Here is a 70666-nt window from a genome sequence, read left to right on the forward strand (position 1 = left end):
CCATCTGCACTGCCAGATAATAACAGTGCCTGCCTTAGGGGCCATGGGTATTAGATGAGATAGCCATATTAGGTGCTTGACATGGTTCTTAGCACAAGGCTTGTGCTTCCTTCCTTCCTTGACTCAACTCCTACTATGTGCAGAGTACTGGGGATATAGCGGTGAACAAGATAGCGAAAATCCCTGCCCCATGGAGCCACTCTTCTTGTGAGAGGACACAGACAATGGACTGGCAGTGAGCAAGTCAATAAATACTATGATAGGTGCTCTGAGGAAAAATAAGACAAAGGCATGAGGACCCACTGAGTGCTGTTTGTTTTATATAAGGTGACAAAGCCTTCTCTGAAGAGGGTATTTCCATTCCTAAGACTGTAAGAGGGTAAGAAGGAAAAAAAAAAAAAGGAAGGCGAGAAAGCTGCTAGAAGTTGTTTGAGGTAAGAGTGGGCCCCCTGGTAGGGGCACCTGGGTGGCTCAGTAGGTTAAGCGTCCGACTTCGGCTCAGGTCATGATCTCACAGTTTGTGAGTTCAAGCCCAGCGTCGGGCTCTGTGCTGACAGCTCAGAGCCTGGAGCCTGCTTCAGATTCTGTCTCTCTCTCTCTCTCTCTCTCTCTCTCTCTCTCAAAAATAAATAAACATTAAAATTAAAAAAAAAAAAAGAAAGTGGGCTCCTGATAGAGGGTAGCAGCAGCAAAGGTCCTGAGGCAGGAGTGTGCAAGGCACAGAAAGAACACCGAACTATGTGTCTGGGCAAGGGGTTCAGGGCCCTATAAATGGGGCTCCGTAGGCAGCAGTAAGGAAATTAACTTTGTTGCAGGTGAATTTCAGAGCCACTAAATAGTTTGGAGCTCAGGAGTGAAGCGATTTCCATGCCCCTGGGGTGAAGAGTATACTGGAGGAGGCAAAGGTGGGAAGCTGCCACAGCCATCTGGGAGGGAGACAATGGTGGCTCAGACCAAGGTGACAGTAGGCTGATGGTGAGGAGGGGTTGGATTCAATATATATATATATCTCATATCATATATGTACATATTATAGTTTTAAGATTTAAAAAAAATTTTAAGTAATCTCTGTACCCAACCTGGGGCTCAAACTTACAACCCCAAGGTCAAGAGATCAAGAGTCACATGCTCCACCAACTGAGCCAGTCAGGCGCCCCTCAAGACATATCTTAAAGGTGGAACCAACAGGATTTACCGATAGTTCCTTTGTAGGGTATGGGAAAGAGAAAGGTAAAGGATGATTCTAAGGTTTTGAGTCAGACAGCTGAAAGGATGCAGCAGCCATCTCCTGGGGTGGAGACAGCTGCGGGATGAACAGACACATCCTGGAGGCAAAAGCAAGAATTCAGGTTCAAGGATGTTGACTTTGGGATGCCAGTGGACAGTCATGTGGAAATATATATGTCTGGCTATGGGTTGTTAAACTCCTGAAGTGAGGTGGGACCACAGAGGATGCATATCGTTTGAAATAGTCTGAATGCGACCTATTTATGCCTTTCAGCCCCTGGTGCAGCTGAGCCTTGGCGTTGAGAGGTTGCTAATCCTCCCCCCCCCCCCCCCCCTCTGGGCCTCCCATCTGGTACACCTTCCCCAGGTGTCAGCTGTGCTGGAAACTGCTCATCCCAGGCTCAGACATGTTGTGTGACCTTAAGCCGCCTCTGGGAGGTGGAAGGGACAGGGGCTGAAACTCCCAGTGTCTCCCCTCCCTCATCCACATCCGGGCCCTAGGAGGCTCCTGCTGGTGGCTAGGGCAGAATTGGGTGCAGCTGTTTGCTTTACAACTCGGACAATTGCGCCCACCCCCTTAGTGCTCCAGGGCACAGCTCCACACCTGTTCTCCACCCTCCTGCCCAGGTGCAGAGAACAAAAGAACACCCACTCACCAAGGTTATTACCTTGAAGGGGGCGGGGAGAAAGACTGCCTTAGGGAGAGCCCTATTTGGGAAAGGGAGAAAAGCTCCGGAATTAGAAAGGTTTGCATCTGCACAGTTTAATACAGCTTTCTTTGGTAATGAGAATGTTCTATATCTACGCTGCTAGGTACGACAGCCGCCAGAACTTGTGGCTATAGACGGAACTGTGACTGGTGTGACTGATGAACTAAAGTGCCAATTTAAGTTTAAATAGCCACCTGTGCCTAGTGGTTGCCTTATTGGACAGCACAGGTTTAACAGTTGGCTCTATTATACATATATATGATGATATATAGCAAGTAACATCTGTTGAGCATACACTTTTGTGCCAGGTACATTGCATGCGTTCTCCTATTTACACCCCACTACTACTCTGTAGGAAAGGTGTTATTGTCCCTATTTTACAGATGAGGAAACTGAGGATCAGAATGGCAACATCATTTGGCCAATGCTCCAGAATAAGGAAGTGCTGAAGGCTGAAAGGGAACACCCAAAATCACATTTTCAAACCCCACTCAGATAAACCCAAAGACCCCTGCAGGCTTTGCAACTTCTAGCTCTCTACAAATGAATGGAGTGTGCAAATTGCCAAAGGAATGCAAATCAGCCTACCATTTGGGGGACAAAGCTCAGATCCTTTGGTCACACCCAGCATCTTTCGAGGCTGTGGGTGGGTGGGTGGGTGGGGGCAGGCGGAGGCTGAGTGACAAGGAGGGCCTGGGAGGAGGGGGAGTTGGGGTGGGGCCAGCCAGCTGGTGTCGGAGACTGGGGACATCAGCTGGCTGGCGGGCTGGCCGGCGGGCGGGCTGGCTCAGACAATGGGCGGGGGACCTGGTCAGAACCCTCCTCCCTCCACACCCGGCCCTCTCCCATACCCTGGCCAGCTGCCGTGGGCACCTTCTCCAATCTTGGGCAAGGCCTGTGGGGAGCAGGAGAGCCTGGGCGGCCGGTGGAGGATGCTGGAGAGGTCTATCCTGAGGGACCTAGAAGTGGCATGAGAGGCGGGAGTGGAAAACAGGAAATTAGGAGGTTCTATGGAGGTCTCCTTCGTGCCAGACTTTTTTGCTGGGGGATTTGCAAGCGTCCTCCCATTTGCTCCTCCCACAGTCCCTGTGGTAATAATAATAATGATTATTAGTAACTGTAGTGACCTGGTGGCCCAACCCGCCGCCTGTTTGGAACGGAGGCAAGGCGTTACCTCCGTTAATCCTCAGGACCACCTAGGGAACCAAGGATTTTTATTCCCTCCCTCTTCCAAAGGAGGAGCCTGAGGCTCTGAGTGGTTAAGAGACTCGTGCAGCATGGAGGACTTAGAAAACTTCCCTCTTTCATCTTAGTCTCTCACCCTTACTTTCCACTTAAAGTTTTATTTTGGGGTTTTGCAAATTATACCCCTTGCCTGCCCCACTGTTTTTTACTGTTTATGAAGTGTTTACACCTTTTAACTATTGAGAAGACCAAAGTAAGAATGTTGTTTGTGACATGTGAAACTTAATATGAAGTTCAAATTTTAGGTCTGTAAGTGAAGGGTTTTTTGTTGGTCTGTTTGTTTTAAAGTAGGCTCCACGCCCAAGCCCAAGGTGGGGCTTGAACTCAGCGGCCCTGAGATGGATGCTCTACCAAAGGAGCCAGCCAGGCACCCCAGTAAGTGAAGGGTTTGTTTTTTTTTTTTAACACAGCTGACTCTTTGTTTGCATATTGTCTATGACTAATTGCTACAACAGCAGCAGCCTATGTTTTACTATCCGTGTATAGAAAAGGTTTACCCACTCCTACCCTACCCCTTACCCTGGAGATGGCCTCAGAGAGAGGCTGGGGACCCAAACTCAGAGTCCCCTCAGGGTCCTTCTCCTGGCCCTCTCCGACCCTCGACTGCTATTGACCTTAGCAGATCCCTTTCCATCCTAGCAGGAGTGTGTTATGGTATTCATGTATTCATTCCACAAACAGATCTGGAGCACCTGCTGTGTACCAGGCACTGGTCTAGGCAGAAGTTACAAAGCAGACGTGATCCTTATCTACAGATATCAAGAGTCACCTAGCTATTCCTAAATACAAACAGTACAGAGTGCTGTGAACAGGGTGTATGGAAGTTGGAGAGCATTTGACAAGGGAGCCAGGTTAATCTGGCTATCAGGGAGATCTTCCTAGAAAAGGTGATGGTAACATTTGAGGTCTGAAAAGTTAGTGGGGTTCTAGATTATAGGTATCCCCTTTTAGACCTACCTACCAATTTCAATTCCTTTTCCTTTCCTAGGAGTCTAGATCTTGACTCAGATGAGATCCCTGACTTAGGAAGAGGGGTGTAACTAGAGAGAGGCGAGACATTCCCCTCTCCATCATGAGTTGAAGTATTGAGTCAGGCACAGAAGGGAGGCAGTCACTTTTTTTTTTTTTTTAAATGATTGCATGGTACCTTTATGTAATAATTACAACAGTTTATTCATTATGTTATTGAATGTAATTGATTCATTTGTAAACATTCAGCAAATACTTACCAAACATCTGCTATGTGCCAGGCACGGTTCTAGGTCTTAGGGATATAGCCGTAAACAAGACAGATAAAAATCCCTGCCCTTGTGGAGCTTCTGACATTCTAGTACAGGAGGCAGTAAATAATGTATTGGATGTGTTAAGTGGTGACCATCACCATGGAGAAAAATAAAGCAGGAGCAGGTGGCAGACCATTTGAAATAGGGAGATAAGAGAAGGCCTTCCTGAGAAGGTAACAGTTTGAACAGAGAGCTGAGGATCTGTGTGGGTGTCTGGGGGGAAGCATGCATTGATGGAACATCAAGACGCCTGCCATAAAATTCGAATCAATAGCATTCTCAAGTCATGAAATTCTAAGTAATAGAATTCTGGGGCTAATCAATACTTCTCTGGTGCCATAAAATTCTAATCAATAGCATTCTCTGGTTGTGAAATTCTAACTAATAAAACTCTGAAGCCATGAAATTCTAATCAATTAGGAAATCTCCCCAGGGTGCCTGGCTGGCTCAGTCAGCAGAACATGTGACCCATGAGCTTGGGGTCCTGAGTTCAATCCCCATGTTGGGTGTAGGGCTTACTTAAAAATCAATCATTCAGTCTGGAAACCTACATGTGAAAGCAGCTGGGGATCAAAAATCTTGGTGATCAGTGGGAGTTAACCAAGTGAAGGGAGGAATAATGCCTAGGAGGAGGGAACAAATAGCATGTACAAGGGTCCTGTGGCAGGAAGGTAGAGAGGTTGGGAGCTGGAACCTGCTCCTTACCCAGCCAATTGGTAAGACAAACAGTCACAAAGGTATGTGTCTCTACCTTTGAGCCATGACATCAGAGTTTCAGCAGCAGGGAAGCTGGTAAAAATACCATGCATAGATGCAATTTGTAATCTCAGGGTCCTGAGTTCAAGCCCCACATTAGCCATGGAGCTTATTTAAAAATAATAAATAAATACCTTTATGATAATTTGATATTGCTGTGATATCCAAGCATGTGACTATTTTTTCAATAATTCATTTCATATATATTTTACAAAAAGTGTCATACCCATGTTGTATCGTGTTTGTTGGATGACTTTGTATTGTACTTTATTTTGTGTGACTTGTATGAAGCCAAGTTAAACGCGTAGTGAAATGTCATTGAATTTGAAATACTGAACTTGCTTTACAATTACGTTAATCTTGTTTTATGATCGAATAAAGCTGACATTGTGGAAACACAACTTATGTACGGCCTTCAGAGTCTCAGCTCCATACTTCTTGGCTCCTCTTCTGTCCTCTTGTCTTTTCTTCCCCTCTGCATCTGCACAAACTGAGACTCTAAAAGGGTTTAACTTTTCTCAGAGCCCCCCAGGAAGCATCTGGCAGGGTAAAGTCTAGGTTACCAAGTCTCTTCATTCTTTAGTTTCTACCACCTGACAGCTGTGTGACCTTGAGCAAGTTCCTTAACCTCTCTGAGCTTGGTTTTTCCCTTTTTCAAAATGGAAAGAAATCAATCTTACCTCAGCATTCTTAAGATAAATGAATGTGTGTTTAGCATACTGACAAGCTCTCAAGGTCAGCTAAGCTCTCAAGGTTAGCTATTGCTGTTGTTGCTCTCTTGTTACTGTAATTAGTTTAACTATAATAATGATTATTATTCATAATTATTCCAGCCCAGGCCTCTTTCCCCTGCCTTTAAAGAATGGTTTGTGTCCTGAGGCCTGACTCCAAAACACAGGCTGGTTTCTATCCCCCTGTCTGAATGCCAGAAGTCTAAGCTGATTACTGGAAAGAGGAGGTGATAAAAGGGCAGGGCACACACAGGAACGAGTGCTGGGAATCTGGAGGCCAGAATGACCCAGAGCCACCTCTTTTTCTGTTTTAAGATTTGATTTGATTTTATAACTTTATTTTTTATTTTATTTTTAATGAGAGAGAGAGTGTGCGCTCAAACGGAGGGAGAGGCACAAAGAGAGAGAGAGAGAATCCCAAGCAGACTCCACACTTACAAGGGACTCTATCCCATGACCCTGGGATCATGACCTGAGCCGAAATCAAGAGTTGATGCTCTGGGAATGCAAGCTGATGCAGCCACTCTGGAAAACAGTATGGAGGTTCCTCAAAAGACTAAAAATAGAACTACCCTACGACCCAGCAATTGCACTACTAGGCATTTACCCACGGGATACAGGTGTGCTGTTTCGAAGGGACACATGCACCCCCATGTTTATAGCAGCACTATCCACGATAGCCAAAGGATGGAAAGAGCCCAAATGTCCATCGATGGATGAATGGATAAAGAAGATGTGGTATATATATACAATGGAGTATTACTCGGCAGTCAAAAAGAATGAAATCTTGCCATTTGCATCCATCTATGTGGATGGAACTGGAGGGTATTATGCTAAGTGAAATTAGAGAAAGACAAAAATCAGATGACTTCACTCATATGAGGACTTTAAGAGACAAAACAGATGAACATAAGGGGAGGGAAACAAAAATCATATAAAAACTGGGAGGGGGACAAAACAGAAGAGACTCATAAATATGGAGAACAAACTGAGGGTTGTGGGAGGGGTTGGGGGAAGGGGGATGGGCTAAATGGGTAAGGGGCACTAAGGAATCTACTCCTGAAATGATTGTTGCACTATATGCTATTTGGATGTAAATTTTAAAAAATAAAAAATAAAGTTAAAAAAAAAAAGAGTTGACGCTCAACCTACTGAATCACCCATGTGCCCCTAAAGATTTTTATCGTTAAGTGATCTCTACATGCAACGTGGGGCTTGAACTCACAACCCTGAGATCAAGAGTAGTGCGCTCCACCTACTGAGCCAGCCAGGCAACCAGGCATCTCTTCTTCTTTTTTCTTTTAATTTTAAATTCAGTTTCATTAACATACAGTGTTATATTAGTTTCAGGTGTACAATAGAGTGATTTCAATAATTCTATACATTACTCAGTGCTCATCACGATATGGTATAGGTATTCTTAATCCTCTTCTCCTGTTTCGCCCACCCCCCACCCACCTCCCTTCCAGGACCACCCCTTGGTATGTGTATATGTGTGGGCTGACTTAGCTCTTTCCGGGACCCACAAGCAAGTGTGAATGCCTGGTGACTGAGCAAGAGCCTACCTGGCTTGGGGCTGGTTGGTCCCGAGAGGAGGCTTTGGGGGTCCCAGGAGACCAAGATGAAGTTCACACAGCTGTAGAAGCATCTGCAGCCTGGGAAGGAGGTGCCACTGGTGAAGCTCAGAGATAGTGTAGAAACTGTGGCCCTGCGAGCCCCCCACACGCAGGTCAGACTCCAAGTAACGTGAGAGGCCCCTCCCTGGGCTGTGCCCACAGCTTGGAGGGAGAAAGAGACACAAGGAAGGACAGCAGAAAAGTGGTCTGAGGAACTCCTTTATTCTCTGGGAGGCAGAGGGTGCCAAGAATGTGCACTGGCTTCGAGTCCTAATGTGTTGTGGTTTCGAATTCTGAGTCCTCTGCACGTGGATGGGGAGTTCCAGCTCTGTAGCCAGACAGACGAAACACCAATATTTGGCCAGCATTATTAGCTTTGTGACTTTGGGCAAAAGCCCTGACTTATCTGAGACTCCATTTTCAAATCAGTGAGCAGGATGTATACCTACTCACTAGGGTGTGAGGACCCCAAGGGTAGAGTGGTAGACCCAGCACATGGCAAGTGCTCATCAAATCTTAGTTATTGTTATTATGGAGTTACTCAGACTTTCTGATCTGCAGTGTCCTAATCTATTGAACTGTTGGGATCAAGATAAGGTCACAGAGAAGGTAGTGAATGGTAGGGGCCTAGAGTTTCAGCTCTGAGGAAAGATCCCAGTTCTGCCTTGTGTGACCACGGGCAGGTTCCTGGACCCTCTGAGCCTCTACTTCCTTTTTTGCATAACGGGTAGGGCTTTAAAATTTGGAAATGCGTAGCCCTCAGTGGAGGGTTAGTGGGCTTCCATTGTCTTCATCCAGATGCTGCTCCCCGACTTGTGTAGGCTGACCGGTTGACCTTCTGACCAAATTTTTTTCTTTGCACAAACATCTGAAAAATGGTTATTTCCTTAATTCTGGGAATGAGATTATTCCTCCTCCCTTTTCTTGGGTGGCAAAATTGGGGGTTCAGACAGATGAAGGGACTTGTCTAATGCCACACAGACTTAACTCCTGGATCATGGACCTGAGCCTGACCTTCCTTTCTTCCTTTAGCTCTGGAAATGTTTTCTTTTTTTAATTTAATTTGATTGTTTATTTAAATTCTAGTTAACATACAGTGTAATATTGTTTTCAGGAGTGGAATGTAGTGATTCATCACTTACATATAACACCCAGTGCTCACCACGTCAGTCAAGTGCCCTTCTTAATACCCATCACCCATTTAGCCCATCCCCCACTCACCTCCCTCCATCAACACTGTTTGTTCTTATCATAGAGTCTCTTATGGTTTGTTTCCCTCTCTCTTTTTTCCCCCTTCCCATATGTTCATCTGTTTTGTTTCTTAAATTCCGTTTATTTTTTTAAATACAGAAAATCATATAAGATTATTTGCATTAAGGAATTAGCATTAAAAAAAAAAAAACAAAAAAAAACACTTCACACACCCATAAGGATGGCTATTACCCACTCCAAACAGAAACTAACAAGTGTTGCTAGGGATGTGGAATTGAAACCCTTGAGCACTGCTGATGGGAATATAAAATGGTACTATGGAAAATGGTATGGCAATTTTTCAAAAAAATTAAATGTCGAATTACCACATGATCCAGCAATCTCACTTCCAGATATATATTCAAAAGAATTAAAAGTAGGAACTCTGGGGTGCCTGCTGGCTCAGTCAGTAGAGTATGGGACTCTTGATCTTTAGGTCATGAGCCCGAGCCCCATATTGGGCATAGAAATTACTTAAAAACAACAAAAGTATGGGGCACCTGGGTAACTTGGTCGATCGGGCGTCAAGCTCTTGATTTCAGCTCAGGGTACAAGCTCACAGTTTGTGAGATCAAGCCTTGTGTCAGGCTCTGTGCTGACAGCTTGGAGCCTGCTTGGGATTCTCTCTGTCTATCTCTCTCTCTCTGCCTACCCCTCCTCTCCTTGTGCTCTCTCTAAATAAATAGATAAGTAAAAAAAAAAAAAAAAAAAAAAAAAAGGAAGTGAAAAACAATTTTAGGAAATTAAAAAAAAATCATCTGGTACCTATTTCCCCAAATAATCAAATACTGTCCTACCATTTTAATCAAGTTACCTCAGATCTTTTTTGTTTTCCTTTTCAACAAAAATGGTAAAACATGGCTTCAGTTGAAACCTTCTCTTTACTCCTCCTGTATCCCACTGCTTTTCCTGCCTCCCCATAGGGGAGTTTGGTGGTTTTCACAAAAGCTTCAGATTTTGGGTTTCCATAAATCCCACGAATGTTTTTACACTTGCACTTGTTTTTATGAGTGTACTTACATTGCACTACAGTCCTATATAATATTATTCGTGTGTTTTAAAAAATATCACATATTTCATCATATTTTTCCCACATCTTCCTGCAAATTGATTTTTTTTCCACTTAACCTTATGTTTGCAAGATCCATCCATTTCGAGTTAATTCCCTTTACCTGCTACAGAGTTTTCCATTGTATAAACAGACCACATTTCATTTGTTTGTTGTTAAAGAGAGGTATTTGCCAAGGTGAGCAAACTGTTTGCCCAAACAAATCCGTTTGCAATAATTTCCTGGGGCAAATAGTAAAGTTATTTATTGGTTTACAGTCCTATCTTTCCAGGCAAGAATTTCCTGGAACAGATCAAGTCATGTTGATATCGGGGGCTTGGTTTCTCAGTCCCTGTCAGTTGAGTAACATTGAGGAAGGTTGTCTAGGTTCTTGTATTTATCCAGTCCCCGATTGCTGGGCATTTAGGTTATTGCAAATATTTTGTTATCATATCCAGTGCTGCAATGACACCTTAACCACGTTGTGAGAGTTTCTCTGGGGTCCCCACACAGAAGCGCAATTGGTAGCTAGCAAGATGTGAGCATCCGCAATTTTCCTAGAGTCTGATGTTCTCTCTAGCCCATCTCCGTGACTCCCAGAAGAGGAAAATCTCCCTCCACAGCCACCAGAACAGACGGCAGGAACTGCCAGGGCTTTGCCCACACCGGCTGCGTGCCCACCCGCCTGCCTTCCCTTGTTCTGGCAGATTAACGGTGACCTGTGACCCTGACAGGCTGGCCACACTCCCGGCCAATTTCAGCCTGTCGAAAGGAGTCCCCAGGGGTGGTTAGGGCTTGGGGATGTGTTGGCCAGATGGGCCTGGGAGGTCTTGGGTTGGCTTATCCCAGGAGGCAGAGCAGGTGGGCAGCCCTCAGCACCCCCACCCCCATTTCCCCATCATGCATCACTGGGCTGGAGCTGGAGCCAGATGGTGGGGATGGGGCAGCCTTGCAGCTTCTGGCCGGACAAAGGAGCCTCTGTTCTGCTCCCCCACCCTGACTGGTGTGGCTGGCCTAGTCTGACTGCCAATCACTCTCAGCCCTGGCCTGCCTTGCCCTGGGCAGCCTTTCTGCCTAGAAGGTCCCTTCCCCCATCCCATTTGTGGGGGAAGTTTCCCAAGCAATGTTTCTGGAGAGCCTTGGACTTGGAAACCCACTCATTGTCCACCTGAGAGTGGGCAGGTATGACCAAGGCAGTGTTGTCCCGTGGTTATGCCAGGTCACAGATTCAAATGCGCTAATAAGATCAAGTGCAACGGGCCAGGTAGGGATTATGGCAAATTGGTGCCTGGCACTCAGTGAGCCCTCGTCAATGGTCCCTGCCATTGTTACAATGGGGGAACTGAAGCTTGGAGAGGAGGGTGCTTGCAGAAGAGTCTCATGGTTAGGGGAATAGACCTGGGAGTCAGGCCTCACCCCAATTAATTCCAGATCTGCTGCTGAGAGTGAGTTCTTGGGATCACTGAAGCTCTCATTCCTCATCTGAAACGGGGCTAATTAAATCTTTATCAGAGAAAACCTTCCTGAGGGAGAGGTAAGATAATACCTGGAAAGCATGTGGTACAGAGTTAGCCCCCAGGACATATGAGCTAATCTCATTATTATCCTGGGATCCAGAAAGAGGGTGCAGACACTGCTAGAGACAGGAAGTCCTCAGAGTGAGGAGAGGAGGAACCTAGGGCATCTGTAGTTGATTGGTTCACCTGAGATCCACCTGAGGACTTCCCCAGGTACCATGTGTAACCTTCTTGACCGACTCTGTTTCCTTATCTGTAAAATGGGTTAAATGACAGTAGGTAAATGACAGCCTCATAGGCTGTAAGGTTTAAGTCAGTTTTCACCTGGAGAGCTTATGGACCGTAGTCAATCAGTATTAGTTATTATTGGGAGGCAAGGAGTCATCTCTGACTCCCCTCATCCAGGCTAGGGTTTGGAAGGTCTCCAAGTCAGATCTGTCTTGGGGCATAGCAAAGGGGAGGAAGGAGGAAAGGCAGGCCTGGGGATCCCGGGGCCCTGGGCTCCCTTCTGGGTGCTGCCTCTATTTTGCTGGGTGATTCTAGGTTTCTGGAGAGTGGGTGATTTGACCCCCACTGTTCCTCAGGAGTCTGGTTCCAGGGTTCTCTGACCTGGGCAAGCGCATGAGGGAGGGAAGATGGGTGGGGAGGGAGCTAGCAGGGGCTAGCCACAGAGATGCAGCCAGACCGGCCCTGATGCCAGGCTGCCTCCAGGAATCCCTCCCCACGCACGGGGTCCAGGCAGGTTCCAACTGGGTCCCTGATGCCAAGTGAAGTCTATTAATATCAAAGTAATAAGGTAATTACTGTGATTTGGGAAAATTACTAGTGAATGCTTTTGAGGGAATTTTATAGCAGAGAGAAGGGTGAGTGAAACATCTGTGAGGAAAAGATGAAGGATTGTTCTGGATGGAGCATGAGGGTGTCAGGCTCGGGGCCCAGTGGGAGCTCCCACCACACTCTATAGCTTGGTACTCCTGCAGGAGTGAGTGGAAGAGACCATGTGTGTGTGTGTGTGCGCACGTGTGTGTGTGCGTGTGTGTGTGCGCGTGCGTGTGTGTGCGTGCGCGCGTGTGTGTGTGTGTGTGTGTGTGTGTGTGTGTGTGTTGCAGGTGAGGATTGGAAGAGGAACAGGGTGGAGGAGAGCCCTCGGGGGAGGGGGTGCATGTAGGATTTCCAAGCCCTAAAATTACCCTTGCAGAGTCCAGGGTGAAGGTCTACGCCTGGAGCTAGAAACCAATCTCCTTTTCATTCCCCAGCCTGTAGCCTCTGACTCTGTGAGTGAAATCCAGCCCCCCAGTCACCTCAGTTCTGAGACCTCTGCCTGGAGAAGGGTTAGGCGGACGACCCCTGAGTCAGAGAGGCTAGGAAGAGCTTAGAAGCAGAGGTTGTCAAAGTGTGACTCTTGGACCACAGTGTGGTCATCAGCTGGGAACTTGCAGACCGGCTATCTCAACCTCTGGGATGGGGCCCCGGCAATCTGTGTTTTAACAAGCCCAGAATAGCGGTGTGAGATGACAGGCAGGGCCAGACCTGGGAAATGGAGCGTGAGGACCGCTTTGAGAGGTTTTTAGGAGGTTGACTCCGTAGGAATTGATGACAGTGTGGACGTGGAAGATAGCATGGTAATAGTAGTCATAGAAGAACAACTTGGGGCACCTGGGTGGCTCAGTCGGTGAAGTGCCTGACTTTGGCTCAGGTCATGATCTCCTGGTTTGTGAGTTCAAGCCCTGTGTCGGGCTCTATGCTGAGCAGATTATGCTTCAGATCCTCTGTCCCCCTCTTTCTCTGCCTCTCCTCTGCTCATGCCACTGCTCTCTCTCAAAAATAAATGAAGTTTAAAAAAAGAAGTAAGAAGAACTGAATCGGTACTGTGCACTTATTCGATGAGACACTGTGCTAAGCACCCTTACAAAACCCGTCATGGGTAGGGACTACTGTGATCCCAGTATTTTGGTTAGGAAACTGAGGAACAGAAAGGCTAAATGCCTGAGGCCCCACAGCTAGACAGCTGTGGTGGTGGAGCCAGTCTTCAGATACTGGAATTTTGCTTCCTGTCTCATTCCAGCCTGCTTTGGTGAACCTGAGGAGGGTGGTTAGTGACCTGAGTGAGCAGTGAAGACTGCTCAGGGGAGAAATAACTTTAGGGGAGCCCAGCACTGCTTTGATTTTAAATTTACTGAGCATTTACTATGTGCATTTGCCGTGTATTGTCACATTAAAATTTTTTTTATTTATTTTTGAGTGAGAGAGAGAGAGAGAGAGAGACAGCGCGAGTGGTGGAGGGGGCAGAGAGAGGGAGACACAGAACCCGAAGCAGGCTCCAGGCTCTGAGCTATCTCACAAAGTCGGACACGGGGCTCAGACTCACAAACTGCAAGACCAAGAACTGAGCCGAAGTCGGATGCTTAACTGACTGAGCCACCTGGATGCCCCTGTATTGTCACATTTAAATGTCACTTTGTGGAGGGTGCTGGCTGGCTCAGTCAGAAGAGCATGTGACTCTTGATCTCTGGGTCGTGAGTTCAAGCCCTACATGGGGTGTAGAGATAACTTAAATAAATAAAACTTAACAAAAATAAATAGGGGTGCCTGAGTGGCTCAGTGGGTTAAGTGTCCGACTTCGGCTCGGGTCATGACCTCACGGTTTGTGAGTTCAAGTTCCGCGTCAGTCTTTGTGCTGACAGCTCAGAGCCTGGAGCCTGCTTTGGATTCTGTGCCTCCCTCTCTCTCTGCCCCTTCCCCACTCTCACTTTGCCTCTCTCTCAAAAATAAATAAACATAAAAAAATTTTTTTAAATAAATAAATAAATGTCATTCTGATCCTCTAGGTACTACAACTATCCCTATTTTACAGATGATACAATTGAGGCTCAGAAACAGGATCAGCTGCCCAAGGTCACATAGTGAGTGGCCCAAGAAAAATTTCAAGCAAGGCAGCAGGAATTTGGAATCCTAGCTCTTAATCCAGATAGGCAGACCCTAGACTTGGTGGGGACCCACCCTTACAGAGAGGTGCTTTTACTGCTTCCTGTCCATTTGGGACACCCACCCTGTGTCCCCAAGCTCCCAGGATAGGACCACGTACAGAGTATGCACAGAATGAACGTCTGTCAAGTGCCATTAATAACATTTGTCTAAATAGAACAGTCTGTGGAAACCAGAAGAAGGAATTAAAATTTAAGGAGGCTCTCCCATGTGGCAGGCACCTTATACAGGGCCATTTCATTCTCTCAGAGCCCTTTAGCCTTTTGTTTTATTATCCCCATTTTACAGATGAGGAAAGTCGGACCCAGAGAACTGATGTGTTTGAGGTCACACGATGTTAGTGGAAGAGCCAGGGTTTGAGGCCAAGTCTGCCTGACCCCCAAACGGGTTCTTTTTCTATTGGCTGGGTCAGTGACTGAGAGGTAGGGGTGCAGAGATGGGATGGGCTCAAAAAATGGTGGATGGTATAATAATGGTAACAATTATTATTATCACCCTGTGTGAAATTGATGTATAATCCTCACATGAGGAGGGGCGCCTGGGTGGTTCAGTCAGTTAAATGGCCGACTTCAGTTTAGGTCATGAGTTTGAGCCGTCTGTGGGTTCGAGCCCCACACCAGGCTCTGTGTGGACAGCTCAGAATCTGGAGCCTGCTTCTCTTTCTCTGCCCCTCCCTTGCTTACTCACTCTCACTCTCTCTCTCTCTCTCTCTCAAAAATAAATAAACATTAAAAAAATTTTTTTTAATCCTTACATGAGAAAGGGAAGAAAGTACTTGCCCCATTCTAGACTCCCATCTTTCTTCTGCCAGGGCTGGGGGCGGTCAGCCTGCCTAAGACCCTGCAGCCCTGGCTCTCTGCTGCCCTCTGCTGGCATCAGTCAGATGTGGTAGCCATGTGGAAACCATGTGGCCCCAGCATCGTTAGTTGGCCTCCAGCTCATCAACAGTGTGGTTTTTGTTTTTGCCAGTGACCAATACTGGGCTGGTGGGGAACAGGGCTAGTGAGGCTCTCTAGGGACTCTGTGGGGGGCCCAGGACTGGTGAGGCTCTTTAGGGCCTCTGGTTCCTCCCTTGTGAAATGCTAAATTTGGGACTAAAAGCTCTCAGACACGACTCTGACTCTGACTCTGACTCTGTCTTCTGCCAAGTGTGACACCTTCCTAGTTCCTCATTATCTCGAGGAAGAAAACCAAACCTGTTGCCCCGGTTCCTTTCCCTTTTACTTCTAGCCTCTGAAACCTTCTTGCTACTCACCTGAGCATTATCAAAACCCAGTTTGAACCATTATCATCCCCCCTCAAGTTTTATTTTTTTGCTGGGGGGCTAGAATTAGAGCCCCAGGACGCTTGTCTGGCTTAAGAGTAAAAACCCTCTCTTAATCCCCACTCAACAAAACACATCCAACAGCAAATGTCCTTCTCCCTGAGATGGTTGTTTAATCTTGCTCTCTCCTCTTTTGCTTGATTTCTATGTCAGGGCTCAGACCTTGGCTCATTTTTCTTCTATCTCTGTGCTCTTCCTAGGTTATCTTCCATCATCACACACTTTCAACTGCTGTTGACTCTCTCTGACCTCCTGCACCTAAGACTTTAGCAAGTCTTATCCATCTTTCCTCCTCAATACTTCTTATTTAGATTTATTCCTTTCCATCACCACTGTAGCCACTCCCTAGACCCAGTAGCCACCATCTGCCATATGGACAACTACAACAGCCTCTGTGCAGATTGGATTTTCCAAAGATGATCATCATAATAGCTCCCATCCCATGTACTCTTCTAGAATCTTCTCATTCTTCCATCAAGAGGTAGAGTCAGATTCTCCTCCTTAAATTTGGGAGGACACTTGTGACTGTCTTGATCAATAGAGCACAACAGAAATGATATTATGTAACTTTACAGCCTAGATCATAAGAACACCATGACCTTCCACCTTGCTTCCTTGGGACACATGATCTTGCACCCCAACCACCATGCTGTGGGGAAGCCCAACAGCGCATGAAGAGGAACAGAAGCCCCTAGGCCCCAGCCCCATCTGGCCTCCCAGCCAAGAGTCCATATCAATTGGCTAGGCATGTGAATGAGCTGTCTTGAAAATAGATCTTCCACTCTCCAGAAAAGCCACTGCATCTATGCTTTGTGAGATAGAGATGAGCAGTCCACACTGAGCTCTGCCTCACTTGCGGAGACTAACACAATTGACTGCCACTGTTTTAAGCCTCTGAGTGGGGTTGTGTTTTACACAGTAATATATAGTTTTTTAAATGGTCTCCTTGCAGGGCACCTGCGTGGCTCAGTTAAGTGTCCGACTTTGGCTCAGGTCATGATCTTATAGTTCATGGGTTTGAGCCCCGTGTCAGGCTCTGTGCTGACAGCTCAGAGCCTGGACCCTGCTTCGGATTCTGTGTCTTCCTCTCTCTGCCCATCCCGCAGTCACACTCTGGCTTTCTTTCTTGCTCAAAAATAATAAACATTTTTTAAAATTAAAATACATAAATAAAATGAAAATCTAACTAAACCATGGTGATAGTTATATAAGTCTGTAAGTATATTAAAACCAGGCTTTCAGTGCAGATCCTGACCCATGACTTGAACCCATAACTCCAAGGTTACAACCTGAGCCAAAATTTCACACTTAACTGACTGAGCCATCCAAGTACCCCTATATTTTCTTTTTTTAAAAGAATTAAAAAAAAAATTTAATGTTTATGCATTTTTAAGAGAGAGAGTGAGAGACAGAGTGTGAGCAGAGGAGGGGCAGAGAGAGAGGGAGACACAGAATCTGAAGCAGGCTCCAGGGTCTGAGCTATCAGCACAGAGACAGATGCGAGACTCGAACTCACGAACGGCAAGATCATAACCTGAGCTGAAGTCCAATGCTTAACTGACCGAGCCACCCAGATGCCTCTCTCTTTTTTTAAATATTTTATTTTTAGGTAATCTCTACACCCAACGTGTGGCTTGAACTCACAGTCCTGACATCAAGAGTCACGCGCTCTACCAACTAAGGCAGCCAGGCACCCCTCGCTTTATATTTTCATCATCTCTAAAAGGAACTCTTTACCACTTGGCAATCCTTCTCCCCTCCTCCCCGTCCAGTCCCTAGGCAACCACTCATCTATCTTCTATGTCTGTAGATTTGCCTATTCCATACATTTGCCTATTCCTTTCATATAAGTGCAATCATGCAATATGTGATCTTTTGGGATTCACTTCTTTCACTTAACATAATGTTTTTGAGGTTTATCCATGTTGTAGCATGTATCAGTACTTCATTCTTTCTTATTACTTAATAATAATCTATTGTGTGATTAGACCACATTTTTTTAGACCACATTTTAAAAATTTTATTTATTTATTTTGAGAGAGAGAGAGAGAGAGAGAGAGTGCGCATAGGTGGGGGGAGGAGCAGAGAGAGAGAGGGACAGAGAGAGAATCCCAAGCAGGCTCTGCACTGCCAGCTCAGAGTCCAATGTGGGGCTAAAAAATGTGAGATCTTGACCTGAGCCAAAGTCAGATGCATAACCAACTGAGCCACCCGTCCAGGTGCTCCTGTTTTTGTTTTTATCTTTGGAATTTTTTTTTTCTTTTTATATAAAGTGTGTGAGGGAGGGGCAGAAAAAGAGGGAGAGAGAGAATCTGTTAAATTTTTTTTAATGTTGGGGTGCCTGGGTGGTTCAGTTGGTTAAGTGTCAGACTTCTGCTCAGGTCATGATCTCTCAGTTCCTGAGTTCGGCCCCCATTAAAAAAAAATTTTTTTTTTAATGTTTATTTTTGAGAGAGAGAGAGAGTGTGTGCACATGTGTGCACAAGTGGGAGAAGGGCAGAGAGAGAGAAGGAGAGAGAGAATCCTGAGTAGGCCCCTTGCTGTTAGCACAGAACCTGACATGGGGCTCCATCTGACAAACCATGAGATCATGAGCTGAAATCAAGAGTTGGATGCTTAACTGACTGAGCCCCCCCCCCCAAAGGCCCCCTTTTTTTTTTTTTTTTAAGTAGGCTTCATGCCCAACATGGGGCTTGAACTCACAACCCTGTGATTAAGAGTTGCTTTCTGTACCAACTGAACCAGCCAGCCGCCCTGGATAGACCATATTTTGGTTATCCATTCATCAGTTGAGGGACATTTGGGTTGTTTTCACCTTTTGGCAATAATAATAATCATTGTCATAATAATAATGCTGTGAACAATTGTGTATAAATTTTTGTGAAGTCAAATATTTTCATTTCTCTCAGGTATATACCTAAGAGTAGAATAACTGGGTCCTTTGATAACCCTATATTTAACATTTAAGGAGCTGCCTAACTATAAAACTAGAATCATTTATTTAAAAATTTTTTTTCTCAGAAATAAAATAAAATATTTTTCAGGGCGGTGTTGCCTGGGTGGCTCAGTCAGTTGAGCATCCAACTCTTCTTGCTTTCGGCTCAGGTCATGATCTCATGGTTTGTGTGTTCAAGCCCCACATCGGGCTTTGTGCTGACAGCTTGGAGACTGTTTCCAATTCTCTATCTCCCTCTCTCTGCCCCTCCCCTGCTTGCACTCTCTATCAAAAATTAACATTAAAAATTTTTTTAAGTAATAAAAAATTAAAAAAAAATTTTTAAAGTAAACTCTACCCTCAACATGGTGCTCAAACTTATAACCCCAAGATCCAGAGTTCTGCGCTCTTCTGACTGAGCCAGCCAGGTGTCCCACACATGGCTCTTTTCTTTCTTTCTTTCTTTCTTTCTTTCTTTCTTTCTTTCTTTCTTTTTTTGTTTATTTTGAGAGAGAGGAAGTATGCATGTGAGCAGGGGAGAGAAGAGATAGGGAGAGAGACAGAGAGCGAGAGAGAGAGAATCCCAAACAGGCCCTGCACTGCACTGCCAGCACAGAACTCGACATGGGGTTTGAACCCACAAACTGTGAGATCATGACCTGAGCCAAAGTCGGACACTTAACCGACTGAGCCACCCAAGCCTCCAGGTGAATAGGTTTTTTTTCTTTTCTTTTTTTAAAATTTTATTTATTTTGAGAGTGTAAGAGAGAGCCCAAGTAGGGGAGGGGCAGAGAGAGAGAGCAAGAGCAAGAATGAGAGAGAGAGAGAGAGAGAGAGAGAGTGCACTGTCACCTTGGAGCCCGATGTTGGGCTTGAATTCATGAACCGTGAGATCATGACCTGAGCCAAAACCAAAAGTTAGACGTTTAACCAACCAAACAACCCAGGTACCCCTCTTTTTTTCTTTTTTTAAATTTAAGTACAATAAAACCTTGGTTTGCGAGCATAATTTGTTCCAGAAACATGCTTGTAATCCAAAGCAATTTTATATCAACCGAATTTCCCCATAAGAAATAATGGAAACTCAGATGATTCATTTCACAACCCAAAAATATTCATATAAAAATGATTACCATACTATAATATAATACAAAATAATAAAGAAAATACAAACTATAAAGAAAAATAAACAAATTAACCTGCACTTACCTTTGAAAAACTTTGTGGCTGGTGTGAGGGAGATGAGAGAGGAAGCTTACTGTGTAGGACGACTTTCACTATCACTGACAGAATCACTGCTCTCTGTTGGCTCAACGGAATCTTTTTCTTTTCGTGCAACTTTAAAAAGGAACTTATCCAATGACACTTGCTTTTGCTTCCTTTTGAGGATTTCTGGGAAATGTGACATAACATTGATGATCACCCACAATCCTACGGCGAGAGAGAGAGAGAGAGAAGAACCATTGGCTCAGTTATGATCATGTGACATTTGACATCACACAGGTACAACTCGTATTGCAAGACATCGTTTGTCAAGTTAAAATTTATTAGAAGTGATTGCTCATCTTGTGGATCACACACAGAAGAAGTCACTTGACATCCAAGGTTTTACTGTAATCTCTATACCCAAGGTGGGGCTGGAACTCACAGCCCTGAGATCAAGAGTCGCCTGCTCTACTGGCTGAGCCAGCCAGGGGCCCCCAAACTTTTAATGATTAAAACAGTTTTAAATTTACCAAAAATAATGAGAATATTACAGAGAGTTCCCATACATTTCACGTCAAGTTTTCCTTATTAACAATATCTTATATTATTATGGTAAATTTGTCACAATTAACCAATGTTGATACATTATTAGTATCTAAAGTTCATACTTTATTCAGATTTCCTTAGTTTTTGCCTAATGTCTTTTTCCGTTCCATCGTCCTCCAGGATACTACACTACATTTAGTTGTCATGTCTCTTTAGGCTCCTCTTGAGTGTGGCAGTTTCTCAGACTTTCCTTATTTTTGATGACCTTGACAGTTTTGAGAACTAGTTGTGTATTTTGTAGAATGTCACTCTATTAGGATTTGTCTGATGTTTTTCTCATGATTAGACTTAGGTTATAGTCTTTTTTGTTGTTTTATTTATTTATTTATTTTTTTAATGTTTATATATTTTTGAGAGAGAGAGAGAGAGACAGAGTGTGAGTGAGGGAGGGGCAGAGAGAGAGGGAGACACAGAACCTGAAGCAGGCTCCAGGCTCTGAGCTGTCAGCACAGAGCCTGACTCAGGGCTCATACCCCTGAGCTGTGAGATCATGACCTGAGCCAAAATAGGATGCTTAATCAACTGAACCACCCAGACACCCCAGATTATAGATTTTTGAAAGAAAGACCAAAAGACAGATTATCTACAAAAGGGAGGAGTATTTGACTGACAGCAAACCTGTCAATGGCTTCAATGGAAGACAGAGAAGACAGGGCTGAGGGAACATGCTGAGGGAAAATCTGCCAACCAAGAATTCCCACTCAGTGAGACTATTTTTCAAGAACAGCATAAAATAAAAACACTTTCAGATATAAGAAAAACAGAGATTTTCGTGTTGTAAGGGTTAAATTGTACTGTAGGGCTAATGCTTAACTTGAAAGATAACCATTTTGTTCTAACACTGAAGGTCAAAAGATAACAACCTTGCTTTTACTCTTGTAAATCATACTTCATACTCTTGTGAATCAGGCTTTACCAATGAAGGAAACAAAACCTCAAAAAAGAGCATCAGAGACAAGGTCAAGGAGATCTACTGGTTGCAACTTAGCTGCAGAAAGTCTAAAATAATCACCTCATTCGATAACTGTTTCTGACTCATCTGGCAACTGTTTCTAACTCATCTGGGAACTGTTTCTCTGTTCTGTTCCCAGATAATGATAAAACGATGTGATCGGCTTTAAAAACTCTGTACCCCGGCTATTCGAGGCCACACTCTTATCAAGAGTGTTGGTCCCGATCGGTCGGCCTTGCCTCTCATTGTAATAAACTTTGTTGCAACTGTCACTGGTGCCCGTAGCATTCTGTTTCAGGAGTCGTGTGGATGCAACATTTGGTGCGTTGGCCAGGAAAGTTAAAGGTCTGAAACAGGGCCCTTTCCTTGGATTGTTCCGTGGGAAAGTTAAAAGTCTGAAACAGGGCCCTTTCCTCAGATTGCTCCACCGACCCCTGAGAGGAAGCTCGGGATTGGGAGAGGTAAAGAATTCTTGGGGCGCACCATTTGAATGACTCAGGAGGGTCTGCTGGACGCGGCTTTGTACATTAGCAAGATGTTTTAATTATTTTAAATTTATTTATTTATTTATTTATTTATTTATTTATGTATTTATTTATTTAATGTTTATTATTTTTGAGAGAGAAAGTGCGAGTGGGGGAGGGGCAGGGAGAGAGAGGGACAGAAGATCTGAAGCCGGCTCTGCACTGACAGAAGAGAGCCCGAGAGGGGCTTGAACCCACAAACCACAAGATGGTGACCTGAGCCGAAGTCAGACACTTAACCGACTGAGCCACCTAGACGCCCCTCAATATTTTTAATACTTAAGAAAATTAAATGTAATCCTATCAAACCAACCGTGTTAGTTTTCCACTGAAACCCTCCAGTATCCTCTAGCTTGGAATAAAATCTCGGTGTATTTCCTTGTCTCAGAGGATCTGCATTGTTTGGCTCCTGTGACCTCTCCGCACCTTCTCCCTTGGTTTTAAGCTAGAGCCATCCAACGAAGCCAAGGTCTTTCCTGCCTGAAGACCTTTGCACGGACCCTTTCCTCTAGGCATAATTGGCTCCTTGTCAATTTTTAGGTTTTAGATTGAATATACCTCTTTCCCTGACTACCTTCCAGAAGGTCGTCTTACCACTTGTTATCCTCTATTATTGTCCTCTGTTTATTTGTTTTTTTCAGGCACACATCAGTTTGATAATTATTTTATTTATGTCGTTTGTCTGTTTAAGAAAGACTCCCCCATTAGACCATGTATTCCACTAGGGCAGGACTGTATACATCTTATTTATTTATTTAGAATGAGTGGGGAAGAGGGGCAGAGAAAGAGAGAGAGAGAGGGAGAGAATCTCAGGTAGGTCTCGATCCCACAACCCTGGGATCATGAGGTGAGCTGAAATCAAGAGTTGGATACTCATGTGACTGAGCCACCCAAACGCCCCTATTTATTTTTAAGTAGACTCCACACCCAGTGTGGGACTTGAATTCATGACCCTGAGATTAAGAATCACATACTGTACTGACTGAGTCAGCCAGGTGCCCTAGGACTGTACATATCTTGTCCATGATCTATCCCCAATACATAGCATAGCACCTACCTCAGAGTTGGGACTGAGTAAATATTTTTGAATGAATAAATAAATGAATTGATGTCAGATTGAGAGAGGAGGCCCAGGAAGCATTTGTTTTATTAGAAAGTATGTGATTTTCCAGGGTGCATGGTTGCCTCAGTCCATTAAGCTATTGACTCTTGATTTCGGCTGAGGTCATGATCTCGCAGTTGTGAGATGGAGCCCCACGTTGAATTCTGCATGGGCTCTGTGCTGAGTGTGGAGCTTGCTTGGGATTCTCTCTCTCTGCCCCTCCCCTGCTTGAGTGGGCGCTCTCTCTCTTAAAAATAAGTAAATAACCTTAAAAAAAAAAAAGCAGAGGGGCGCTTGGGTGGCTCAGTCGGTTAAGCATCCAACTTTAGCTTAAGTCATGATCTTGCTGTCTGTGAGTTCAAGCCCTGTGTCGGGCTCTGTGCTGACAGCTCAGAGCCTGGAGCCTGCTTCAGATTCTGTGTCTCCCTCTCTCCCTCTGACCCTTCCTCACTCATGCTCTGTCTCTCAAAAATGAATAAATGTTAAAAAAAAAAAAAAGATGTGATTTTCCACACCTACCCTAGCCCCACTAAACAAAATTTGTTGAATAGGTTAAAGTAAGTTGCAAAGAGGGGCACCTGGGTGGCTCAGTCAGTTAAGTGTCTGACTTCTGCTCGGGTCATGATCTCACTGTCTGAGTTCGAGCCCTGCGTTGGGCTCTGTGCTGACAGCTGAGAGCCTGGGGCCTGCTTCAGATTCTGTGTCTCCCTTTCTCTCTGCCCCTCCCCGTTCTCTCTCTCTCTCTCTCTCTCTCTCTCTCTCTCCTCTCTCTCTCAAAAATAAATAAACATTAGGGGCGCCTGGGTGGCTCAGTCGGTTAAGCGTCTGACTTCAGCTCAGGTCACGATCTCATGGTCCATGAGTTCGAGCCCCGCGTCGGGTTCTGGGCTGATGGCTCAGAGCCTGGAGCCTGCTTCCAATTCTGTGTCTCCCTCTCTCTCTGCCCCTCCCCCATTCATGCTCTGTCTCTCTCTGTCTCAAAAATAAATAAACGTTAAAAAAATTTTTTTTAAATAAATAAACATTAAAAAAATTAAAGTAAGAAGGAAAGAATTCCAGCTGTGGATGGTATCCTTTTAAGTAGAAACCAGAATCCTGTTCTGCTATATCATTCATTCATCAAACATTACTGGACTTTTACTCTTTACAGGTCTTGTTCTGGGGGTTTAATGGTGGGCAGTGCAGTGCCTGCCCTAACAGTGGCAGATCACTGGGTCCTGCCTAAAGACATGAGGTTTTGAATTCAGCTCTTCTCCGAGACTTCAGCCTGGAAGACCATCTCTCTATCCTGCAGAGACCTAAGCTTCTTTTCCTCTCCCTCACCAAGCGTTCATTCATTCACTCACTAATTCATTCATTTACTTAAGAGATATTTATAGTGCCAGGCACTACGCTAGGTGCTGGGATTATAGCAATAAACCAGGTAGATAGAGTTCCTGCCCTCACTGGGTGTCCAGTCTAGTGAGGAGACAGGTGATAGTCCGGTAAACAAACACGTGAAGCATGGAGTACAAATTGTTATGAGTGCCATGAAGAAAATGAACAGGATGGTTGTGGGAGAATTACATTTTTTCTCAGCTTTAATTTGAACAAGCATTTTAAGGAGGCAGACGGAGTCTCCTGCACTGAGACAGGAAGATTAAAAAGTGTGTGAGTTCCCTCTCCCTACCTTGGCATGGGTGGGGGGTGTGGCCTCTTACCTGGAATGGGCTGCCTTGTGGAGAGGTGAGGTCCCCATTACTGGAGGCATCCAAGCTCAGGCTAGAGGCAGAGCTCTCAGGGATACTCTAAAGGGGCTTCTTGCTTAGGGTAGGGTGGGGGAATTGGAGTTGGTGACATCTGATGGGTCCTCCTTTTTTTTTAATGTTTATTTATTTAAAAATTTTTCTTTAATGTTTATTTTTTAGAGAGACAGAGAGCAAGCAGGGGAGGGGCAGAGAGAGAGAAAAAGAGAGAAAGAGGGGAGACACAGAATCTGAAGCAGGCTCCAGGCACTGAGCTGTCAGCCAGAGTCTGATGCGGGACTCGAACTCATGAATTGTGAGATCATGACCTGAGCCGAAGTTGAACACTTAACCAACTGAGCCACCAAGGCACTCCAGATGGATCCTCCTTCTAATCACCAAGACTCGAAGGTGCTAACATACATTTGCCCTAAGTTCCACATGCCTACATTCTGTGCATCTGACTTTGACTAGGATCCTAGGTAGCCCAGTAGAAAGGGCCAAAGCTTTGGAATTAGAAATAACTTGGTTCATATTCAGGTTCTGCTGTTTATTTAGCTGTATGGCTTTGGACAAATCCCGTTCCCTCTCTGAGCCTTGGTTTTTCCCTCTGCAAAATGGAGATGATAATGCCTGTCTTAGAAGGCTGCATTGTAGATTATAAAGGGAAGCACTTGGTTTGGTTTCTATCCCATGGGGCACCATGGACTCTTAGACATTGGAAGCCTTTCAACCTCCAGTAAGCTCCAAACCTATCCTGGGGTCCAGTATGGTGTCACAGTGAACCCTGGGGCCAGACTGACTGGGCTTATCACTTTATGTTCCTGAGCCTCAGTTTCCTCATCTGCCTAATGGGGATAACAACAGGACCTACTTCCTAGGTTGTCTTGAAGATTGAAGGAGATGATCTATGGAAAGCAGTTACGTTAAGCAGTGGGTCATGTAAACTTGCATTATTGCTGCCATCATTGGGTCTGCTTCCTGCCTTGGAGCCCGTGCATAGAGACCTCTCTACTTGACTAGGACCCCAGACTCTAGGTCCAAAGGGTTGAGCCTGCAGGGCCTTCAGTGGTAACTCGAGACTAGTCAACTGGGCAACTCCCCTTCCTCTTTCCTTTGCCCTTTCTCCTCTCATCCCTTGGGGCTGAACTGGTTTCCTCTGGGAGCTCTGCCCTGGGGTTTGGTGGGGAGCCAGGCTTGTGTGGTGTGTGTGTGTGTGTGTGTGTGTGTGTGTGTGTGTGTGTTTGGAAGGACAATTTCTGAGCCACAGCAGCAGAGAGACATCAGCTGACTACAGTGGTATTCCTCCAGGGAATTGGTACAGGGTTCTTGGGGGCAGGCTGACTGGGTCACAGCTGATCACCATTGCCCATACTTTGTGATGACAGACACAGATACACACACACACACACACACTCACACATATGCACATAAAACACCCATGCACATACTCATATATATACACACACACATACACATGTACAGATACACATGCATACATCACTCTTTTTTTCTGGCTCTACATCCTCTTCCTTCTCGGCTAGCCTCCTTTTATTCTGTACACATTCACCCTTTTTCCTCCCTTTCCATTATAACCATTGAAAATAGTCCCCTAGGGGAGGAATTCTGTATTAGGGCTCTTTCTCACCAAGTTTGTCTGGGGCTCATTAAGTCTTTTTTAAACAGGGCAATACGTGGGGGGACTTTTAAGGATCTGGCTCCAGGCTTTGGTCCTGGGAGAGGAGTCTGGTCTCTTGCCTCCTGCTTGATCCCTCCTCCTCTCCCTCCCTACCTTCTGAGTGAAGCTTCCAAAGGCCAAGTAGGATGTAGTTCTCATTTATCATAAGTGTTTACTTTTGTCAGTAACTTACTTTTGTAAGTGTCCCTAATTTTCTCAGGTGGTTTCATCATCTTTAGAGCATAAAAGTCATACTTTAAAAAAAATTTTTTTTAAATTTATTTTGAGAGAGAGAGAGAGCATGAGCAGGGGAGGGGCAGAGAGAGAGGGAGAGAGAAGATCCTAAGCAGACTCTGAGCTATCAGTGCAGAGCCCCACATAGGGCTTGAACCCATGAACCATTGAGATCATGACCTGAGCTGAAATCAAGAGTCAGATGCTTAACCGACTGAACCACCCAGGTGCCCTTACAAGTCATACTTTTAAAATAACGATGCGTAGGGGCACTTGGCTGGCTCAGTTGGAAGAGCATGTGACTCTTGATCTCAGGGTTGTGAGTTTAAGCCCCACATTGGGTGCAGAGATTGCTAAAAAAAAAAACTTAAAAAAATATCAGTGCATAACACTATATTTCCTTGTTTCTTCCTCCCATCCTTCCTTCCTCTCACTTTGTTTCTGTTTTTCATATTTATTGAATATCATACATATGTCAGGCCCTGTGTGTGTGTGTGTGTGTGTGTGTGTGTTAGTTGTGTCTTTTCTTTTTTAAAAGAAAATTTTAAAGTTTATGTATCTTTGAGAAAGAGCGAGAAAGAGTAGAGGAGGGGCAGAAAGAGAGAGAGAGAGAATCCCAAGCAGGCACTGCACCATTAGTGCCAAGCCTGATGAAGGGCTCAAACTCAGGAACAGTGAGTTCATGACCCGTGTGGAAATCGAAAGTTGGCTGTTTAACCAATTGAGCCACCCGGTGACCCTAGTTGTGTCTTTCTGTTTTGATACTTATCACTCTAAATTAAAGCTATTTGATGCCTGTTTTCTTTTTTTGTTTTTTAATTTTTTTTAATGTTTATTTATTTTTGAGACAGAGAGAGACAGAGCACGAATGGGGGAGGGTCACAGAGAGAGGGAGACACAGAATCTGAAACAGGCTCCAGGCTCTGAGCCGTTAGCACAGAGCCCGACGTGGGGCTCGAACCCACGGACTGTGAGATCATGACCTGAGCCGAAGTCGGACGCTCAACCGATCAAGCCACCCAGGCGCCCCTGATGCCTGTTTTCTAAAATAATTATAACTGATTTTTTGAATGCTTACTATGTACAGGAATTGTGCTAAGCAGTTTGCTGGCATTATTTATTTATCCCTTATAATAATCCCAAGGATAGTAATTTTAATATTATCATTTTACAGATTATGAAATGGAAAGCTAAGGGGGTTAAACAAGTTATTTAGGACCATAGAGATAGAAAATGGAAAAGTTCTTCACCACCTTGGGATCCTGCCTCTCAGTGGGCTGTGTGTCCTGTGAGGTGAGCCCCTGTCTATCTTGTTTACAACTATCTTGTTGTAACTTAGTGCTTGTGTACCTAGCACTATGCCTAGCATATAGGGGGTATTCAATAAGTACTGTTGAATGAATGAATTGTAAGCTTGTTCTTTGCTGCTATGTGGCTGTGGGAGTGAATGGGTTTGGAAACCAGACAGAGTCAAGTTGGAATTGATGTCTGTTCTTACTAGTGCTGTGTCTCAATTTCCTCATCTATAAAATGGGAATAATATACATGGCTGTGCAGGGTGTGTGAGATTTAAATAACAAAGTCTATAAATCAGCTAGCTCATATGCCAATGTACAGCAAGCTGAATAAATGACATCTATGTATTATATGTACACGTGTATATATAATACATATGTATTATGTATGTGGCCTCAGTGGGTTTTCAGTGGTATGGAGCCATTCCCTTATGGTTGGGACAGTTGGGTTGGTCTATAGTTATTTGCAAACATAAGTTTTCTGTGGACAACTTGTGTATGTACCTGTTTTCTTGTGAGTTTCCTTTTTCCCTTGATCGTATCTACCTGAAGGTGCAGAGAGTCTATATAATGATGTGGCCCTAAGGATTTATTGCCCAACATGTCCCTGCTAGGAGTGAAAGCTGGAGATGAGGGGCAGATATGAAGGCTGGGTGAGGTGTGTGATTTGGGAGGGGGGATTTTTCTGGTAATGATCCCACTTCACCTCTGTATTTGGCAGCTGTTTGGCAGTGGTTCACGGCCTAGTCTCTGGTGTCAACAAGTCAAGGTTTGAGTCCCAGCTCTGCCCTACTCACAAATGTGTGACGAGGGCCAGTTAGACCTTCTAAATCCAAGTTTTCCCTTCTGTGCAATGGGAGTGTCCTTGACTGTTGCTACTCCGCGAGGCTGCTGTGATGTTGGGATAACACAGGAACATGCTCGGATAGACCTGGCCAATGGTAAAGCATTCAGTAAATAAAAACTGCCATATTGATTGCGCAGAAGCCACAGTTTACAATGCATTTTCGCATTGATTTAATCCTGACACAAACTCCATGAGGTAGGGATTATTGGGACCCCCATTTCAAAGATAAGGACACTGAAGCCCAGAGAAGTGAAGTGACGAGATCAAGGTTGACATGGAGCTAACAGAGCGATGTCCAAACCCAGAGCCCCGCCTTCCAGCCCTGTTTCCTCACATCAGGAATTCTGGGTTCTCCTCCAACCAGGTCTCTCAGTGTGGGACTTCAGGCTTTTCTCTATTCGACTTTTTTTTTTTTTTTAACATTTATTTATTATTGAGAGACAGAGAGACACAGAGCGTGAGCAGGGGAGGGGTAGAGAGAGGGGAAGACACAGAATCTGAAATAGGCTCCAGGCTCTGAGCTGTCAGCACAGAGCCCGACGCGGGGCTTGAACTCACAGACCGTGAGATCATGCCCTGAGCCGAAGTCGGTCGCCCAACCAACTGAGCCACCCAGGCGCCCCAACCCTATTCGACTCTTAACAGAACAAGGGGTTAATCTCTTAAACTCCCAATTTCGACGTGCGGACCCTGTCCACCACCTCCCCAAGACCTGAGCAGAGACTGCAGCGTGCTCATCCCGGTGGGCGGGACCTGTCAGCTTTAGAAGCCACGCCCCAGCCAAGCCACGCCCACAGACCAAAGCCCCAGCTGGGAAACCAGCTCTTTCCAAACCCCAACTGAGAAGTCCCTGAGGGCTCGATGCCTGCCTCTTAAACGCAAGCCTTGTCCCTGGAAAGCACCTCTCCGCCATACATAGCTCTGCCCCGACGCCCAAAGCCTCGCACCAGGATCCATGGTTCTCATCCACGTCGGAGAGCTACAGTCCGGCCTCGACGTCCTTGCCCAGCTCAGAGTCTCCGCGGCGGGATCCTGCTCCGGACACGAAGCACCGCCCCCGTATAGACCCGCCCATCTCCCCATTCAACTGCTTCTCTCCTTACCTATTGACCCCTACCCCACCCTGCACCCTTACGACCGCAACCCCGAAGTAGTCCCACACTGCATCCTTTAGATGCAGGGTGCAGCCCCAGTCCTCCAGCCGGCATGCCTGCGGCCCCGCCCCTCGCCGGTAGCCACACCCCCTGACCAGCCCCGCCCCCGAGGCTCCACCCCCAGCGGCCGGGGGTAGGGTGGCGGCTGGCCCAGCCGGGCCCCCGCTGCCCTCTGCCCTAGGCGCTCGGTCGGAGCGGGCCGGGCACTGCGGGGCTAGGCGAGCTCGGCGGCCCGGGGGCTCGGAGGCGAAGATGGCGTCAGGCAGGCGCTCCCCGCGCACCGGGCTGCTGGAACTGCGCGCCGGGGCTGGCTCGGGGGCTGGCGCCGAGAGGTGGCAGCGGGTGCTGCTCAGTCTGGAGGAGGACGCGCTGACCGTGAGCCCCGCCGACGGCGAGCTCGGCCCGGAGCCCGGCGCCCCGCGGGAGCCGGAGCCCGCGCAGCTCAACGGCGCCGCCGAGCCCGGCGCGGCGCCCCCGCAACTGCCCGAGGCGCTGCTGCTCCAGCGGCGCCGCGTGACGGTGCGCAAGGCCGACGCCGGCGGGCTGGGCATCAGCATCAAAGGTGGGCGCAGGGGCACCGGGGGCACCGAGGGCACGGGGTCACGGTGTCTGTGGGGCCGCCGAGGGCGCAGAGGTCGCGGGGGCTGGCAGCGTACGGAGGACATAGAGTTGGAAGATTTCTGTCTGGGGGCAAGGAGGGTGTCTGAGGGGACAGAGGGAACGAGGACACCTGAGCACCAAGGTCGGAGGGCTTTTGGGAGTCGGAGGCCTCCTCCGGAAAGCACAGGTGGAGGGGGTTGGGGAGCACCGAGGACAGGTGGGTGGGGAGTTCTGTGTGGAGGCATAGAGATGTCAGGGGTTGCATGGACATGAAGGATAAGAGGAGCCCCAGGGGAGCAAAGGATGGAAAAAGGGGATTGAGGCCTGGGAAGCTCCTAGGCAAGGAGGAGGAAGTCCCTGGGACACAACCAAGGTGGAGGGGAGGGGTAAGGCCCCGAGTTCGGAGCACAAGGGTGGTTTGGAGACCTGGGTAGACAGGCTGGGCTCACAGAACCGGGTCCAGAAAGGATCTAGAAATCTGAGGGTCCGGGGCCCTGTGTACCTAGGTGGAGAGTCCTGACAACTGGGTTTGAGTTTCCTGATCCGGCCATCTCCACCTGGCCCAGAATTGAGAGGGGGTGGCCATAGAGTTGCCTCTCTGAGAAATCTCAGCCCCAATACAGAGAGCTTTCTTTAGGTTGCAACCAGGTTATGTTTGAGTCCCGGATCCATGTGAACCTAGACAATCACTTCCCATCTCTGAACTTTAGTTTCCTTACTATATAATGAGGATGATGATAGAGTTGTAATGATTCTCTAAGAACAGGAGTCTGAAGTACTCACCCTGCCAACACATAGTAGGTTCCTGGTTAATTTTTGGTGTTAGATGAGAGGAAAAACAGAACCCAGGAAAGACTCCCAAAGCAACTAACCATAGTGCTTAAAATCTCTGCATACTCCCAGCCGCTGGGTTTACCATTCCTACCCATCTGCTTCTCAGGTTGCTATCTGTCTTGGGAAGGGGTGTCAGCCCTTGTATCATCTTGGATATGCACTGGTCTCTCTCCCTGGTGCTGGGTCTTATTCATTGGTGTCTCCAGACCCTTTGGCCTGGGTGTCTCCAGACGCTTGGCTGGGGATGGTAGTGACTCAGCTACCACTGTGTGCTGAAGGCTGTGCCCAATACTCTAGGTTTATGATCCGTTTCATCCCAGCAAGAAATGGTAACAAGTGGGGAGCATAATCTCCATTTTGCAGGTGAAGAAAGTGAGACTCACAAAAGTAAAACAATTTTCCCACGCTCACACAGTGAGTGACAGTGCTGGGATTTGAACTTCAATTATCAGGCCTCTAAAGTGCCAAGGGGTTTTGGTTCTTCCCCGTGGAAGGGCAGATTCCTAGGCAGCCAACCAAAGGAATCTAAAAGGGAGAAATGAGGAAGACAGAGAGTAGGCACCAGTCTTGTCCCTAAATTCCAGAATGGGAAAGGGCAACAGATCAATCCAGAAATTGCACACTCAATATGTCAAAGGAGAGAAGAACTTAGAGTTAATACAGAGTTCTATTTTATAGATAGACTAGCTGAGACTAGGAGAGAGCGTGGACTTTCCAAGGTCAGGTAAAGTTACACCCTAGCTCCATAGTTCTAGGTGGGAAGGTACTTTTAGGAGGGGGTCAAGGGAAAAAAAAAAAAAAAAGGAGGGGTCAGGGAAAGTGTCAGCTCCATTCAGTTCTTCCTTGGTAGAGACTGAGCTCCTGTTGCCACGATAACCTCCCTTCCAGGGTCCAGACCAGCCTGGGGCAGCCTAGAATGATCATAGCTTCAAACTGGACTGAAGTCCCTAGTTTCAGGTGGAGAAGAGCAGGTATAAATAGAAACCCATTCCTTTCTAGGTTTCAAGCTCTGTGCAGTGCAGTGAGCCTGTGTGGGGGTCAGGAGAGGCTTTCTAGTCCTACCTTTGCCATCAATTTGTTGTGTGACCTTGAAATAATGACCTTCTTTCTATGGGCAACTAGTTCCTCATCTTCAATATTTTGGGATGGACCGGTGATATGATATTTGAGGGCCTGACTTGCAGTCCACCATAGGGTTAAGAGTGTTGGTTCTGGAGCCAGGAGACCTGGGTTCAAGTACTGCTCTGCAGCCACTAACTAGCTGGATGACCTTGGGCTTCTCTCCATACCTCATTTTTCCTGATAGGAAACTGAGCATGCATGTGTGATTGGGGTGTTGTAAAGATGCAGTGAGACAACAGTGAAAGCATTTAGCACAGTGCTTGGCACTTGGTATGTGGAACTAATGTGAATTATTATGACGATTCATATTTTAAAATGATATTCAAGGGGTGCCTGGGTGGCTCAGTCGGTTAAGTGTCCGACTTCAGCTCAGGTCATGATCTCACAGTTTGTGGGTTCAAGCCCCACGTCAAGCTCTGTGCTGACAGCTCAGAACCTGGAGCCTGCTTGGATTCTGTGTCTCCCTCTCTCTCTGCCCCTCCTCTGCTCACACTCCGTCTCTCTCTCTCAAAAATAAATAAACATTAAAAAAATTAAAAAAATAAAATAAAATGATATTCAAGAATTTAGCAATAAACAATTCAGTAAGATGTATTAGCTTTCTTTGCACCAGAGATGCAATTTGGATAGGCTTTTGAAATCTAGACTTAAAAATTTTTATTTTATTTTATTTTATTTTATTTTATTTTATTTATTTTTTTTATTTTTTTTTTAATGTTTATTTATTTTTGAGACAGAGAGAGACAGAGCATGAACAGGGGAGGGTCAGAGAGAGAGGGAGACACAGAATCTGAAGCAGGCTCCAGGCTCTGAGCTGTCAGCACAGAGCCCGACGCGGGGCTTGAACTCACAAACTGTGAGATCATGACCTGAGCCGAAGTCAGACGCTTAACCGACTGAGCCACCCAGGCGCCCCTATTTTATTTTATTTTAGAGAGAAAGGGGTGCCTGGGTGGCTTAGTCGGTTAAGCATCCAACTTTGGCTCAGGTCATGAACCTTGTGAGTTTGAGCCCCACATCAGGCTCTGTGCTGACAACTCAGAGCCTGGAGCCTGCCTCAGAGTCTGTGTCTCCCTCTCTCTCTGCCCTTCTCCCACTGGCGCTTTGTCTCTCTTTCTCAAAAATAAACATTAAAAATTTTTTTAGAGAAAAGAGAGAGTGGGCGGGGGAAAGGGGCAGAAGGAGAAAATCTTAAGCCATGCTGAGCGTGGAGACTGACGTAGGGCTCGATCCTACGACCCTGGGATCATGACTTGAGCTGTAATCAAGAGTCATATGCTCAACCAAATGAGCCATCCAGGCATTCCTGAAATCTAGACTTTAAGGCCTTGGTTTTCAGCTGGGTCCTAGATTGTCAAACTTTCTGATTGCTAAAGAGGACCTTGGGGGCGATAGCAATAGCTGACTTCTATCTTTATTCCAGATTAAGGAGTATCAGTGGGTTCCCCCATTGTAGGAAAATTACTTAAAATCCAAAATACTTAAGAAAAAACTATTGAAGCACTTTGTAAGTTACTCAAACACTGGCAAACACCCAAAGCACCAGTGACCAAACTACATTATGAATTTAGAAAATGATTTATTAGTGTTCCAGACTTCTAAGACTAATTTCTGAGATTCTCTTAACTCTCTCATCCCCACCTTCTTGGCACTGGGCTGCGCACTGAGGTAGGCCTTCAGAGGTAATTCTGCCTTGGGGCACCTAGGTGGCTCAGTCGGTTAAGCAGTTGGCTCTTGGTTTTGGCTCAGGTCATGATCTCATGGGTTTGAGCCCTGCATTGGGCTGTGCGCTGACAGCATGAAGCCTGCTTGGGATTCTTTCCCTCCCTCTCTCTGCCCCTCCCCTACTCATGCTCTCTGTCTCTCTCTCCAAATAAATAAACTTTAAAAAAAAAAAGGAAAAGAAAGAATTTTGCTCTCGTGTGACTCTCAAGCATTGGAGCGTCTGCCTCAGTTTCTTCCTCTTTCTGTGCCTGTGCAGGGGGCCGAGAGAACAAGATGCCTATTCTCATTTCCAAGATCTTCAAGGGCCTGGCAGCTGACCAGACTGAGGCCCTCTTCGTGGGGGATGCCATCTTGTCTGTAAATGGGGAGGATCTCTCCTCTGCTACCCATGATGAGGCGGTGCAGGTCCTGAAGAAGACGGGCAAAGAGGTGGTGCTGGAGGGTAAGCAACGGGGACCCCAGGGATGTTCACTTCTTTCCTATTTCCCCCAGGCTTCAAGTGGCCGCAGCCCAGCAGTGGGGGCTGGGAGGTGGGCAGAGACGAAAACAGAGACAGAACTTGGGGACCTGCCTTGAGACAGTATGGCGTGGTGGTGGGAGAGCCGGCCCAGAGCCAGACAGACCTAGTTTTCATTTTCTCTCTCCTGTTCATTAGCTTTGTGGACTTGGACAAGTCATTTCATTTCCCTGAGCTTTAGTTTCCTCACCTGTAAAACAGAGATTTAACTTCTGGGTTATTTCTGTAACCCTTGCTGGGTTGTGTGATCAGGACAAAAGGTACATGGCAGGATCCTCTACCCAGTGAGTGAATCAGGGAAGGAGGGGGCAGGGCCTGGGGAGGAGGCAGCTAATATTCTTTCTTGAGGAAACTGGAGAGCTCCCAGCTCTAGGGTCCTTAAAACCCTGAGACCCATCCTCCCTTGGGAGAGGACACGGCCTTTACGTTGCAGGACATCAGATCCTTCCAGCAAGGATCAGAGAGGAGTTTTGGAGGAGGGACCTTGGTGGTTCCTCTCCACTATCCCCGTACTCTGTGGTCTTGGATGAGACCTTTGTCTTCTCTGGGCCTCAGTTTCCCCATCAGTTGTTGTAAGTCTCTTGCTGTGACTGTCCCATATCTGCCTTTTGCCATCTCGCTCAGGAGGTTTCTGTTTTGCTCAGCCCTCTCTTCAAACTCCCCTCTGTCAGTTCCGGAAGCTGTGGGGGCCTGAGGAATGTGTGTTTGGCTCTTGGCCCAGAACAGGCACAGGGAGATGGCGGGGGTTGATGGAGAATGCCATGGCTAGCAAAGCTGCTGAGCTGAGCCCCAAGCCTGAATCCTGATAGGTGGCCCTTGTTTTCCCAAACAGGTCTCCAAGAGGCCACAGAAACAAACAGGCTCTGGGTGATCTTTGGCATTCTTGTGGCCCTGACCTCAGTTCTTTCTCACTTTTGTTTTTATTTTTACATTTTCGATGTATCTATTTAAATGCCACTGGTGCATTTTTTAAATGTACACTTTAAAAAAGTCAAGTCTGCAGTATTGGCCCTTGAAGCTTAAGTATAACAGTCATAGTTTAACAGCAAGGTTAAATAACAAGATCACTCATAAATGATATGGATATAAAAGACTCCCCTACCCTATGCCTCATTACTTTGGTTTTTTTTTTTTTAATTTTTTTTTTTAACATTTATTTATTTTTGAGACAGAGAGAGACAGAGCATGAACGGGGGAGGGGCAGAGAGAGAGAGGGAGACACAGAATCGGAAGCAGGCTCCAGGCTCTGAGCCATTAGCCCAGAGCCCGACGCGGGGCTCGAACTCACGGACCGCAAGATCGTGACCTGAGCTGAAGTTGGACTGCCTAACCGACTGAGCCACCCAGGCGCCCCTCATTACTTTGGTATTTATAGCCAGTATGCAGTTGAAACCCATCAAAATGTCATTCTTTCGTTGACTTGAGGAGCTCTTTTAGTTTCTACTGTTTGAAAGTTTAATCTGTAGATGGTAAAATTTCTACTGCAGACACATTTCTAATCCACGCTGAGGTCCTCCTCATGCTTTCATCTTTGGGGCGAGAATGTCTATCTGGGCTCTCAGCATGAGTCATTCTGAGAAGATAACATCTTTGAGTGTTAGAAGCTGGAAGTATCTCCTGGCTTCAGGAGCTAATACCCAAGCCTTCTGTATTATTTTTGTACTCCATTCCTGCCTTACTAAGCCAAGAAACATTTATAGACACCTACTGTGTACCTGGTGTGCAGAGCACTGGGTCAGAAGCTAAATCAGACCCAGGTCTTCTCCTGCAGGAGCTCACTATTTGGTGGAGGAAACAAAACATAAATACTGTCTCATTCATACAAACTATTTATTTATTTATTTATTTATTTATTTATTTATTTATTTATTTATTTATAGTTTACTTATTTATTTTGAGAGAGACAGAGAGAGAGAGAGAGAGCGAGAGCGAGCGTACAAGCGGGGAAGGGGCAGAGAGAGAGGGAGAGAGGGAATTATAAGCAGGTTCTGCACAGGTTCCGTGCTGTCGGTGCAGAACCTGATGCGGGGCTTGAACTCACAAACCATGAGATCATGACCTGAGTCAAAATCAAGAGTTGGATGCTTAACTGACTGAGCCACCCAGGGGCCCCTCATACAAACTATTTAAAAATCAATTTCTAAAATTCTCTCTGGGTGATTGGTACTAAGGAGGGCACTTGTTATGATGAGCACTGGGTATTACATGTAAGTGATGAATCACTAAATTCTACTCCTGAGACCAATATTACACTATATTTTAACTAATTAGAATTTAAATACAAATTTGAAAAAAAATAATAAAAATGAAAAAAATCTGTCTGCTCTGTGATGAATCTCTGGCCTTGGGTAAGACCCTAATTTTCTCTGGCCCTCAGTTTCCCTATCAGTTGGGATTAGACCAGATCAGAGATGATCAGTAGCTTTCATTTTGAGTGCCATCTTCCCTGGTGGCTACTGGGAGTCACGTATTTGGAAGGATTGGGACGTCTTGTCTGGGCTCAGCAGAAAGGAGCTGGAAGTGATTAACAATGTCTATCATGGATACAGTAGGGAAGAGAAGTGTACCATTCCAAGACTGGGAGTCCTCAGCTGTTAACGTTTTTTGAGACTTTTCCCAGGGTAAGATCTTTCCTTGGCAAATCTTGCCCCAGGCCTCTGGCTGGAGCTTGGCCTATCTCTTGCCCCAAAAAGGATGTGGCACATAGTAGGCACTCAATAAATGTTAGTAATTACCCTCCTGTCCCATCACATTTATAGAGAATTGATATTATTTCCTCATGGAATGTTTGGTAGCATTCTCCAGGGAAGCCATCTTTATGGAAAGGTTTTTTTTTTTTTTTTAACGTTTATTTATTTTTGAGACAGGGAGAGACAGAGCATGAATGGGGGAGGGTCAGAGAGAGAGAGACACAGAATCCGAAACAGGCTCCGGGCTCTGAGCTGTCAGCACAGGGGCCCGATGCGGGGCTCGAATTCACGGACCGCGAGATCGTGACCTGAGCCGAAGTCGGCGCTCAACCGACTGAGCCACCCAGGCGCCCCTATGGAAAGGTTTTTAACTGCACTTCCCATGTTCTTAATAGGGCAATTTTGATGATCTATTTTTTCTTGAGTGAGCTTTGGTAGTTTGTGTCTTTTAAAAAATTTATCCATTTCATCTAAGTTGTCAAATTTGTTGGCATAAATTGTTTATAATCTTCCCATATTATTCCTCCCTTTTGGATGAGAGTGTTCTCTGCTTTCTCTTTCCTTCTCCTTTTATACTAGTCTACTCAGTGGTTTTGAGGGGAATCTCAGTCTAGTGGGGTGGGGGGACAGCTGAGCAAAAATGCTAGATTACCAACGTGTCACAGGTGCTGAGATGGGAATCTGTCCATGGATCAGGGGAGACAGTGGTTACTTCTCTCTGGATAGTCAGGAAAGACTTCCTGGAGGGGCGGGGGAATGCTGGTACTTTATGAACCATAAGCAGATGTGGGTATGGGGTTGGGGAAGGGCATTCCAGGCAGGGGAGCTGTGTGAACAAGACCTCAGGTCTTGTCAAGTCAATGACTTGACTTACCTGGGGAGCTACCTGGGAAGTAATTAGCTTTATCCTGAGCCTAGGGTATAAGGAAGGGAGTGGAGAAAGAGGAGAGTATCCAGACTGAGAGCCTTCAGAGCCTTGAATGCCAGGCTAAAGGCATTTGGACTTCCTCTGGAAGGAAACAGACAGCCATTAAAGGGGATTCAGCAGGAGCAGCACATGGGCAGATCTGGGTTTTAGCAGTACCAGCCTGGCACTCCCTTTGGAGAGAGGCAGAAATGGATGCAGAAAGGCAGTGAGGAAGCTGGGGCCGTGAATAGGAAGGAGATGGTGATGGTTTCACCTAAGCAGGCTTGGATAAGAGGAAGAGTCTGGAGGTTGTGGCCTTCTTGTTGTTTTTTTCCAGCTTTTTCTTATTTGAAGTCTCTTTTAAGGTGCTCTCCTAGTGCAGCATATTTGTGGAAAGATAATTCCACCTAAGGCAGAAAAGGCGTGGGGGCAGGCACTGGGGTCAAGAGCCTGAATTGCAGGGGTGACCTGAGAAGCCTGGAGGACATGAGGCAGCCAGGATGCTGGCATGTGGTTGGTCCTTGAGATCTGATGGAGCTTATGGAGAAGGTAAGGGTCTGGTAGCTTCACCAGTCTGGACTCAGGGTTCCTGGGACCCTCTCTGGGCCTATGTTCCACCTTGGAGCCTAATTACTAGCCACATCGTTCAAAACTTTCCCACCTCCATCCCAGTCCTGGGGCCACCTCCAAGGGGCCATGGAAAGATGGCTTTTCCTTTGGATGTGAACCTGGCGGGGCAGCTGGGCATCTTTCCTGAGGCCTGGGGTTCAATGGGTACAGAGTCCCCAGAGAACGTCCTAGAAGGACAGATGTCACTAGCAAACTCTGGGTGCCAGACTTACTTCTCCGACCTAAGTCAGGGGTTCAGCTAGGCCTCGGTAACCCTAGCCTGCCTTGTAGACCTTTTCCCCTGCTAGTTCAGGGGTTTGCACAAATGTCTTCATCTTATTCTCAGCCAAAGGGATGTGTTCGCAATCGGAATCTGGGCCCAAGCTGGCAGCCAACTGTCTGCTGCTTAGAGAGGCCCATTGTGTCCACGGACCTGGAGCCTGGGCCCTTGGAGACAGGCCTGGGAGCAAAGGGAGGGACAGCCAAATGCCTCCCCTCCCTCTGCCCACAGTGTGTCTGGCATGACAGGGACAACAGTGATCCTGTGATGCCTTAAAAAATAATACTAAACGACAGGGGCGTCTGGCTGGCTCAGTCAGTAGAGCATATTACTTTTGATTTTGGGGTTGTGAGTTGGGTGTAGAAATTACTTAAATATAGGGGCACTTGGGTGGCTCAGTCGGTTGGTTAAGCATCCGACTTCGGCTCAGGTCATAATCTCACAGCTCATGGGTTTGAGCCCCACATCCGGCTCTGTGCTGACAGCTCCGAGCCTGGAGCCAGCTTTGGATTCTGTCTCTTCATCTCTTTCTTCCCCTCTCCAGCTCATGCTCTGTCTCTCTGTCTCTCTGTCTCTCTGTCTCTCTCTCTCTCTCTCAAGAAAGAAAGAAAGACATTACCTAAAAATAATTTTTTTAATAATAGGTTTTTTAAAAAATTAATTTATTTATTTTGAGAAAGAGAGAGAGAGCAAGCAGGGGAGGGGCAGAGAGAGAGGGAGGGAGAGAATCCTAAGTAGGCTCCGTGCTGTCAGCACAGAGCCTGACTCAGGCCTCGATCTCATGAACTGTGAGATCATGACCTGAGCTAAAATCAAGAGTCAAATGCTTAATCGACTGACCCACCCAGGCATCCCAAAAATCAAATCTTTAAAAAATAATAATACCAGAGGACAGTAAAAATTAAAGTCAGTTTCAGTACTTTGTACAAAGTAGGGAGGGTACATTCCACATAACGATCGAGTTTTAAAAGATAACAGGTGTAGGAGCGCCTGGGTGGCTTAGTTGGTTGGCATCCGACTCTTGATTTCGGCTCAGATCATGATGTCATGGTTCATGAGATGGAGCCCTGTGTTGGGCTGTGCGCTGACAGCGTAGAGCCTTCTTGGGATCTTCTCTCACCCTCTCTCTTTGCCCCTCCCCTACTCTCTTTCTCTCTTTCACTCTCTCTCTCAGAAATAAATGAACTTAAAAAAGAATAACAGGCAGAGAGTAGCATGTCCATAAATATTCATGATAAAAGGCAGTATAGAGTGATAGGAATTGCTATAATTCCTATTTTACAGACAAGGTCACCAAGGTTTGTTGAGAATAAATAACTTTCTTCAGGTCGTATGACTAAGAAATCGACAGAATTCAAACTGAGCTCTGTCTGGTTGCAGAGGCCAATATTGTTTCAGCCTTGGGTAATACCTGCCTTGCATGGTTATTTGCAAGATTAAAAAATAAAACACCAAGGGGCGCCTGGGTGGCTCAGTCGGTTAAGCGTCCGACTTCGGCTCAGGTCACGATCTCGCGGTCCGTGGGTTCGAGCCCCGCGTCGGGCTCTGGGCTGATGGCTCAGAGCCTGGAGCCTGCTTCCGATTCTGTGTCTCCCTCTCTCTCTGCCCCTCCCCCATTTGTGCTCTGTCTCTCTCTGTCTCAAAAATAAATAAACGTTATAAAAAAAATTAAAAAAAAAAACACCAAGGGCAGTGCTCGTAGTAGGTATTTGATCATTTAGTTTATTTGCTATTTTTAAGGATGAGACAATGCATTCGGAGTGCGTAGCACAATGTCTTTCACATGCAAACATTCAGTGAATGTCAGCCTTTATCATCTTTATATCAGCAGCAGCCATCATTACTGTTTTCTCCAGTAAACTTGAAGGTCTTTCAGGGCAGGACTCATGTGTAGTTTGTCTCAGAGCCCTATGCCTGGCACACATTAGCTTTTGGCCAGTAGGGAATGATCTGTGGGGGTACATCTCTGACCCTTTCTACTTTACCTTAACCATGTCAGTTTCAGTTGACTTTCCTAAATGTTTAAGATGGGGCTCAAGGCTCAAGCTGGGCTTGACTAAGTCCTGAGAGTGTTGGTTATAAGTCCTTGGAACTCCTGCTGGGTCCTCCCCTGGCAGATGGGGACTTCCTAGTGTCCTGCCCCAAATTTGGCTTAATACATCACTACTGTTAAAAGAGGGATGTAATTAATGGATGCAACTAATATGAAGCTATCCTGCTTGGCTTAGCCAAATGATGCTGTGCCCCTGAGGTGCCTGAGAGATTTCTGACCTGGGAACACAGTCACGAATGGAGCCCCTGCCTAGTCCTCCCATGGCCACAAACACCTATTGTTCCAATCATTGTTCTCAAGGAAACATTTATTTGGACACACACACACACATACACACGCACACACACGGCTTTGGGCCATGTGACTCCCTATAGATAAAACTTGGCTTAATCTCTGCCTGGATCTTGATTAAAATGCCAGTGGGGCTCTGGAGACAGGTTCTGGCCCCAATTAACTGCATGAGTCTGGCTGCTGATGGTGGTGGAAGAAATAATAATGATAATAATAGTGATGATGGTGTCTGCTTTTTATTGAGCACCTACAGTGTGCTAGGCACTGTGCTAAGTACCTTCCATATATTTTCTCATCAAATCCCCAAAACGACCTCTATGAATTAGGTTTGTTATTCATCCCACTCTGCAGATGAGAGCACTGAAACTCAGAGAGATAAAGCTGTTTTCCCGAGGTCACACAGAGATGGAATTTGAGCTCAGATCTGTTAGATGCAAAAACTTATGTTCTTAAATATTTATACTGCACTGCAAGTCACGTTACATAAGGATCCAGACCCTTCTCATTGAACTGTTGCAGTTAGGTGAAGATGTTTTTGTGAGGGTCAAGTTTGGTGGTTGGTCCATAGTGGGCACTCAGTAAGTGTTTCTTTCTCCCACTACTAAGGTCCTGAAACCCTTTGCTTATTGAGTTGATGAGGGCTTCAACTCTGAATCCTTCTTAGATGGTTCGGGATGAGGTGCTATGTATTTTTCTTTTTAAAAAATTTTTTTAATTTATTTTTGAGAGAGAGTGAGAGAGAGTGAGCAGGGAAGGGGCAGAGAGAGAGGGAGACACAGGATCTGAAGCAGGCTCTGCGCTGTCAGAACAGAGCCTGATATGGGGCTCGAACTCATGAATGGCAAGATCACGATCTGAGCCGAAATCAAGAGTTGGACGCTTAACCGACTGAGCCCCCCAGGCGTCCTGAGGTGGTATATTTTTTGAAGTAAACTAGATTTTTAAAAAATGTAAAAAGTGGGGCGCCTCGGGGGCTCAGTCGGTTAAGTGTCCGACTTCGGCTCAGGTCATGATCTCACAGTCTGTGTGTTTGAGCCCTGTGTTGGGTTCTGTGCTGACAGATTGGAGCCTGGAGCCTGCTTCGGATTCTGTGTCTCCCTCTCTCTCTGTCCCTTTCCCACTCACTCTCTGACTCTGTCTCTTGAGAGAATCTCTCTCTCAAAAATAAATAAACATTAAAAAAATTATAAAAAATGTAAAAAGCAATATATGCTTAAAAAAAACCCCAGGAGAATGTAAAGCAATTATCTTTTCAAAGAGATAACCATAGTTGATATTTTCACACTTTCAGAAAGTTTCTGTATTTGTTTTTATCATTTAACAAGTTGAGGAGGACATATTTCCAACTCAGTACATGTAGCTCTATCTCATTCTTTTTCTTCTTTCTTTCTTTCTTTCTTTCTTTCGAGAGAGAGGGAGGGAGGGAGGGAGGGAGAGAGAGAGAAGGAGCAGGGAGGGTCAGAGGGAGAGGGAGAGAGAGAATCCCAAGCAGGCTCCATACCCAATCTGGAGCCTGACATGGTGCTTGATCCCACGAGCCAAAATCAGGAGCTGGATGGTCAACTAACTGAGCCACCCAGGCACCCCTCTGTCTCATTCTTTTTAATGATTGGGTAATATCCCATTATTGGGATTCATATATTTATTTAGCAAGTTTTTTTTTTTTTTTTTTAAGTAGCCTCCATATCCAGTGTAGGCCTTGAACTCATGAACCTGAGATCAAGAGTTGCATGCTCTACTGACTGAGCCAGCCATGCACCCCCATTTAACAAGTATTTACTGAACCTCTGCTCTGTGCCAGGACTTGATGGAGGCACCATGGATACAGCCATGCACAAGACTGAGCAGTCTGCTGATCAGGGAGCTCATGTCTTGTATTTAGCCACCCCTGCTCATGGACATTCAAATTGTTCTTACCCTTTTGCCCCCAGACAGTGGTGCTGTGAGCCCTCTGTGCACCCGTAAGCATTCATATGAAGCGGGGCTCCTGCAAAGGATATTGTTAAGTCAAAGCGTTCACATGCCTTTAGGATCTTGAGAGATGGTATCCCCTGTACTGCACAAGGATGCAGTAAGGGGAGATTTTTATGCCCCAGAGTGTAGCAACTCAGGCTCTGTTGGTCAGCCCTAATGCAGGGCCTGCCAGGGGCTGGGAACTATTTATAACCTAGCCTTGCTGGACCAGCAGGACCTTAAAGGTCACTCCTTCCAGAGCCTGTTGGAACCCCATGTCCTCTCCACACCATCTTTGGTGGGCCAGTGGGCAGCCTGGACACTAATCCCCATAATACCTTACTCTGAGAGTTGTTGCATCAGTGCCCATTATATAGGTAAGGAAAATGAGGCTCAGAGAGACCTTGGGACTCGCCAATGCCACATAGCAAGTGACAGGGCCCGGATTAAAATCTTTGCCTATCATGCTTCCTGTGCCCTTCCCCTTATACAGTCATACTGAGAATAGCCGCGGAAATAATAACCACACTGCTGTTCATTGAAGACTTACTCTATGCTAAGCAGGGCAAAGTGCTTTGCAGGTATTGAGTCTCAATACCCTGGGAGGTAGATATATTTTACTCCTATTTTAATGATGAAGAAATGGAAGATCTCGGATATCAAGTCACTTGTCCAGGGTCACAGAGCAACGAAGTTCAACCCAAGCCTCTCTTCAGAGCCCGCATTCAATGTTTTCTTTCCAGGATGAGAAGCCTCAGGCCTGTCTATATTCATTCATTTAACAAATCTCATACTTCCTGATTACTTGGTACTATATGTCAGTACCTGATTACCTGGTACTATACTAGATTCTGAGGATCCTCTAGTGAACAAGAAAATAGGTCCCTGCTCTCATGGAACTGACATTTTGGTTGGAGGAGAGAGTATAGCCTAGTAAACAATTGGATAGGTCGTGTACTTTCTGGTAGGGGCAAGTAAGTGACCACCCACTGAACAGACAAGGAACAGCTTGAGCTTAGATGGCAGGCTTCAGCCAAGACTCACAGCCAGCACATTCAGTCACAAACATTTATTGAGCACTGGGATACGTGCTGGGAATACTATGTTGAGCCAAAACAGATGTATCCCTGAAGCACATATGTTCCCTCCCAATTGTACTGGGCCAGGTGAATGGTCCTGCCCTGTCTCAGTTCCTTGTGTTTCTAGTAGAATCTTTTGGGGCCAGGGCTGGGGCCTGTCTTTTGTTGGCAGAGCAGGAAGTCCCTGGGAACTGGGGCCTCTGCAAGGGGCAGGGTGTTCTATGTATGTCTTAGCTTTCTTGGGGAGGAAAAGCCCATGTGTCACTGCTTTACCAGGCTCCTGGGGCTCCTGGGCCAGGAGCTTGGCTGGGGAGGGTGTAGATACCAGCTGGGCTTATCTTTGGAGTCTCAAGAATGCTGACCACAGGGCCATCAGCTCTCAGGCCACTGCTTTTGGATAGCCCCACCCTGCCTGGTCGGGTGACTCAGACAGAAATCAGAGCAGGGAGGAGGCCTCAGAGCTGGGCTATTTATGGCCACACTCTGGGGCCCCCAGCACCCCACCCCCAACTCTGGGACAAGCCAATTAGTTTGTGAAACCCAAGCCCTGTTTTGGGCACCGGCTGGTAGGCTGTCCATTTATAGTATGTTTCTGTGGGAAAGGAGAAGGAGGACCCAGTTCTGGGATGGCCCAGACGGGTGAGCAGGGGCTCTAGCGGTTTCTCTGGCTTCAAAGTTGACAAATGTTCATCTGCTGAACACGTAGCATAGGAGATCCCTGCTGGATTCTGGGGACACGGAGATAAGTCAGATGAGGTCCCTGCCCTCACAGTGCTCCCAGCCTGGTGGGGCCCACAAACTCCCACACAGACACATAGCGGAGTGTGGTCTAGGGGTCTGCAGAGTGATGGGTGTGGTGGATCCAGAGTGGGCATCTGGAAAGGCTTCCTAGTGGGGTGACGGGACTGGGCTAGGCTGGGCTGTGGCACCTTCTCCCTCTTGAATGAACCTGTCCGGCCCTGGCATTCGTTTCTCCATTCATAGAACATTAACTCTGGGTTCAAATCAAGCTTCTGTCCTCTAGGAGCTTCCATTTTGGTGAGAGAGACAGCCCCAACCCACAAAATCACAGCAGAGTTCTACGAAGGGCAGGGGTAGCTGATAGGTAAGAAACTCATGTTTCTTGAGTCCCCGACTTGTGCCACATGTTTTATGGCATCTCATTTAATTCTAACATCTCTCTGAAGTAGACATTGTTATTCCTCTGTTATTAACTTGCAGACAACTGAATTTCCTTGTCCGTGGTCACACAGCTAGACAGTGCTGGAGCTGGAATGCAAACTCAAGAGTGCCTGTCTCTAAACTATGTACTAAGGGCATTCTGTGCAAAGGGAACTGCATTTTGAAAGGTGTGGACATTTGGAAACTCATACAGTTTCTTTGAGCTCTGAGAAGGCCAGGATGATTAGACTAGAGAGTGAGATTTGGGATGTGGCAGGAGGTAAAGCCAGGTGTAGGCAAGGCCCAGGTCCTGAAGAGTCTTGGATTTTGATGATGGGAGCCAGGGCAGGACTTTGGTCAGGGGAGGGATGTGGCTGATTACAGCAGGGGGATATATCAGTTGTAGCCTCCCCATGTGGTGTAGGGGACGGGAGGACTGTATCAATCAGGGTGCTTTTCTCTGCAAGTAACAGGACTCAATTCAAAGAGGTTTAAACATTGAAGAAAACGAGTTTTCTTCCAGAATACCTAAAAGCAGCATGTCCATAGGGTAAATTAATTTAACACCTCACCATTCTTAGTGTGTTTAAGCATGCTTGTACTTAAAAAGTGACTATTGGGGCACCTAAGTGGCTCAGTTGGTTGAACATCTGACTCTTGATTTCGGCTCAGGTCATGATCTCATGGTTTGTGAGTTCGAGCCCCATGTCCGGCTCTGAGCTGACAGTGTGGACCCTGCTTGGGATTCTCTCTCTCCCCACCCCTCTCTCTGTGTCTCTCTCAAAATAAATAAAATAGTAAATTTAAAAAATTTAAAAAAAAGTGACTGTCATTGCTTTGGGACCAACTTCCCTCCCAGCAACTTTTAAAGGCTAGAGGAGAGGAAGGGAAGGGAATATACTTTCCCTCACTTCTCATTGGCCAGAATTGTATCATCTGCCTCTATCTAAACCAATCACAAGCAAGAGGGATGGAAAGATCATGATTAACTTTGACCAATCATGATTTTCTTCCTTGTTTGGGGAGAAGCCCAATCTGTAGGGCTCAGAGTTCTGTTAGCAAAGAAAGGGGGAAGTGGTTTGGCTGTCAGATAGGCTGTGATGTGTCCCAGCTCTATCACCCCTTGAGACATAATCCAGTAGTCGGTCCTGGGGTAAGTCACTGCTGTAATGATGAGGATGAGTCATTGAGTCAATTTTAGTCCTAGTTCCCAACTTTCAGACCTAGTCTTGGTTCTCTCAAAAAAAAAAAAAAAAATCCTGCACTTATTTTCAACTTAACTGCTCTTCCAACCCCAATAGGGTTTGTAACTCCCTTTCATTCTCACTGCTATTTGTCTTGGATCCTGTCTGAACCTGAGGGACAGTCTTCTGTGATAGAAATAGCTTCTTATCTGTTTTTTCCAGGGAGCTGGGCCAAGAGCTGCTTCCTCACCCCTTCTTGGCTTGTCTGCTCTCAGGCAGAGCATACTGGCTGGGCTTTGACTGCAGAAGTCAGATGGCTAGCAAGCCAGATGGCCATGAGGGCATAGTAGTTGAGGGGAGAGTAAGGGAGGCTTCCCAAGGGCTAGCAGGCATAGGCACCTCTTAGTGGATGAGGAGACTGCTACTCATCAGAATTGGGAAACTGGTGTCTGGGTTGCTCAGTCTGTTGAGTGGCCGACTCTTGGTTTTGGCTTAGGTCTTGGTCTCATGGTTTGTGGGTTCAGGCCCCACATCAGGCTCTGTGCTGACAGTGTGGAGCCTGCTTGGGATTCTCTCTCCTTCTCTCTCTGCCCCTCCCCTGCTTGGTCTCTCTCTCTCAAAATAAATACATAAACTTAAAAAAATTTGGAACAGTCCAGATACTAGGACAAATCTACCAACTATTTCCCCTTCTTCCTTGCTAATAGAAGCCTGATTTTATTGGGTGGAAATATGCTCAGCTCCTGAGGCTGAATTGTGATTGGTCTAAGTCATGACTATTCCCTTTTACTAATGATTGTGCTAGAAGTGGGCATGGAGCCCAGTCAGGCCAATGAGATAAAAGGCTTCATGGGAATATTTACCTCTCTGATAAGGGAGTTGTGAGGAGAAAACCTTTTACTGCCTGTCTTCTCCCTTCCTGCTTTGGGTTTTGTCATGTAAGGAATGATTGGCTTGAGCTGTGGCAGCCATCTTGTGGTCATGAAGGGAAGGCCAAGAGAATGGCACAGAGGTCTACCCTGCTTTCAATTTAATTGAGTCACTGAACCAATCCTAGATTGCCTTCCTCTAGATTTTTTAAAATAGCATTTTATTTAATTTTTAATTATTTGTATTTTAGTAGACTCCACACCCAACATGGGGCTTGAACTCACAACCCTGAGATCAAGAGTTGCATGTTCTACCAACTGAGCCAGCCAAGTGCCCCTAGGTTTCTTGTTATGTGAAATTATAAATATCTTTATTTCTTAAGGCACTTTTATCATATATTCTATTATTTGCAGCCCAACTCACCTAATAAATATAACAAGAATGACCAAAATATTTTATTACCAATTAGCCTTGATGGATTGGTAATGGCTGTCATAAAGCACTATGATTGATTTATGGTGTCTTCCATGAGCAAGGGACAAGGAAATGGTAGCGCAAGTGCATATGTTTACCATTCCAGTCCTACCTAGGGCCAGTCCAATACCTGGCACATGGTAGGTATTCAAGAAAACTGACTTGTTTCTGAATCTGTACTCCCACAGGCTCTTCTTAGATCAACCTTCTCATCACGCTGCCTTTCACTTGTAGCTGCATTGTTAGCGAGATCTGCCTTTTCTAAAAAGGCATTGGTGGAGGCCCCAATCAAGACTCTTTTGGTTGCAAATATCACAGCTCCTGTTGGGATGGCAGTTTGACATTCTAAAGGACGAGTATCAGAAACAAGAGCATTAACCGGTGATTGGCAGGGCCTTCCCTCTGTCTCTCAACATGCATCTCCACTAATTTTCTCTCTTATAAACCAGCTTTCTCCTCTTCACAGCAGAAGGTGGTTGCCCCCATAGCATTCAAGTTTGTTCAAGATACCAGCCAAGGATCTCTCCTACTCTCAATTTGGGTATACTAGTGTGGGTCAGGTGTTCACTCTGGTCCAGGTAGCATATCCAGAAGGGCAGGATCACATATCCGAACGTGAATTTCTGGGTTCGTTGGGCAGAGAAGTAGATCAAAGCTGTTATCCTAGAGCTCTGCTGTCCAGTGTGGCCGCCATTAGTTCCAAATGGCTATTCGAATTTAAACTAAGATTAAATAAAAGTAAAAATTTAGTTCCTCACCTGTACTAGCCACATTTCAAGTGCTCAATAGCCATATGTGGCTAGTGGCTACTGTATTGGACAGTGTATATATGGAACATTAACATAATCACAGAAAAATCTGTTGGATGATGCTATTTAAATTTTTTTTTAACGTTTATTTACTTTTGAGACAGAGAGAGACAGAGCATGAACGGGGGAGGGTCAGAGAGAGGGAGACACAGAATCTGAAACAGGCTCCAGGCTCTGAGCTGTCAGCACAGAGTCCAACGCGGGGCTCGAACTCACGGACCATGAGATCATGACCTGAGCCGAAGTCGGCCGCTTAACCGACTGAGCCACCCAGGCGCCCCTGGACGATGCTATTTTAGAAGGTGTCTACTATACTTACTCAATGATGTTTGGTCAGAGCTAAGAGCACCTATATTGGTTAGCGTACAAGTTATGCTGCTTGTTTCTTATGCCATGTTTCTTAGGTAACAGTCCAAGTCTGACATGGCATCTCCAAGGGCCAGCATCCATTTGTTTCTGTTTTGTGGTCAGCCTCCCTTAGACTGTGGCTCATGTCCTCATGGTCAAGATGGTGCTTCACCAGTCTGTGTCCCAGCTAGCTCAACTCTGTCAGGGGAAAAGAGGAGGAAAGGAAGGGTATGCCCCTTTCTTTAATAGGCAGAATGTGGTAGTGGCACACATCCCTTCTGCTCTCGTTCTATTGGCCAGACTAGACCACATAAGCACGTTAGGCTATAAAGGAGCCTGGAAAATGAAGTCTTAAGCTGGGAGGCTATTGCTATATCGGATGACAATTGCCAGCCTGTCCCACAGGACTATCTCATTCAATGCTTCCTCTTTGGAGATGAGCAGGCTGAAGAAATAGAAGCAAACAAGGGGCCTGTGGCAGAGCAGTCACATCTCCTGACTCCCGTTCAGTGCTCTTTCACTGCCTTGTTGTAGCTGTCGTCCATTCCCTTTAGGCAGTCATCCCCAAAATCCAAATGCTTCTACTTACTTGGTTAGATTTAGTCACATGGCCACACCTAACTGCAAAGGAGGCTGGGAACTGTGGTCTTTCTTCCAGGTGGCATGGATCTATAAACCAGGGGAAACATGAGAGCTTGGATGTTGGCATGCATCCAGTATTTTCTACCACACTGCTCTGTCAGAGACTTTGGCCTAGTGAAGGATAGTGATATTGGACGTAAATTAAACCCTTATGAATTACTGACAGTTGTGATGTGTGCCACATGGGAGCCCATGTCACAACAGTAACTACTGACCTGTGCTCTGACCAGTCAAGTACATGAAAGAGGTCTCACCGTATTTCAAGAACTCTGCCGGCGGGACTTCGGTTGGCTGGGACTCGCCTCCTGCTTCACCCCTTCAGCGACAGCTGTCTTCCCCTGGCCCCCCACCCCGGGACATCAGTGATGCCAAACACATATCCTTGAAGATGGCATATGTCTCGAGGAGGTGCACCCCCACTGACCCGGAGCCCAGGTAAATCTGGGGTGGGGAGCAGCTCAGATGGATACGCCTCAGTGTTAAGTGGTGGGGCCAAGGGAAAGATAGCCCTGGGTTGCAAGTGGGCAGTACAAAGTCTGAACATAGTGGGGCTTGAGAAATGTTTGTTGAATGGATGTAAGAGTGAAGTTAAGGGGATGGTGGTATGCTTTGCTTCTCTCTTCTTCCTCTGAGCAGTTCACATCTGAGAAGGAGCTTGGTCTGCGGAAGAACCCTGGGCTCCAGTCCTGGTTCTCCGTGGACTAGTCCCTTTTCCTCACTGACCTATAGCTTCCTCGCTGGGAAATAAAGTTTTCAGACCCAGTGGTCCCTTCAAGTCTCTTCTAACTCTGCTGAGGTTCTTAGATGTCTAGTAACGTTCGTGTCAGGGCCATGGAAAATACCATCCTTCATGTATGAGCAGCCCTTAACAGGTCACTGATGGTAAGATTGGTAACAACCAACAATATTGAGTGTTTACCATGCACATTTTAATTCAACTCTCACAGCGACCCTATGAGCAAAGTCCTATTATTTCACCCCCATTTTGTAGATGAGAACAGAGAGAGGAAGTAACCTGCCCAAGATCACACAACCAGGAAGGGATGGAACTTGCCTCATTCCAGGTAGCCCTCTCTGCTTTAGAAATTGTAGGTGCCTGAGTGATGGTGGTGGGTGAATGGAATATATGTTGATCAAGTGGGGTATGCAGTATTGGGGGTAGTGTGTATATGGCATGAGCATAAAAGGCTTGTGCTGTGGGTCCTAGTTACAGCCAGGGTCAAGGCCAGGCAGATGCCCAACATTGACCTGGAGGTTCAGCTCCAAATCTTTTAGCCCTACTCGATGCCCCAGCCCCAGACTGCCCCCATAAAGCAAGAACTGGTGATTCACAGGTCACTTAAGGTGTTCCACCAAAGGGGCCTTTTGTGTTGAGTGAAGGTAAGGTGGTATTAGTCCTTCCTGAGACTTACTTACATGATTAGGTTAATCGTGGTTTCCAGCCTGATCCCAGATATCACACATTTCTGTGTGTGCACATGTAGTTGACGTGTAAACGCAAAAACTTTGTGTGTATATGTACGCATTTGCATGGCTATGGGTGTAGATTTGTGCATACGTGTTGGTGTATGTTTGTGTTAATATTCATATGTGTATGTGCATGCATGCACACGTGCTCGACCATGTGCACATATGTAACGTGTGTAACATGAATATAACTGTGGTTCCATATCGGCACAATGTTCCAGTCAAAGGAACACAATCTGGTAACCAAAATAAAAATGAAAAATATTTCAAGCTTTTACTAAGTGTTAGGATTATGTCGGGCTACAAGTATCAGAAATGCGAATCTGCAATGACTTAAATAAATGAGGGATTTATTTTTCCACATGTTTAAGAAACATGGGTCAAGAATGCCTTTGAGGAACCAGCCTTCCAGCTTCTTCCTCTGCCATTTTTATTGCATATTTTCTTCTTGGAGGCAGAATGGTGGCCGCATGCCCAAACATGTGCCCATGTTCCAGATGGGAAGAAGGCAAAAGGCAAAGGAAATTTTCTCCTTGCATTTTGTTCTTTCGCTGCATAACAGACCATCCGAAAATTTAGTGTCTTAGAAGATAGCAGTTTATTATTTCTTACAATTCTGTAACCTGGGCTGGCTCGGCTGGCCAGTTCTTCCGCGCTATGTGGCACCTGCTGGGGCTGGAAGTACAAGATGGCCACTTTGCCCCCATGTCTGCTGCCTCAGCTGGAACGGTTGGAACAGTTAGCGGCTGGCTGAGCATTCCTCTTTCCAGAAGTCCTTTCCACATGCCTTGTTTGTTCTATCTGGGTTGTTGGTCCCAGGGTACTTGGATTTCATGGTGGCTCAGGAATGCCAGAATGTCACTTCTGCCACATTGTATTTGTCAAACCAAGTTACAAGGTCAAGGAGAAGAGAAATAAGCTTCACCTCTTGATGAGAAAAGTGGACTGGATGTTCAGAGAGGGATGGATTTGGTGGAGGCCATCTTTGGAGAGTAACCACCACATCTAGGGAAGCTTTACCTTCCCTTGGGAGGGGGCACCCTCCCCAGAGACTTCTGGCTGTATCTCGTGGTCAGACCTGGGTCCCCTGGCCAGCCCTGGTTGCAAGGGAGGTGGGAATTCAAGTATCTTGCTTCCTCACTCTGCAGTGGAGGGAGGCAAAGGTGAAGGGGGTTGGGTATTGTGTGAACCATCTTTCAGATTCTGCCCTGCTTCATCTGTTACAGAAAGGCCAAAGAGGAGCGAATCTTTAATATTCCACATAACATTTTAAAATCCTTTCCCTGTCACTAGTCCTCTTGGTACCTCCCTGAAACTCTTCCCCCACACTTGTCCACAATCCCTCCTCCCTTCTTCCTCCTTCACTCCTCCAGCTCTAGCTCTTTCTGTGTAGACTGACTTGGCCTCTCAAGCCTCTCCAGTTTCTGTGCTCCCCGCCCCCCTTGCAGTGTATCACTTTGGTCCTGTGCCACAAAGGAAAAGCTGGGAGCTGGGAGCTGGTCTAGCAGGAGAATCCTTCTCCTTAGAAACCAGGAGAAAAGAGTAAGATCACGAATCCTCACACAGTGATTTTGGCTCCTATCACACATGTTTGAGTATGTGTTTAATTTGTATGTATATGATTCTGTGTATGTATGTCGTAGTCTCTTGTCCCTAGACCCCATGAAGCCCCAGTTTGGGCTGGAGCCCCAGCAGTGAGTATCGCTCCCGACTGTCTCGTGGACACCCTGTGGTTTCTCCCGGTCTTGCAGCGAATGGGGTTTCGGGCCAGATTTCAAGGTTGGGCAGCTGCAGCCTAATGGACTTGTCCTCCCCTCTGTTCTATTTGTGCCTGCAGGTATTTGGAGATCTGTTCAGCAGATGGCCAAGACACCCTCTTCCTGAGGGCCAAGGATGAGGCTAGCGCAAAGTCGTGGGCAGCTGCCATCCAGGCCCAAGTCAACGCTCTGATGCCTTGGGTCAAGGACGAGCTGCAGGCACTGCTGGCAGCCACCAGCACAGCTGGGAGCCAGGACATCAAGCAGATCGGCTGGCTGACTGAGCAGGTGCCTGCTGGGCCAGGCATCTGTCCGCTACCTCTATCCCCTCCCCTGGAGCTAACCCCATTCCCATTTATCATCTCACTCCACCCTGGCCCTCTGACCTCTCCCCTCCCTGCCCCACCTCACTGTTGCCTTGCCCCCTGCAGCTGCCCGGTGGGGGCACGGCACCTACCCTGGCCTTGCTGACCGAGAAGGAGCTGCTTCTCTACTGCCATCTACCCCAGACCCGGGAGGCTCTGAGCCAGCCAGCCCGTACTGCCCCACTCATTGCCACCAGGTATCCATGGGCAGGCAGGGGTGTATGTCTCACCCAGAGGTTGGGGGATGATGCTCTCGATGGGCCTCAGAGGTGGGGGACCCCAGCCCCACTCTGCCCTGAGTTATTTCCCACGTGACCTGAAGCAAACCTCTATCTTGTCTGGGCCTCAGTTTCTTCATCTGTAAGATGGCGGTTTGCCACAGAAGGATGTGAGGTCCCACCAGTCACTCACTGATTGACACCTACTCTGCCCAACCTAGTGGAGCATAGTTCAGGGGACAGGGAGCTGATCCCAACAGTCTGCCCTCAGGGAGTATCCAGTCTGGTGGGGGGGGGGGGAGGCTGACAGCCTTCAAGCGTGGGGGTGAAGGAACCACTTAACTCTGCCTGGCCTGATGGGGAAGGCTTGAGCTGGAGGTGATATTGAGCTGGACTTTGATGGTTGAATAGAAGTTTGCTCTTTAAGAAAGAGTGGAAGGTCATCTCACACAGAACAACATGGTCAAAAGTACAGAAGTATTAAGGGCTGGTGCATGTTCATAGATCTTTGAGTGTGCTATAGCCAGTATGTAGAATCTGTACAAGAAATGGAGAGAAATGAAACAGAGAGTTGTCAGGGCCTGATCTTACAGAACCTGTAGTCCCTGGTTAAGGAATGCTAGTTCTATCTTAAGAGTTGTGGCGGAGTGGAAGGGTTTTAGCCTGGGAGCGAGGTGACTTGGGTTGTGTTTTAGAAGACTCTCTGTGGTTGCCATGTGGAAAATTCAGTGGAGGGGGCAGGATGGAAGCTGGGAGGCTGGTGCAGTCATGCAGGAGAGATGGTGGAGGTGGGTGGAGGCAGCAGATGGAGAAGAAAGGCCGCATTTGCATTGGAAGACACACGGGTGGTAAAATTAACTGGGCTTAGTGTTTGCCAGATGGGGAGGGTGAGGGAGGTGGACAGGATGAATGGATGAATGGGGGGGGGTTGGAGTTGGGGTCCGGTGGGCAGTGGGACTAGGGGTGAGAGTGCAAAGCGGGGAGGCTGGAGCAAGATGCTCCAGTGTGTTGGGGACAGAGAGGGGCTTAGATAGGAATCTTGGGGACTTGTGGGTTTGTAGTTCTGGGCTGGAAAATGGAAAACTGGGTGTCAGCAGCAGCTCTGGGGGGAGCTGAAGCTACAAGAGAGAATGTGTGTGGAATGAGGAACTGAAGAGGGCTAAGGGCCAGAACTCTGAGGCTGTTGCCCAGAGAGGGGCAGTAAGCTGCCCAAGGTTACACAGCAAATGGGAATGAAACTGAAGGCCCAGGCCCTTGCTGCTCATGCCTTTTCCTCTGGGTGGGGCTCTGGCCTATATGTTAGGAGCTGCCTGTCTGCCAAGGACAAGCAGGTCATGGATTGCCAAACTAGTCAAGTGACTCATGAATTCAGGTCACAAGAGTTTATTTAAGATCTACTATATGCCCAGCATTGGTTTAATTGCTGAAAATAGAGTGGTGAACAAATAAGACAAAAATTCGTATCCTAGAAGATATTCTAGTGAAAGAGAGAATCAAAAGCCAATGGAAACAAATAAAGAATAAGTATAATTTCTGGTATCATGATGAAAAGAAAGGCTAGTGAGTGCCAGGGGTACTATTTTAGACAGGAAGATCAGGGAGGGCTTCTCAGAGGAGACGACATTTGAGCAAAGATCTGAAAGAAGTGAGGGAGTGAGTCGTGCAGATAATCGGGGATAAGTGTTCTTGATGGAGGGAACAGCGTATGCAGAAGTGCTGAGGCAAGAATGTGCTGGGTGTGTCTGAAGACACTAGTATGGTTGGAGCAGAGGGATCAAGGGAGAGGGTGGCAAGAGGTGGGCTCTTGTGAGTCAATCGGGGCCCTTCTGGAAGTCCTGTTCCCTGATTATATGGTAAAGGAGTCACAGGTCCCTTCCCAGGTCACCACCCCCTTGGCCCAGAACTATTTCCTGACTGTCTGAGGCCTTATACTTAGACCTCTGCCCCCTGCCCCTAGGCTGGTGCACTCAGGCCCCTCCAAGGGTTCGGTGCCCTATGATGCAGAGCTCTCTTTTGCCTTGCGCACGGGCACACGTCACGGTGTGGATACTCACCTGTTCAGCGTGGAGTCACCACAGGAGCTGGCTGCCTGGACCCGCCAACTGGTGGATGGCTGTCACCGGGCTGCCGAGGGTGTGCAGGAGGTGTCTACAGGTGGGCTGGGTGGATCTGGGAGTGCCTCTCTGGTAATGAGCCTCTTACCCCCAGAGGCATTCAAACTTTCTTCTTCAGGTGCTTCAGGAGGGGCATATAAAGTGGGGTTTGGGGTCTCCACAGTCTCTTTTTTTTGGCTGTGCAGGTGCCCCGGTGGGTAGTGAGACCCTTTTCCCTGGGTTTTCTTGCCCTGGCTTTGTGATTACAGTGGTGAAGTTGTGAGAGATTGTGCCTGGAGTAGGGTTGCCAAATAAAATATAGGACACCACTTAAATGTGAATTTCAGATAAACAACAAACACTTTTTTAGCATAAGTATGTCCCAATTATCCATTGTTTATCTGAAAGTCACATTTAATGGGGCAATTCCACAGGTCTCTAAGGTCTTCAAGGGCCATGCTCGGTGGGTCTACTGATATCTTTATAGGGAGGGAGGGAACGGGCCTACTGTACATGGCAGAGTTTAAGCTTTCCCTTTCCACTTTTTTTTTTAAAGTTTATTTATTTATTTTGAGAGAGAGAGAGAGCAAGTGCAAGTGGGGGAGGGGCAGAGAGAGGAGAGACAGAATCCCAAGCAGGCCCCACGCTGTCAGCACAGAGCCTGACGTGGGGCTCAAACCCACAAACCATGAGATCATGACCTGAGCCGAAATCAAGAGTCCGATGCTTAGCCGACTGAGCCACCCAGGTGCTTCTTTCTGGTTTCCACTTTTGTTGTTGCTGAAAGTGGGACTAGAAGTGGGGTATTGTTTCTCTGAGGGCCCATTTTCTGTATTTTAGGGTGGGGGCAACTCCATGCAGGGTGAATATACAGATGACATAAACAGGCAGTGAGCTTCCCATCCCTGGTGGTATTGAAGCCCCATTTTCGGAGTTGCTGGTGAGGGTTGGAGGTGGGGCTTATGGTCCCTGAGGTGCTGGCTGTGCCTGTGCCCACATGCCTCCCTGCAGCCTGCACGTGGAATGGCCGTCCCTGTACCCTCTCTGTGCACATCGACAAGGGCTTCACGCTGTGGGCGGCTGAGCCTGGTGCGGCCCGAGCTGTGCTGCTCCGGCAGCCCTTTGAGAAGCTGCAGATGTCCTCAGATGATGGTGCCAGCCTCCTTTTCCTGGACTTCGGGGGTGCTGAAGGAGAGATTGTGAGTAGAGGGGGTGGGGGGCTTTGCTCTCCTGGAGGCCAGGCCGGATGGGGCTCCTGACCCTTCTTTCCATCCACCCTGCAGCAGCTGGACCTGCATTCGTGCCCCAAAACCATGGTCTTCATCATCCACTCCTTCCTCTCGGCAAAAGTCACCCGCCTGGGGCTTTTGGCCTAGAGATCACCGGATGCACTAGCCCTGAAGAGAGGGTATCTACCACATGGCCTGACCTGGCCCTCCGCTGACTGCCTGCTCACCACTGGGCTGAGGGAAGGGAGAGGAAAGGAACAAGAGTGCAGAGTACCAGCTTCTAAGGGAGGCTGGGATAGTCTTGGGACTGGGACCCAGACTCAGGACACAGTGGATCCTGCCTGTGATGGGGTAGCCTCCCAGGTGCCCCATCATCCCCACACCAGTGCCTTTTGCAGAGAGATATTTTGTGTACACAAAAGCCATTCCGAGCCTGGGACCTGCCCCTGTGGGGATCCTGACCCCAAACAACTGCCAGGCCTCCTAGAGGCCCCTAAGCCACCCTCAGAGGCCTCATCTGAAGGGACTTCCCTGGGGTCCATGGCAAGAGAAAGAGGAGGAACCTTTCTGTTCATTTCTCCCCTCAGCTCCACCACCTTGGGGCATCTGGTTTTTCTCTTCATCCTCTATCCTCCTTACTCTTGGATAAATAAACAGCCTGTGAGTACATAGGCAGCCTGGCCTAGTGTTTGTGGTTTGTGCCTTGGCCTCTGGACTCTTTGGTGGCTCCCACAGTCCCAAGATGGACCAGACCCAGGAGTGGGACTCCTTTCTCTGGAGGAGAGCAGACTTTAACCACAGGGCCATAAAGAAAGTCTATTTGTTATCTGTTATTGTGTGACAAACGACCCCAAATCTAACAGCTTAAAACAGTGAATGTTTATTATTTTTCAGGTTCTGTGGATCAGGAATATGTGAAAGGCTAAGCTGGGATGTTCTTGACTCAGGGGCTTTTACGAGGTTGCAGTCAAGGTATTGGCTGGGGCTGCACTCATGTGACAGCTTGACTGGGGCTATAGGACCCATTTCTGACATTGCTCACACATGTGGCTGTGGGAAGGCAGCCCCAGTTCCTCACCACCTGGGCCTAACCATAGGGCTGCTTGAGTATGCTTATGACAATTAAATTAGCTGCATATCAAGTGCTCAGTAGCCACGTGTGGCTGGTGGCTATTGTGTTGGACTAAGCAGTTAAGACTGACAGGTCCCCATGCACAGGGAACAGAAATTCAGTAGGATCTCCCACAATCAAATGTGTGATTCAGATTGGGCAGACATGGAAATAACAGAGGGGCCAGCGGGGACCTGACCTACTCTAGGGGTTTACAGGAGGTTTCTCTCGCAAAGAGACATGGAAGCTGGTGTTCATCTAAAGGAATATGCTAAAATTCAGCTCTTGTTGCAATAATGCTGTGGAAAAAAATACCCAGCCTCAGGGGCCACAGCCACAAACATTTATTTTCATGCTCCTGGGGCTGCATGCTCACTGAAGTTTGACTATTATAAGCTGGGCTTGGCTGGGGGTGTCACCAGGGAAGGATAAGGGTCATTGTCCACCCGTGGCAGTGTGAAGGCTTCCTCTCTCAAAAGAACTCACACTGGGATATAGACACTGCCACCATGGTGGGGATCTGTGTGGCACCGGTGCCCCTGTGTCCCCTGCTCCATGGCCATATTAGGACAGGACATCTTCCCTTTGCAACTTGACAGTAAACCTGAATATTTTTCTAACTGGAGTCTTTAGATCCCAGAGTATCCAGGGACTTGTCTGTAGAGTTTAAGCATTTTCCAGGAATTCTGGTATACTTTCATAGTACTGATAGTTACCCCAAATGATCAGATCACATTCTAGGTTATCTGGAGAACCACAGTCAAAATCAAGAACCATGATACGTTTTCAGCCTGTGTTTGCCTTTGTATTTTTGACTGAATTGGTAGCCAGCAGTCATCTAAGTAGACAGTGTGAGCTTAATTCCAGTATATCTCAAACTCCTGAAATCCAGGTTTGTTTCCATCATCCTCACCGCCCCAAGACAGCACGATGGTCCGAGACTCCACAGTCTTTGGGCAACTGCCACAGCCTCCTAAATGCTCTCCTTATTTGCCTCTTCATCCTCTTACCCCCAAAGCAGTGTATTCTCCACATGGCAGCCACTTAATAGGCAAAGAAACTGGGAATCAGCAGGGATGACTAACTTGGCCTTGACTATCATGGTAAGTGTCAGAACCTCAATGGGAACCCAGCCAGTCTGACTTTCACTTAGTCAGTCAGTGGTAAGAATAGCATTTTGGGATCAGCCTGGCCTGTGGGTGGATCCCAGTTCTGCTGTGCAGTAGTTGTGTGAGCTTCAGCATGTGATCACCTTTTGTATTTTCACTTTTCTTGCCTTAAAGTGCGCTAATAATAACCTCATAGAGTTCAAGTGAGGAGTTAGAGAAGTCATTGCAGCGGGGGCGGTCAGGGCCCCCAGAGCCTTACAGTTCGGAGTGTTGGGGCCAGTGCCTTATCGACACAGGACTTTCTTCCAAACCACAGATCTCCCTGCCCAGACAGAGCTGAAGTGCTGAGGAACTAATATACATAGGAGCATCTTTCTACCATGACTGCTGGCATATAACTAGTCTAGCTTCCTCTCCTCTTGGGTGTAATAATTCTGAGGTATGTGTGCTACACGGTTTCCCAGAACTCCCCAACAGAATTAAAGCCCAGATGGCCACCATGGTAACATTCTTTATTGGTCATCTCCCCTACCCTGTCTCCTTCCCTGACTACCCTGTCAATGTTTCCTGAGACCTCCTACCTGCATTCAAATCCTTGTCTCAGGGTCTGTTTTTGGAGAACCCAGACTAAAACACAACGCAATCATTTATTCATTTAACAACTATTTATTAAGCTCTTCCATGAGTTAGACTCTCTGCTAGATCTTGGGGATGTTGCAACGGACAAGACAGAACGTATCCCTGCTCTCAGGCAATGGCAAGTAAATAAATAATGCCATCATTTTGGATAGTGACAACTACCGTGAAGAAAATGATGGGATAGTGATGGGAGCAGGTTATATGGAGTGGTCAGGGAGGGCCTCTCTGAAGAGCTGATATTTAAGCTGAGACCTGAAGAATGAGAAGGGACCAGCCAAGAAACAATTTTGGGAAAAAGCATTCCAGAAAGATAATTGTTAAGTAGACTCTGACATAAACATGTGCTTGGAGTATTTATTCAAAGGAGCAAAATAAAGTTACAGAGTTGAGGTGTAGTCAACTAGAGAGAACATGTTAGAAGTAAGTTGGGGAAGTAAAAGTAAGCAGAGGCCAGATCATGCAGGCCCTAGGACATGGTAGGAAATCTGGATTTTATTGCAATGGCAATGACAAGCTACCCAGAGTTTTCAGCAGAGGAATGGCATGATCTTAGTCAATAAAACACAAACAAACAAATTCTGTTAGGCTCGGTATGGGAAATAGTCTGTACGCGACAAAGGCAAGGGCAGAAGCAAGGAAACTTTGCTGGCTATTGCAGTAGTTTCTGATGAGATGTTGGTGGCCTGGGCTAGAGTTGTAGCACAGGAAGTGGGTAAATTTTAGACATTTTTAAAATGTTTATTTATTTTTGAGAGTGAGGGAGTACGAGCAGGGGAGGAGAAGAAAGTGAGGCAGACACAGAATCCGAAGCAGGTTCCAGGCTCTGAGCTGTCAGCACAGAGCCTGATGTGGGGCTGGAACTCACAAACAGTGAGATCATGACCTGAGCCAAAGTCAGACGCCCAACCCACTGAGCCACCCAGGTGCCCTGAGACATTTTTGAGTTAGAGCCGGCAGGACTTGCTGACGGATTGAATCTGGAGGTTGAGGGAGAGGAAACAAAAATGGCCCATTTCAATTTCTCCTAGTGCAACTGGGAGGATGGTCGGGTCATGTACTGAGATGGGCTACCCTGGCAAGGAACAGGTTTTGGGTGAGGATGTGAGTGTGGAAATGAAGAGTTCTGTATTAAGGTAGAGTCGGTCATTAGATACCCAAGAGGACGTGTCCCTGTAGGCAGCCGAACTATGGATCTGTAACCACCCTCTCAGGGTGGGGGTTCAGGCTGGAATGGCAATGGGAAGTCTTTAACCTCTAGCACAGCGCTGTCCAATAGAAAGAGTATGTGGGCCACGTATACAAATTATTCTTTAAACATTTATTATTTTTTAAAAATACTAATTTTGGGGGAGAGTGCAAGCGGGAGAGGGGCAGACAGAGGGGGCAGAGGATCTGAAGTGGGCTCTGCCCTGACAGGCTGACGGCAGCGAGCCTGATGTGGGACTGGAACTCACAAACTGTGAGATCATGACCTAAGTGTAAGTTGGAGGCTCAACTATTTATTTATTTTTGAGAGAAAGAGGGAGTGGGGGAGAGGGAGAGGGAGAGAGAGAGAGGAGGGGGAGGAGGGGCAGACAGACGGGGACAGAGGATCTGAAGCAGGTTCTGCACTGACAGCAGCGAACCCACAAACCATGAGATCATGACCTGAGCGGAAGTTAGTCGCTTAACGGACTGAGTCAATATACAATTTAAAACTTCCCAGTAGCCACAGTAAAAAAGTAAAAAGAGGGGCACCTGGGTGGTTCAGCCGGTTAAGGGCCAGACTGTCTCAGGTCAAGTCATGATCTCTCAGTTACTGAGATTGAGGACTGCGTGGGGTCTGCGCTAACAGCGCGGAGGCTGCTTGGTATTCTGTCTCTCCCTCTCTCTCTCAAAATAAATAAATAAACTTAAAAAAGTAAAAAGAAACAATTTAAATTATGTTTATTTAGCCCAGTATATCCCAAATATTATTTTAACACGTAATCCACATAAAAGTGATTGATATTTTGCAGTCTTTCTTCCACACCCGGTGTGTATTTTTTTAAAAAAAGTTTATTTATTTTAAGGGGTGGCGGGGGCAGAGAGAGAGACAGAGAAAATCCCAAGCAGAGGCTATGACAGCGCAGAGCCCCATGCCGAGCTCCATCTCATCCATAGAGAGATCGTGACCCGAGCCAAAATCAAGGGTCGGGTGTTTAACCCAGCGAGCCACCCAGGCGCCCCTCCGGTGTATATCTTACATTTAGGGCGCATTAACTCGCACTCACTCCATTCCAAGCGCTGGGTTGCCGCAGGCCAACTAGGGGCGACCAGACAGGTCAACACCGCAGCGGTTCCCCAAGGCGGGGAGCGGGAAGCCGGGAGCCACCCGGCCGGCACAGGAGGAGGCGCTTCCGGTGCGCCGCCAGGGACCGAAGCCGAGGCGGACCGGAAGTCTCTTGTGCGCGTGCTCCGCGGCGGAGGAAGGCGGAGGTGGGGGTCCAGGCCGCCTGAGGGGAGCTCTTGTTGCTGGTTGCTGGGTTTTGGGGCTGCGGGAGGTGAGCGGCCGGGGCGGCGGAGGTGGCCCGTGCTTGGGGCAGGAGGGCGGCGGGGCCCCGCAGGTGCGCGGCGTTCAAAGGGAGATGGCGCGGGCCCTGGAGTCAGGCTGTCGGGGTTCGCGCCCCAGCTCCGCTGCCTGCTCGCCTGTGACCTTGGGCAAGTCACCCCTCCTTGCCCCCAAGCGTTAGCCTCTTCACCTGTGAAGCGGGGATGATAGAAGCTGCTCTACGCTGCTGCTGTCCAAGGTTACCTGGCTAGGCAGCATGTGGGTCAGACTACGACTCCAGAGCTCATGCTCTTAACTGTATTGCTCTGTACCTCCCAGGAAAGGGAGTGTGGGCTGCAAATGTGCAGTTATTGAAGACTTACTGTTGGGTTTTTAATATTTCTTTAATTGTCACAACACCTCTGGGACACAGGTACTGCTTTTAATCCTTATTTTACAGATGTGGAATTGGCAGCTCAGAGATGGGAATTTGACTTGCCCAAGGTCACACAACAAGTAAGGGGCAGGAAAGAGTGACTTTAAAGCTCTCTCTAAAAGACTGCTGTTCTCTGATACTTGAATGTAGCTTAGCATTGCTCCTGCCTAAAGTGCGGGTAGCCTATATGGCAGGTGATCAAGTGAGAGAGGTCATCCGCCACATCTGCTCATTTTACATGTACGGCTCGTGCCAGGAGTCAGTTACTGAATGGGAGATGCTGAGAATGTAGAAATGAATGAGATTTGTTCCCTGCTTTTAGGAACCTGTCTGCCTGTAAGGGATGGCAGAAGTATAAGTAGTAATTAACAGCAGAGTGTGATGAGTCTTGAGATAGAGATTAGAAGGAGGCTTCGGGAACCCAGAGGAGGACCCCAGCTTAGACTTTGAGGATACAGGCTTCTAGGAGGAAACAGATCTAAAAGCTTAGGAGTTGGCTCAGTAAGTATATAGAAGATATACTGGGCAGAGAGAACAGTGTGTATAAAAGCCTAGAAGCTAGTGAAGATCAGTACAGAAATGTCTGGTATGACTGGAGTAAGGCAGTCAGGCTGGAGACCCTGAAGGGGTCTGAAGTCCTTTAAGGACGTGTGGTAGAAAGAATGTCTCCATCTCATACTTTGAGTCATCTAGGTTACTTCCTGGGAGGCATCCACTGTTTCTTTAAAAAAAAATTTTTTTTTAATGTTTATTTATTTTTGAAGGAAACAGAGCGAATGGGGGAGGGGCAGAGAGAGAGGGAGACACAGAATCCAAAGCAGGCTCCAGGCTCTGAGCTGTCAGCACAGAGCCTGACCCAGGGCTCGAACTCACAGACAGTGAGATCATGACCTGAGCCGAAGTCGGACACTCAACCAACTGAGCCACCCAGGTGCCTGCAACCACTGTTTCTTATGCATTCTGTAGATACTATGTTCATTTATAAGTGTGTACCTTAATATTCTTGCCTTCCTTCCCCCACAGATTAAAGTACAGCATATTATAGGTACTATTGAACACTGTGCTTCCTTGTTTTTGTCATGTATAGATTCAGCCTTACTTTCCAACAGTTGCATTTTATTCCATTGTAAGGATGTACCATGTCTTATTTAACTAGTTCCCTTTTGATGGCATTTAGATCTTTTCCATTCCTTTGCTATTAGAAACACTGCTGCATTGAATATCTTTATACGTGGGGCATTTTGTACATGTAAGACTGTATCTGTAGGATAAATATCTAGGAATGGAACTGCTTGGTCAAAGTGTTTGTGTAATTTTCATGGAAAGTGGCAAATCACCCTGTATAAAGATTTGCAATATTCCATCCCCCCAGCTGTGTGTGAGAGGGCCTGGGTAGGAACTTTGAAGGCAGCAATTTGAGATTCTTGGAGGGTGGGAGGAGTCACTGATCAGACATGGTGCCTCATGTTAGATACTTACCATTTGAAGGAACTCAAAGGAAGATGCCTTCAGACAGTGGTTTTCATAGAAACAGGCATTGTAGCAAGGTGGCTAGGAGCGCCTGCTTTGTAGTCCTATAGACCTTCATTTGAGTCCTGGCTCTGTTGCTTAGGTGGAGCTTAGGTAAGTTCCTTAGCCTCTCTATGTCTGTTTCCTCATCTCTGAATGGGGTAACAGTGGTGTCTACTGTCTATTTTGCCAAGGATTGCTGTGAAGATTTAATGCATTATTACACGGAAAGCCCTTGAAACTGTTCCTAGCACAAGGTGCTACTTTGTTATTTTGTCACACCATCTCATCTCTCTACCACCCTTTTGTTTTGAAAATTGCCTGGATTTGTATATCTCTGGCACCCCTTTGTGTGATCTTGGGTAATTGCCCCAGTTTTTTTTTTTTTTTTGTTTGTTTTGTTTTTTGTTTCTAACCTGTAAAATAGGGATAATATTAAGAGTATCTTCTTGGGTTTTTGTGTATTAAATGTATTAATACACTGGAAGTGCTTATAGCGTTGCCCTATATGTCGTGTTAGTAAACATTGGTGATACGTGTTCTTCTTTTGCAGACTTTGGCTGTTGGTTTAGTGCCATGCATCCTTTACAGTGTGTCCTGCAAGCACAGAGATGGGGCCCCTTGGCTTCTGTGTCCTGGCTGCTGTTCAGGACCTGCAGGGCACAGAGTAGTGTCCACGGCACCACATGTCCCGGTCCAGGGAGGCAGCAGGAAAATGGAGTTCAGAAGGATTTCAGCTCTAGGCTGGCTGCTGGCCCGACTTTTCAGCATTTTTTAAGAAGTGCTTTAGATCCTCAAGAGAAGCCTGACGTGGAGGACCCACCCCCCTATCTCACAGTGGATGAACTTTCTGGGAGGCAGAGAAAAGGTTGGTTTTATTTTTCTTTTCTCTTTGGACTTCTGCTTTGCTCCTTTCCAGCATTCCTGATTCTTAATTGTTCTTTTATTGCAGACCTGGCTCTGCAGGGTTAATAGTATGGGAACGCTGCTGGCTTATGGAATTGTCAGACTTTATCAAGTCACGTTAATATAAAGAAACTCATACTTTTGGTCCATGTGACTGGGGGTGGAAGTCCTGGGGAGTCCTCTCTTTGGTTACTTTTGGAAACCCTATAGTCTCTGTTCTGATTTTTAGATTGTCTTAAATCATAAGGCACCTTTCACTATTGGTGCTGTAGAAATTCACTTTTTATGCTTCAATAAAGGTTTTCTGAGAAACACTATGCAGTCAGTTAAAATACCTTTTCTTTTTTTCTTTTTCTTTTTTCTAAAGTTTATTTATTGGGAGAGACAGAGAGACAGACAGGGAGAGAGAGAACCAGTCGGGGAGGGGCAGAGAGAGAGGGAGACAGAGGATCCAAAGCCGGTTCTTTGCTGACCAGAGAGCCTGATGCAGGGCTTGAACTCACAAACTGCGAGATCATAACCTGAGTAGAAGTCAGATGCTTAACCAACTGAGCCACCCAGGTGTCCCAAAATGCCTTTTAAAAAAAAGTTTGAAAAAATAAAAAACAAGTTTGAAGAGACATTGAAGGGCAACCAGATCTCTCCCCCTTTGCTCTGTTTCAAAAAAAATATTTCCTTCTATAATTCTTTTTTTTCCAAATGTTTAAATATTTATTTGCTTGTTTATTTTGAGAGAGAGAGAGAGAGAGAAAGTGTGTGTGCGTGAACAGGGCAGGGGCAGAGAGAGAGAGGGAAAGAGAGAATCTCAAGCAGGCTCCATGCTGTTAGCACAGAGCCGGATGGGGGGCTCTGTCCCACAAACTGCGAGATCTTGACCTGAGCCAAATCAAGAGCTGGATGCTTAACTGAGCCACCCAGGTGCCCCTCCTTCCATAATTCTTAAAGATTTGATTGCAATCATATAGCACAAATCATTTGTAACTTGATGTTTTCATTTGACACTTTTCTAAATACTGCAGTCTTCATAATCAAATTTTTAAAAATTGGTACAAAATATTACATTGTGCTGTACTATGATGTACCTGTTCCCTATAGTAGGACATTAGATTGTTTCAAAAGTTTTTATAAGTAATGCTATAATATGTATCTTTGTATACACACACACACACATATACATATAAGTAGTGGGTGTATATATTCTTTTTTTTTTTTTTTTTTAAATTTTTTTTTTTTCAACGTTTTTTTATTTATTTTTGGGACAGAGAGAGACAGAGCATGAACGGGGGAGGGGCAGAGAAAGAGGGAGACACAGAATCGGAAACAGGCTCCAGGCTCCAAGTCATCAGCCCAGAGCCCGACGCGGGGCTCGAACTCACGGACCGCGAGATCGTGACCTGGCTGAAGTCAGACGCTTAACCGACTGCGCCACCCAGGCGCCCCGGGTGTATATATTCTAAGACCTTTTTTTTCAGAGTAAATATCAAGGAGTTGAATTAGTAAATCAAGGAGTGTGTACATCTTATGACTCCTGCTAGGTATTTTGTAGTCTTTTTTTTTTTTTCTTTTTAAATGTTTACTGATTTTTGAGAGAGCAAGCACAAGTGGGGGAGGGGCAGAGAGAGAGGGAGACAGAGGATCTGAAGTAGGCTCCAAGCTGTCAACACACAGCCCAATGTATCTCAAACCCAGGAACTGTGAGATCATGACCTGAGCCAAAGTCAGGTCATGACCTGAGCCTCAACCTGCTGAGCCACCCACACACCCACTAGTCCTCTTTTTTTAGACAAGGAAAGTGAGCCAAAGAGCATTAAAAAAACCCCAAAATCTGATGTTTCTTTCTTTTATAAATTACTGCTGTTTTCTGTTGGTTTTCATAGGATTTTTTTGTCATCAACTTTTAACTTCATTTTGACTTTATTTGGGTCTGTGGATTAAAGATTGCTGGTGGGGACAGGGGTTGATAGAGGAATTTAGTTTGAAAGGGCTTGCCAGAGTGTGAAATTGATGTTCCTATTTTTTTTTTAAGTTTATTTATTTATTTTGAGAGAGAGAGAGAGAGTGCAGCCAGGGGAGGGGCGGAGAGGGAGGAAGAGAGAGAGAATCCCAGGCAGGCCCCATGCTTTCTCATGAACCGTGAAATCATTACCTAAGCCGAAGCCAAGGGTCCGACGCTTAACCGCTTAATGGACTGAGCCACCCAGGCACCCTTTGATGTTGTGAAAGCTTTAGGTGGCTCAGTTGGTTAAGCATCCAACTCATGATTCCAGCTCAGGTCATGATTTCACGGTTCGAGAGATTGAGACCTGTGTTGGACCCTGTGTTCACAGTGCAGAGCCTGCTTTGGATTCTCTCTCTCCCTTTTTCTCTTTGCCTCTCCTGCACACTTGCTCACATGCTTTCTGTCTCTCAAATAAATAAACATTAAAAAAGAAGCTTTATGCACATGTGTTTTACGTCATAATACAGCTATACTTTTTTTTTTTAAAGGTTTTATTTTTAAGTAATCTCTACTTCATCGTGGGCTCTACTTCAACCTGGGGCTCAGACTTACACCTGGAGATCAAGAGTCCCATGCTCTGCTGACTGAGCCAGCCAGGTGCCACAATGCTTGCTTTCATTTGAGATGTATATTTGTAATTTGTAGTTTGTTTGTAGTAGGAAGTTACCTCATTTTTATTTTGTGGCTTTGTGTACCCTCCTGCCATTGTTGTTATTTTCAGAGGTTGGAGAACCTTGTTTTGAGAAGGAGGAGTGTAATGGATTTAAATTTATTTTTGGGGCCCCTGGGCAGTTCACTTGGTTTAGCCTCTGACTCTTGATCTCAGCTCAGGTCTTGATCTCCAGGTTGTGAGTTCAAGCCCTGTGTTGGGCTCCACATTGGGCATAGAGCCTACTTAAAACATTTTTTTTCCCCCCCTAAGTTGATAATCAACACTATCAGCTAGTCCTCCCTTTTCTGTTTTTATAACCACGTTGCCTTGATTCTCAGGTGCATGTTTCCCCTGTATTTTAAATGACATGGCCTGTAATTATGTATGTATGTATTGCAGTATTTCTTTTGTTCTAAAAGGCTGTTGTTAATTTGGCAGTACCTCTGGCAGTTAATGGTATCTTAGAATTGAGGCAACAGGGGACTTGGATAACTGGTTGCCTCAGATGTTTCTGGGGCATTTGGGAAAGAGACCTTTTGAGACATACGGTCCCTTTTAGTCTGCCTACTGTGGAATCTTCCTCTCATTGCAGTCTACCTGGAGACCTATGGCTGTCAGATGAATGTGAATGACACAGAGATAGCCTGGTCTGTCTTACAGAAGAGTGGCTACCTGCGCACCAGGAACCTCCAAGAGGTACGTGGGTTTTCTGCTTCCCTTTTTTCCTGGGCCTGGATGAGACTCTGCATTTGTGCCAGGACTTATTTTTTTTATTTTTATTTTTTTAATGTTTGTTTATTTTTGAAACAGAGAGAGACAGAGCATGAACGGGGGAGGGTCAGAGAGAGAGGGAGACACAGAATCCGAAGCAGGCTCCAGGCTCTGAGCTGTCAGCACAGAGCCCGACGCGGGGCTTGAACTCACGGACCGTGAGATTGTGACCTGAGCTGAAGTCGGACGCTTAACCAACTGAGCCACCCAGGCGCCCCTGTGCCAGGACTTAGATACAGCTTTAGAAACAGGGTATGGCCTGGTGAGAGTGGGTTTCCTTGAGTAAAGTGTGTAGCATGGGACTAAGGTATATTTTTGTTCTGGTTATTTTTGAAACTTTTATGGTGGTGCTCATTTTTAGGCAAGGATCTAGGTTAAAAATGGGCTGTGAGGTGGAAGGGAACGGAGGAGTTAGTGTTTAATCTCTGTACCCAACAGAGGAGATTTAGTTGGGGAACATGAAATGATTCTGGAGCTTGATGGTGGTAATGATTGCACAATAGTGTGAATGTACTTAATGTTCCTGAACTGTACACTTAAAAATGGTTAAAATGGTAAATTTTATGTATGTTTTTACCACAGTAATAGGAATAATAGGGAAGAAAAGGCTGTGGGTAGTGATTCTACAAGGCAGATTTCAGAGATTGTAATTTTCCTTTTTTTTCCTATTTTTCCACTCAGGCTGATGTGATCCTCCTTGTCACATGTTCTATCAGGTGGGAGTTTGTTCTTTACCTAGAGAGCGAACGTGTTTTGTGTCAGAGTTAGCAGTGCCAGGCTGGCCTACCTGTGGAGATGAGTCAGTGGACTTGCAGTTTTATAACATGGGAGATAGCAGCGATGGAACTGGGCTGACATTTGCCGAGCACATGCTGCGTATCCTGTCTCGTGCTGAGCACTATACATACGCTGATTTAATTCTCACAACCACCCTATGGGGTAGGTGCTATAATCGAACCCATTTTATAGATGAGGAGTATGTTGAGGCACCCAGCTTTTCCTAAGGTTTCTCTTGCAGGTAATGGCACTTGTTAGGATGTAGCATCATGAGGGTTAGGGTGCAGTCAGTGGCCGGGGACAGGGTTCTTCTGAACGGAGATGGGTGGCATCCATCAGAAGTAAACATATTCTGTTTCTTACTTTGTTTCTGTGTACAAGACACATTTGTGTTAGTGTTTCCTCAGTGTTAATGGAATCCAGCATTTTTGTTGGGGGTGTTTCTGCTGTAAGACACTGAACTAGATGGCTTTGGGAGATTCAGAAATGAACCCTCCTCCATGGAGCCTTGCTTTAAGGAGCTTAGTCTGATATGGGAACTAAAGCAGAGACACAAATAGCTCTAACATCTGGCAGAAAGCACTATATAAAAAAATCAAACAATAAAAGAGAAGTTGCTAAGTATAGGGCAAAGTATAGTTATAAGGCAGTTAAAAGGCGGACAGACTCTGTACGAGGCTTTGTGAAGTAGATTCTGAGTTTGACGTAAAGGCTTGTCAAGAGTGGAGATATGCAGGAAGGGTGTCATTGTGGGAATGGTGAATTGTAGCAAGTGGTGCTTCTTCAGTTGGCTCCCTGCCTGTCTTCCCTTAACTTAAAAGGTAGATATTCATTTAAAGGGTTGAAGTTTCTTTTGATTTTATTTCCGTTGCCCCACTCTTTTAGCTTGTGGTATAGTTGATTTTCAGGTTCAGTTATACCTCTTTTGATCTTTGTAGGGAGAAGGCTGAACAGACCATCTGGAATCGTTTACATCAGCTTAAAGCCCTGAAGACAAAACGGCTCCGCTCCCGAGTGCCTC

The 70666-nt window shown here is 46.5% G+C and overlaps 2 protein-coding genes and 1 long non-coding RNA gene across 5 annotated transcripts in view; all 3 read left to right on the top strand.

Annotated features, from left to right (window-relative positions):
* Positions 1-21863, top strand: part of LOC125936119 (uncharacterized) — a 35290-nt gene extending 13427 nt beyond the window's left edge. Inside the window, exons 2-3 of the long non-coding RNA XR_007461935.1 lie at positions 3471-3557; positions 20016-21863. This is a non-coding gene — a long non-coding RNA (uncharacterized LOC125936119). The remainder of the gene's footprint in view (positions 1-3470; positions 3558-20015) is intronic.
* Positions 21864-30062: 8199 nt separating this feature from the next.
* Positions 30063-57896, top strand: SNTA1 (syntrophin alpha 1). Its single transcript, XM_049649986.1, has 8 exons — positions 30063-30512; positions 34488-34673; positions 50329-50533; positions 53403-53610; positions 53754-53884; positions 55863-56059; positions 57010-57197; positions 57282-57896. The coding sequence occupies exons 1-8, from the start codon at positions 30203-30205 to the stop codon at positions 57372-57374; spliced, it is 1518 nt and encodes a 505-aa protein (XP_049505943.1). The 5' UTR covers positions 30063-30202; the 3' UTR covers positions 57375-57896.
* Positions 57897-62357: 4461 nt separating this feature from the next.
* The window catches only part of CDK5RAP1 (CDK5 regulatory subunit associated protein 1), an 82287-nt gene continuing 73978 nt past the window's right edge, over positions 62358-70666 (top strand). Inside the window, exons 1-5 of one of the 3 annotated variants that reach the window (XM_049649981.1) lie at positions 62358-62608; positions 65094-65408; positions 68690-68793; positions 69550-69584; positions 70584-70666. The exon at positions 70584-70666 is cut by the window's right edge and continues 18 nt beyond it. In XM_049649981.1, coding sequence (XP_049505938.1) covers positions 65117-65408; positions 68690-68793; positions 69550-69584; positions 70584-70666 — 514 coding nt within the window. In that variant the 5' untranslated portion in view covers positions 62358-62608; positions 65094-65116. Of the gene's footprint in view, positions 62609-65093; positions 65409-67933; positions 68043-68689; positions 68794-69549; positions 69585-70583 lie in introns of those variants that run through there. The other 2 variants (XM_049649982.1, XM_049649983.1) reach the window with 2 other exon arrangements.

Source organism: Panthera uncia (genome assembly GCF_023721935.1).
Source record: "Panthera uncia isolate 11264 chromosome A3 unlocalized genomic scaffold, Puncia_PCG_1.0 HiC_scaffold_11, whole genome shotgun sequence".
NCBI classification, from domain to species: domain Eukaryota; kingdom Metazoa; phylum Chordata; class Mammalia; order Carnivora; family Felidae; genus Panthera; species Panthera uncia.

Bases quoted from the DNA above. Each gene is read 5' to 3' on its own strand.
- SNTA1 (XM_049649986.1), top strand. From the start codon at position 30,203: ATGGCGTCAGGCAGGCGCTCCCCGCGCACCGGGCTGCTGGAACTGCGC. The intron at 53,885-55,862 runs GTATCCATGGGC...CCCTGCCCCTAG, and splicing joins GCCCCACTCATTGCCACCAG to GCTGGTGCACTCAGGCCCCT. The intron at 57,198-57,281 runs GTGAGTAGAGGG...TCCACCCTGCAG, and splicing joins GGGGTGCTGAAGGAGAGATT to CAGCTGGACCTGCATTCGTG.